This window comes from Protomyctophum parallelum (genome assembly GCF_964188405.1).
Source record: "Protomyctophum parallelum genome assembly, chromosome: 16".
Taxonomy (NCBI): Eukaryota; Metazoa; Chordata; class Actinopteri; order Myctophiformes; family Myctophidae; genus Protomyctophum; species Protomyctophum parallelum.
The window spans coordinates 21,659,741-21,720,688 of NC_139711.1; the positions used below are offsets into that span (position 1 = coordinate 21,659,741).

The window sequence follows — 60,948 nt, forward strand, 5'->3', positions numbered from 1 at the left end:
CATGGCATGGAAATTAAAGGAGTGGCATTTGCATTTCTTTCATCATAGTAAATCGTGGTCTGGAAAGGGCACTTGTTTTACAGACGGTAAGGGCTGAAGCCCCCTTTGATGTGTGCACGTCCTTGGTAGTGGCAGTGTAGTATAGCGTAGTGCGGTCATAGCCGTATTCCCTTCAATAAAAATCTGTATTCACTCCAGGGGCACAGCCAGTCAGACAGATATTTTGTGAAGCCACTAAGGAAATCGGGACTTCCTGAAAGTTCATATAATGGCCTGTTGTGGCGCTGTCATTGGGCCCAAAAAGCCCCATAGCTCCATAGAGGTCCATGTATTTGGGCCAAACTTCACCTAGACTGTATTACCTTAATAAACATGGTCATGCATACTTTCTGCTTCCAGTCACTAGTTTAAAGTCTCATTTCTCATGTCATAATATTCTTTTTGGAAAATGATGGTCCCATTTATAATTTTTTTTACCATAAAGTCGTGCATGTTCTGAGGGGCGTGGCTACCGTTACAGTCTATGTTCGGGAGCCACCCCCCGTTCGAGTCAAAATAAAAACCAACAAAGAAGAAGGGGGGAAGTCCCGCCTCGTTGTCTGGGCCAGCCAATGGGCCAGCTGGGCCCAAACGGATCTAGAAAGATGGCGATTTACAATTCAAGGACTGACTGGCTTTCATCTTACGTCCATATCGGACCCGGGGAACGCTTTGTCCATATTTTTTTTTACAGTCTATGATTCACGCACAGCCATTGCACCCGCCCTCCCTCCCTCCCTCCTCCCTCCCACGCACGCCCTCCTCTCTCTCAAACCCTCGACCCCTCTGGCCACGCCCACCTCTCCCTCTGCTCTTATGCCCCTGTGGGGTATAAGCGGATCATTGCCAGAGAGAGAGAGAGAGAGAGAGGAGCCACAGGCCACTTGGTCTGGCTGACAGTCAGCTCGTCTCTCTAATGGGCCTGGCTGTTTATTTTGTGCCGGCTGGAAGTGGATTAGCTGGAGGTAATTATAGTTAATGATCTGCCAGCCGCGCCCCGCTGATCTGTACTCACCCGTTCGCTTTTGCCGTGCGTGGCCTCCTCGTCGGCGCGGTTGCAAGCTATAGCGCCGTAGCCGCGGGGGCACCGTTAATATGGGGATAATGTTACCTATTAGAGCCTATACACAAAAAGGGGGAAAGAAAAGGGGAGGGGGGGGGGGGGATGTTGTACGCGGGGTATGATGGGAGAGAGAGGGGGGAGGAGGGGGGGGGCTTGGTGATAGGGATTTGTCAAAAGGATTTGACTTTTGTGAATGGTTTCCTTAGCAAATATGTTCTGTGGTTAATCTACACGTGCAGCAGTGGTTCTCATGTCTTTGGCTGTGGACCCTCATCTCAAACATATTTTGTGCCAGGGACCCCCAGAAGCACATCGCAATTAAAGCTGCTACAGTATAAGCAATAATAATTTGAATTACCTTTTTATTTTATTTTTTGTATTCAGACAACCAGCAATGGGTAAAACGCTCCCAAAAATAATGTAGTCTCTGTGACACATATAGGGGCCGCAATCTGCATTCAAAGATTTTCCTAGAAGCTTTGTCATTGGTCGATTTGCCTGTCTACTTCCTGATTGGTTAGTCATTTCGACAGGGTTTCTTTCGACCAATGACAAAGCTTCTATAGGAACATATTTTAATGCAGTTTGTGGCCCCTAGATGTGTCACAGAGACAAAAAAAACCATCTGAGAGCGTATTAGGCCTATTCATTGCTGGCTGTCTGAATACCAAACAAAAAGAGAAAGTAATTACAAATTTGACATATTATTGCTTTAACTGATTGTATTAATTGAATACTTTATTAGTCAGAAATGTGAACGGCATGTGGTACCATTATTATTATTATTATTATTATTATTATTAATAGCAGTCCAACATTCATGTTCACTAGGCCTATATAATACGGCATTTTGTGGGGCCTCAGATATAAACCTATTCAATTTTCCCATTTCGGAAAATAAAAAAGACATTATTGTAAGCCTGGAACCAAGCCAGCGAGGCCCCTGGTGAATCATGGCCATAAAACATTGGATTCTGTGCCAAACATTTTAAACCTGACAAAAAAAGGTTATTTATTAGGCATGTAACGATTCACTCAACTCACGATACGATTCGTATCACGATATGATGTTCACGATACGATTTTTCACAATACTTTAAACAAAAAACAAATTCCAGATGAATTACCGTTTTTTAAATGATCTATAGTAGCATTACTTTTGACACTGAATGTTAATAATTGCCTTCCTTGATGAGCATCTTCACCTGGGCACAGACACACACAGCTCCCCTCTACAGTGCTCTACTATACCGAAGGTGACTCTCATTTCTCTCCAAAAGCACTTGAATATGATGGAATATGACTAAAGCTCACATTTCACATCACACACACCATAATTCACTATCCCCTTGTTTATTTCATTTCAATAAATCGATTCATATCGTCGGGATTAATATCGATATATATCGATATACGATATATCGTTACATGCCTAGTATTTATTAAATTTACTGTAATACTCTATAGCCTGTCATATAATTAAATATTATTCAAAATGTATTTTGTGTCCTTGAGCAATACACTGACTGAACCCGACGAGCAGGTTGGTGCCTTGCATGATTTCCTCTACCGTCGGTGTGTGAATGGGTGAATGTGAAGTAGTACATAGTAAAGCACTTTGGAGAAAAAAGTGCTATAAATGCAGTCCATTTACCATTGCAGAAAAGTCCCTTTCCAAACGTCACTCTCAGCTCCAACATTTTTCAACTGCAACTTGTTCAGGGCATAGCACAGACATAATAGATACAGACCATTACCTTAGCTGTTTGTCTTCATTAAAGTCAGCGCAAGGTTTAAAGACATGCCTGGACTGCAACATTTTGGCAACAGCTTTCTAATATTGAGTTACATATTTCAAATATGTCAAGAACAAATCTTTGTTTAACCTGCAAGTATCCCCCCGAACATGCACACATGCACACGCACGCACGTACACACGCGCACACACACACACACACGCACACGCTCACGTGCGCGCACACAGTATTCAGTACATGCAACTATATTCATTAATGAGATATTGTATGAGAACAAGAAAATTAGCACAATAAGTAACCACTAATAAGTAAGTATACATAAGTGAAGTCAAATTTTACCCAGGTAAATATTTGAGCTCTGTTTTCTCAGGTGCCTAATTTAAAACATTTGGCAAAGAAAGCACAATAAGTGTAGACAAATGTCATTTGTATTGTACTTGGCAGAGCTGCGTGTTGCATGGTTTGGTTTGCTGTTCTTGGCATTTGACGGTGACATGAGTCAAGCAGGTTGCCTGGGCTAGGAGGGCAAAGGCAAGTTCAGTGGAAAGTTAAGGGAGTATAGGCAATCCACGCACACACACACACACACACACACACACACACACACACACACACACACACAGAGGATTTCAAAACTGAAAGCTGAGTCGTTCAGTACAAGTTGTGCAACATCCTTATATTAAATGGTGCATACTGTCTATATGTCTAAAATGAATAAATATTTGTTTAAACAAATATCAGATCTACAAGCTGAGCTGAAGTGGTTAATGTATGTTTTGTGATAATAATCAAAATCTACAAAGCAACTAGTAACTGAAGTTTTCAAATAAGTGTAGCGGAGTAAAAGTAGCCTACAGAAAATTGGAAATACTCCATCCATCCATCCATCCATCTTCAACTGCTTTTCCGTAGTTGCGGGGGTTACAGCTCCATCAGAGAGCTGACTTCCCTCTCCAGAGCAACATTAGTGACTTCCTCCTGGGGGATCCCAAGACGTTCCAATTAAGGCCAGTGAGTCGATGTGTTTCCTCCTTGGTCTCCTCCCAGTGGGACGTGCCTCACGTGCCCCTATGGAGACGCCCGAGAGGCATCCTAACCAGATGCCCGAACCACCTAAACTGGCTCCTTTCCAGGCGAAGGAGCAGCGACTCTACTCCGAGTCTCTCCCACGTGACTGAACTTCTCACCCTATCTCTAAGGGAGTTACCAGCCACTCGTTGAAGAAAACCCATTTCGGCTGCTTGTATTTGCGACCTTATTCTTTCGGTCATGACCCACACTTCATGACCATACAGTATAGGTGAGAGTAGGAACGACAGTTCACAACAGTGCCTTCAATACCGCCCCCTGTCGCTCCGATTCCCTGGCTGATCTCCTTCTCGGGGTCTTAAAAGGAAATACTCCAGTAAAGTATTTAGTTACTTCACACCATTGTTTTTATGTCCATATATGGGCCACTGATCCAACCAACCTCCCACTCAGCACGTCACTTCTTTAGCTTCTTTGTGATTAGTGTTGATTAGTGTAGTTTGAAGTCGGGTGGTCGGGTGGTTCATCTCGAGATACATGGGGAACGCACGCACGCACAGATCTTTGTGCACATGTATAGAAGAATATTGTTTGATATTTAAAGAATGTCAGCGCCGGTCAGGTTAGTGGTTTAAATCTTATTTGATTTGGTTTGGTGTGACAAATCTGCCAGACACCTTTTTAAAAACACGTTGAGCAAAAATAGATGATTTGTGATATTGCGATAAAGAACTATCTGACTTTCCCCACACCACACACCTTGAACGTGATCAATAATAGAGAAATCACATTGCAGATCATACACTTACAGTACCATGATACGAATGGTGCTGCACTCACAAGGGCATATAGGAATACCCTGCAGGAGCCATTATTTGACCCCTTATTTGACCTTGTTAGCGCTCACTGACACTCAAGAGCACAATGCAATCAGGAAATGTTCCTGGGTTATGGTCATTGGTCAATATGGTCATGCTAACCTCTTTTATCTCATGTTGGAGCACTATATGCGTTATGGGAACTTGAGACCTTTTCTTCTGAAACGAAACATGCACACACTCTTCCCCCATCAGAAGATGAGCCGGACGGAACAGAGAGAGAGAGGGACATATCAGGCGCGGGAAAAACAATGACGTCTGGTGGAGCCATTTCTCCTCTCCGTTTATCTGAGCTTCTGAAATGCACCAGTAATAGCAACAAAGTGGTTTTTCGCCCCAAAATGAAGTTTTACTTAATCAAATCAGGGGGGGTTAGAGAAACATATCTCCACGTGAGAAGGACAGGACACATCAGGGTTAAACGGATTACGTCCCGTTAAACAGAGGTTTCAGAGTCTCCATCTCAGACACATTTTCCAGCCCTTTTTCCAGTAATTTTTGAAAGCCTTCAAGCTGTAATAAAATATCACTTTTTGTGCATTTTGTGCATTAAACACTCTCTGGTCTCATCGCATCTTTTCTGATAATAATCACATTTCTGCTCCTCTTTTAACCCCCCCCCCTCTCCCTCTGCCTATATTCCCATCTCCCCTTTTAAAGCACTTTGCTCCTGTTTCAGTTTAAGATGACACTGACTTGGGGGCCTGTATCTAAACTGCTCCAAATGGAAAGCTTTTGGCTGCGGGGCTTTCCCTTTTTTTCTCTCTCTCTTACCGCCGGTGACACGGCGTCGCGTCTTCAGTCGACTATGCCGGAGCACGTGCGTGTGTGTGTGTGTGCACGGCACGCACAAGTGATCAAGCACCTGCACACACACACACACACACACACACACACACACACACACACACACACACACACACACACACACACACACACACACACACACACACGCGCACGCACGCACGCACGCACGCACACACATGTACACACAAACACCATCTCACCCCTCTCTCAGGGACCCTCGTAAAGTGCTCAGGATGCTTCATAATGCAGAGAGGATCATTACCCAGAATGCTGCAGGAGAGACTCCAGGCCCCCCACTTAAGGCACGCAGACTCTCCCCCTCCCCCACCTGCGTTATGTATCCCCCCCCACACACACACACACAAACGCTCTGATTGTCCATTCAGGGCCACCATGCATCGCCTCCGTCTCCAGCAGCATACTGTTTATTGTCGTTTCAAAGTTTCCCCCACAAGACAACGTTAATGTCCATGTCATCCCCCGACCCCCTCCCCCTCCCCCCCCCCGACGTCGACCCGGAAGACGCTTATGGTTATTGAAATGCAGAGCCATAAAGATATGTAAATATGACTTAAGGTGTGATTGCACAGCTGTGTGACCAATGTAATGGAGTGCAATCAAGTTGCGCGGGGTGATGAAATCAGAAACTATAGGGACGAGGGACGTTGAGAGCAGGAAGTGATGAGGCCCTCCGAGGACAGCGACGGGAACTAAATAATCACCCCTGACTCACACGTGCATTTTTTAGACAATGCTCTGTACGTGTTTTATAGTGCTCTGTTTCTCAATGTGTGGTTTCCGGGGACCCACTTGGGGTCCAAATTGGACGCTCAAAGAACGACTTTCACTCATTTTCAATGTATCTTCATTTAATTGGTCTTCCTTCATTATAATATGCTCATTATAATATGGTACAACAATGTCTTTCTATACTCGCTCTGTGTCTCAGAGGAGGGCTGTGGGCAGTTCAGAAGCCCGGCGTCTTAACGGTGACATCATCGATGGGGAATCCAAGCTAATAGAAACTGCAGGCTTTCTATAATCACTCCCTCAGCCCGAAACCGAGTCAGTCGTTTTGCATATATATACATTATATGCCGGTACCCCAGGAGACAACATTGCTTATTTAACTCCATATATATGTTCGCTACTATTCTGTTAGTTAACTTTAGCTTATCCTTTGGTTTATTTGTAGCTCCCTGTTTTGTTTGTCTCCTCTTCTTTTTGGGAACACCCCACCACTGTAAGTCATACACCGCTCTGCTTTATTATCTTACTACAGTATATATAATACTGCTTACTAGTCATCACTATTATAATTGATTGCCAATATACTTGAAAGTTGATTAACTTCCATCATGTATTTATTGAGCCATTTGCACTGAGGACAACTCTTTTGTACCTGTCATTTTTATGCTTGAAGTACAAGTAAAGCATTTTCAACTTTGCAGTGAGGTTTCCTGTCCATTGTATTATGCGTACCTTTATACCCCTATAGACTAATTGGTCCGTCACATATAATTGGGTCATATTTATTGTGAAGCACTCAAACCAATACGTTAAAATACTGGCTGCTCTACAAGCATAAGAGATCACTTGTTCCCTGGCCATGAACACGGCAATGCACAATCCAACTTCTTCATCATGCTGTCAAACAGATGTGTGCAACCATGTCTACCTGTCTGCCTGGCAGGTGAACCTATAGTTTGTGTCCGAGCATAGGCACGGTAACGCCCCGCCTACCTCTGATTGGCCTACCGACACTGTCCGTCTTGACTAGTCTGATGCGAGGATACTCTCCGTGGTGGAAAATAATACAAGTACGGTATGATACAAGAGAACTGTCTGTAACTTGTACGTTTTATTTTTGTAGAATAGGCAAACTAATATAGTTTATGCTGTTTGATTTGGGTGTGTTCTAAATAAAGTGTTTGTGTTGATTGTGTCATTTGTTCGTAGGCCTATGTGTAAACGTGAAACATTATTGTACTGTAAAAAGGTCTCTCTTTTCAATCAATCAAAGCAAATGGCATAAACAATATTAGTTTGCGTCTTCTACAAAAATAGAACATAGTTAAAAGGCTGCGTTCTGTCGCGCGTGCCACGCCAAGCTGTCATTCTCTTGTATCACCACGGAGTATAACCTCAGAGGCAGGCGGGGCGTTACCGTGCCTATGCTCAGTGTCGGTAGGCCAATCAGAGGCAGGCAGGGTGTTACCGTGCCTATGCTCAGTGTCGGTAGGCCAATCAGAGGCAGGCGGGGCGTTACCGTGCCTATGCTCAGTGTCGGTAGGCCAATCAGAGGCAGGCGGCGTGTTACCGTGCCTATGCTCAGTGTCGGTAGGCCAATCAGAGGCAGTCGGGGTGTTACCGTGCCTATGCTCAGTGTCTGTAGGCCAATCAGAGGCAGTCGGTAGGCCAATCGGAGGCAAATCTACACTGTAATCCTTGATTTTGTGAATATACACAATATCTGCACACTTTATTTAGAGTGATAGGATACGGGGAGAGAGAGACAGGGAGTGACACACAGCAAAGGCCGTCGGGCTCGGGAATTGAACCCGCAACTCGCTGTCAGGCTACATTATAAGCCTACATGTGGTATATGCGCCTAAACCGATAGGCCATTGGCGCCCGACACGCTACCTACCTAATACACATTCATTGTTATCTTGTCTGGTTGGGTTTTTATTTTTGTTTGTTTGATTGACTGGTGGTTCTGCATAACGTTCCTTTGTAATTTACCCTGATTTATATTGTATTGTGTTGGATGTATTCGATTATATTTTGTGTATTGTAACCTCGGCTACATAAAAAATGAGGGCTTGCCCTCAACTGTACTTATGAGTATAAATAAAGGTGATGATGTGTATAGCGTGTACATGGCACTTTTAAACCCCAAACCACACCAACGGGTCACGTCGGGCCAAAATGTTTTTTTTAAGGTCAACCACACCAATGAGGTTGACCCTGTGTTGCACTGGGGCTATATGCTGGTGTTTACAATAACAGAAATGAAAAACAAAAGCTTAACCCAGTGGTTTTGTGGTTTGCAAACGTTCCATCTGGAAGCTTTAACCCCTTCAAACATTCTCATTCATATACCGTATAGTTACAGTCAGCAGTTAGAAAACCAACAGCCGGTGTGCCTGCAGTGCACTTTACAGCAGAAGTGTTAATGGTTTGATGTACAGTGACCTGCCGTAGAACATCCGCACTTATACATTATGCTACCCGAGGATTCATAATGCAATGACGGTTGACCCTGTTTGACCAGTTCTGCAGTGTGTTTTGGTCTGCATTGCGATATCAAATTACACCTGGACACCCCCATATCTTACATGTCTGATCGGACCCTATATACAAACCCTCACGCTCGCTCAAGTCAGCCGACGACCAGTGGCGTGCACAGATAGACACTAGGGGGTGCTAGAGCACCCCCTGCGCTTTTGGCAATTTTGCTCTTTAAGAAAAAAAATATATATATATTTTTTTGTTTTTTTCGTAGTGTGTGGACCATGGTGACATTGATCAAATCTTGATAAAAAAAAACGCTTCTACTATATTATTTAGGCCCCCACAATCTAAAGCTATGTTTCTATGTCAGTGGTTCTTCGATAAAATAAATAAATAGCAGACCTACAAGCTCGTAGCGCGCCACTCGGTGGCGCGCTATGAGCTTGTAGATCTGCTATTTTTCAATAGCTAAAGCACCAAAATGGGTTTCCGCCCCAAAATGCGCTGCACAAGGTGCCCTTTTTTCACTTGAGCACCTGCCCCTCTAAATGTCTGTGCACGCCACTGCCGACGAAGCAGGGAGGCCGGAAGAACCTTTTGCTAAAAACGCAAAAACGCAATCTATGGAATGCACTTGGAAACTATGGAAAACCCACCTCTTCAGACTCTTCCATCTCCCGTAGCACTTGCCGTAGCAACTTGCCCTAGCCTCGAGTCCCTCGACGACCTTACAGGCGTGTGCACATAGGCTCAATTTATGTAACTTAGATAGCATTTTATGTAGTCATAGCACTAGTGTATAAGCATAGTTTCATTATATAGATATATTCCACTGTTAGGTTCTTACCGTATAACTCATGATGACTATATTTTTATGTATTTGATGTATTGTGTCATCACCAGACAGAATGAAACATGCGCTATACAGTACAAACACCACTGGCAGAGATCTCTGCTGCTGCCCTGAGTCTCTTTGAAAGGATCTTAGTATTTGTTGAAAGAAACCCAAATCACAGACTGTGTTTGTAGACCAGATGCATCATCATCGCACATCCTTTATTCATTTATTCTCTGTTTCATTAACTCCTTGTCTACCTGACCGCCGCCGAGCACAAAGAAGAAGTGAAGGGCTTCAGGTGTCGAAGAGGCGAGAGAGAGAGAGAGAGAGAGAGAGAGAGAGAGAGAGAGAGAGAGAGAGAGAGAGAGAGAGAGAGAGAGAGAGACAGAATGAGAGAGAGGGAGAGAAAGGGATAGTGATGAGACAGGAAGGAGAAGGAGTAGTTCTCTTAATGAAATCCCTGGCATCCGTATCCGATTCATCTCGTCAGCGGTGTGTGTGTGTGTGTGTGTGTGTGTGTGTGTGTGTGTGTGTGTGTGCGCGTGCGTGTGTGCTCTGCCCCCCTGAACCAAACCCCTCCAGCATGCCTCACATGCCCGGCTTCCTTTAATTACTTTTCTCCCCTTTTTTCCTTTTTTTTCCCCGGGAATGGCGACCCCCGGAATTGACAGACAGGTGCAATGATGCTGATTAATTAAAATAATAAAGATGGGGGCTGTGTGCGTGTGTGTGTGTGTGTGTGTGTGTGTGTGTGTGTGTGTGTGTGTGTGTGTGTGTGTGTGTGTGTGTGTGTGTGTGTGTGTGTGTGTGTTTGTGTGTGTTTGGGGTGGGGGGGTGGGTAGGTGTGGCTGCATGACGCTGGCAGGATAGTGTGAACTTCATTGATTTGCTTTGTGACAACCGGTGGCAGCCTTCAAGCTTGACATGGTTATATAGAAGAATGGAGGGAGGTGGTGCGTGCGTGCGTGCACATGCGTGCGTGTATGTGTGTGTGTGTGTGTGTGTGTGTGTGTGTCAGTGTTGCCAGGTTTTGCGAGAGAAACAAGCAACCGGGTCTATGAGAACAAGTCCAAAAGGAAGCGAGCCCTTCGCCATTTACCATTAAACAAGTACATAGCCTACATATAGGCTATTTGAAAATAGCAAAAAATACAAGCTCACAACGCATCGAGATGCAATGTGGTGTGAGATTGTAGATCTGCTTTTAAAAAGCAACTTTACTTTACAATATCCACAAGCAACTTTACAGAAAAACAAGCGGCAAAGTTGCTTATAATCAGCAGACATGGCAACAGTGGTGTGCGTGGGGAGTCCCTGGCCCATTCATGTCCTTGGGTCCTTGGTTAGGGGACAGAAAAGCCCCCCCCTGGTCCTTGGTTAGGGGACAGAACCCCCCCCCCCCCCCCCCCCCCCCTGAGTGCCAGCAGCTGCAGACAGTGTCCTGCATGCTCCTCTAAAGAATCTGGTGCCATCACGCCTATCAACATGAAATGGAGTTAATAAAAGCCACCCTCCTGGGATTCATCAACTCTTAACAGCCATATATTATTGCACGGGGAGAAGGAAACGTCACTGTGAGTGACAAGCCCTGCGAGCACACATTATTCTATATCGGTTTGTGTCTACGTGTTGCTGTTATCCAGTGTTGTTTTCGTCGACTAAGACTATATGACGAGGAAGGGACTAGTGGACAAGAGATCCAGTATAAGTCATTTTACACTTGAACATTTTACAGCTGAAAATAGCAGATCTACAAGCTCACAACTTTCGGCTTGTGGCTATTTTCAGCAAGTCATTACGACGGCATCAAGGCCCACCAAAATACATTTTAGTCAACTAAATCAAATGTAGATTTAGTCGACTAAAACTAGACTAACACTAAGACATTCCAGGTGACTAAAATGTGACTAAAACTAAATGTAAACTATTGAAGAGACTATCACTAAAACTAAAATCAAAATTTGCTGCCTAAAACAACATTGTGCTATAGTGATGGGGTGGGAGGATATGGGTACTTTGCAATACGATATCTGTGGCGATATTAGACATATTGCCATCCATCCATCCTCAACCGCTTATCCGTAGTCAGGTCGCAGGGGCAACAGCTCCACCAGAGTGTTCCAGACTTTTCTCTCCAGAGCAACATTAGTGGGGGTCTCCTCCCAGTGGGACGTGCCTCGAGGACCTCCCTAGGGAGACGCCCGAGAGGCATCCTAACCAGATGCCCCGAACCACCTAAGCTGGCTTTCCAGGCGAATAAGGCGATATTGCGATATTCAAAAAATATTGCGCGAGATTTCATCAACGATATATCACAATATCTGTAACTGAAAAATGAAAAAATGACCATAAAAGGCAACAATCTAGAATTATTTCTGTCACGAACTGGCCACTATGTACATGAATCTTGCCTCCTCCAAACAGTAAAACACTGACTGCAACTTTGCAACTTGTCCAACTTGTACAACTACAACAACTACTAGTACTAACTAATCAATATCACGATATTGGGAGGACGATGCAATATATAAATATAGGAAGTATATCGCGATATATCACGTTTCAATGTATTGGCACAGCCCTATGATATACAGCACAGTAGATCATGAGATTATTAATATTTTGTATGGGTTGCAGCCTGAAAAGGTTGAGAATCAGAGATGTACATCATGGGGATGGTTTTGTTTTTCTTGTTCCCATAAGTTCCCAATAGCAAATACAGTACCGTTTATAGTATTATAGGAACTCAGCTCTTCACATAGCCTACTCTAGGCCTATGCCAGACAGTAGGCTATAATATATCACTGCACTTTGTGAGTTTGTAGATCGGCTATTTTCACTATATTTGTTCTGGAAAACTGTTTGAACATTTGTGATTTATTCTTCTTTACAATAATGACAGTAGACTACCCCCACCGCATGTGCAAATTCAAAACAGGTGGTACGCATTGGCCATTGAGTGATATTCGACCAAACTCCAGCACTTAGAAAAAAATAAAATGCAAGGAATTTATTGACAGGAAATAGGCCAATACCTCATAAAATGTGTACGGTGGATTTTTATGAAACAAACACTTTGCAGATAGAAATAGGACAATTCAAGCTTTCCCTACAGCTGCAATGTTGGTGATTTTGACATTGATTAATATAATCAGAGGGGACTTTTCTATTTGGATGAATGGGCTGTCTATGGGAAGTAGCACCACCTTGATGGCTACGGTCTGAATAAAGAAAATAGGAATGGAACCCACGACCCTGAGCAGGAAAGGTCTGAATAAAGACAATAGGAATGGAACCCACGACCCTGAGCAGGAAAGGTCTGAATAAAGACAATAGGAATGGAACCCACGACCCTGAGCAGGAAAGGCTCTAACCGCATGCAAGGGGACACTATTCATATATACAGTACTGTGTATACTGTATATATCACTGTTTAATCCAAACGGGCAAGACGACACTAAAAGTAACATCCACCCATGTATTGTGGGCTGCAACTTGAGACGTGTGTGTGTGTGTGTGTGTGTGTGTGTGCGCGCGCGTGTAAGCTGACCTGCGGCGCCCGCATCCTCAGGCTGACACTGTGGAGTTGCTGTGTGTGTGTCTGTGTCTCATCTCAGCTGAGCGTGTCAGAACCACAGAGGCGTGTGTGTGTGTGTGTGTGTGTGGATGTTTTACCACCTCCATGTGAAATCAAACACAGGCTCTGCTTCGCCGTGTGGTGTGAACCGTGAACGCTACACAGACAGTGGTGGAAATAAATAGCCGATCTACAAGCTCACAATGTGCCGCATCGCAACACATTGTGAGCTTTATAGATTGGCTATTTTCTAATGGCCGAAATGTATAATATAGGGCTTAAGTGTTTACCCTTAATGTATGTTTTGTAATTATAATCAAAGTAACTAAAGTTTCCAAATAAATGTAGTGGAGTATAATTAAAAGTATTTTAAATTGGAATGACTCAAGTGAAGTACAAATTCCTCAAAATTGTACTACAGTACTTAAGTAAATGTATAGGCCTATAGTTACTTTACGCCACTGAACGCTACTCACATTCAGAGTATAAGCAATGTGCCTTAGAGGTTAGTCTAGTAGCGGAGGAGGCGTGCCATTTTGTGGTTGCCTCGGATGGGAAAACCCATTCATTCTTGAGATTTCTGGAAATATTTATATAAATTGTTTTAAGCCTAGAACCTTAAGCCATCCATGCAGGCTCCTGGTGCATCATGACCATACCACAAAACATTAGATTCTGTGTCAAAACATATAGGCCCCAAAATGGCCGCCACTGCTATGCCCTAGCTTAGATATTAAGAAAATAGATGCCTCATCAGCTGCTGCAGTTCGTTGGAGCGAATTATTCTTATTTCAAAAGAAAAAAAACAAGTAGTGAACATAGCAGATCTACAAGCTCACATTCACAACACGTCGCACTATAGTTTGGATCCTGAGCTAAAAGGTTTGGAATCACATGCACTGCTTCACTGCTTGTCTTCCTTCCTTGAAACCATGAAGCACTCTTGTTTTTTACAGCAAATTTAGATTTTAGTTTTAGTCATAGTCTCTTGAATAGTCTTCATTTAGTTTTAGTCAATTTTGAGTCCCCTGTAATGTTTTAGTGTTAGTATATACTAGTGGACTAAATATCATGAGATTTTAGTCGACTTAATCTACAGTTGATTTAGTCGACTAAAATGTATTTTTGCGGGCCTCGATGCCGTCGTAATGGCTGATCTTACACTTTACACTAGCCGATCTACAACTCTACTATCCTACTCGGATCCTGTGTATAAGCTGAAAGAGCAGCAATGTGATCTTAACAGCTTAGCTACTGTTCCCCCCACTATAAAGCCTGATTTATAATTAGCCGGCGTCACACACCAAAAATAGCAGATCTATACAATAAAGGTGCACGTTGCACAAAAAAACAATGGATCAGGCATGAGTGTCCACGATGCACTCAAAGCATTTCATATTGTGAACCGTTTTAGGTCAAATGTGTCCAGCGATTCATTGGCCTATAATATTACATTGATTGCATATTAGTTTCATTGTGCTGTGAAGTGAAGTGAAGACACCCTTCACTGGGGTTATGAGCTCCGTCATCGTTACTATTCAAATGCAGGAGAGCAGCAGAGGAGACCCTTTCTGTACCAGTCAGACGCAGGAGATGAACTGAGGGTGTTAAGACGCCACCTCATGGACAACATGAGTTAAGCCCACTGTGTTCATTTTGACAGCAGATTTCGGTAGTTTTTTTTGTCTAGTTTTAGTCGAATACATATCAAAAGATTTTTCTCAACAAAATCTACCGTTGATTTTGTCAACTATTCTTTTTTTTCGGCAAATAAGATCTCTTGTAGATTTGCTGTTTTCAACACCCCGAGTGCAACCGAGCATAAAATGACAAATTACTTTTTTTTGTGTTCTACTGTATCTCTTCTCCACGACTAATAGTAGTCGTAACATTTTATAGTCTAGTTTTTAATTTGTGAACAAATTGTCAATATATTTATTTTGATTATATTTTGTTTTAGTCATCATAGCTTCGTTTTTATTTCGCTTTTATTTATAGTTTTTCGTCAGTGAAAAAAAGGCAGTCTAAGGAAAGTTTTTCGTCATGGTTTTAGTCAACGGAATACACACTTGTCCAGTGATGAATCATGATATCAGTCCGACAGGATATTGGTGACTGACACTACCCAGAGACCGTTCGTTATAGATGGGATATTTCTCCCCCACAAAACACAATCTCGTATCCTATAGGCCTATATGTATCACCCTCCCACCTTTTACGTTGTAAGATAAGAATCCACTTGTGGTTGACTGTTGTTTTGATTTTGAGTCTATTTTGTGTCATAATCTCTCGTGCGGTTCTTAAATTACACGTCCAGAGACAACATTACACCCTATAGCTGTGTCAAAGTTTCCAAAGGAAACTAGGGTGTCCTAGTTGTTTTTCCTTTAGCGTTTATAAATATGAAAGCTTGCGGCTGAAACAATGTTTTTCTTTCATAAACAATGGCTACTTTATTCTTCTTTATAGTACAAGGAATGTATCAATAACATGTTGCAACACAAAATGGCTAGCATATATTAGAATGTTTACTTTCAATTTCTAACAATGAAGCAAACTCTTTAAAAAAAATTAAACCCCATTGCAAAAGTAGGCTTTATGTAAGCTCTTTTATGATTCTTTATTCAGGAGATAAAATGACATGGTTTAAAAGCAACTAAACTAATTTGCAGTAGGCTAAACACTTATTAGCGCAGTTAGGTCAAAAGCTTTTTCAGGGCAACTGGCTATTTGATACATCATTCATTACCGTCCGTCCGTATAGCATACCAGGGATGGATTCGGAAAGAAGGAAATGAAACGGATCAGATTGGCTCTCTCCTTCCTGTCTGTAGATTGACACCCCCCCCCCCCCCATTTATTTTCTACATTTGATTGGTCAATTAAAAGTATGCTACCACTTTCTCACTCTGGCCGGTCCCATTACAGAAAGCAATTTTGAGAGGCAAGCTGTTTGCCCTGCACTGCACTGTGTCTGGATGATATGAGGAATTCCCTCTCCACTTTAGCAAAGTCAGTTTAGAGAGAGAGAGAGAGAGAGAGAGAGAGAGAGAGAGAGTTGGTAATATTAGCTCTGGTTTTATTGAGAGATCCATTAATCGTAGCCTTCTGCCGCTGACCCCCATGACCCCAACTGACCCGGGCCAACCCCTGAACATCATGTTACCAGCCTGGACCAAACCAGCATTGGAGCCATGATGCCTTGTGTGACTGTTCACTTAGAGCCATGATGCCTTGTGTGACTGTTCACTTAGAGCCATGATGCCTTGTGTTGTGTGGCTGTTCACTTAGAGCCATGATGCCTTGTGTTGTGTGGCTGTTCACTTAGAGCCATGATGCCTTGTGTTGTGTGGCTGTTCACTTAGAGCCATGATGCCTTGTGTGACTGTTCACTTAGAGCCATGATGCCTTGTGTTGTGTGGCTGTTCACTTAGAGCCATGATGCCTTGTGTGACTGTTCACTTAGAGCCATGATGCCTTGTGTTGTGTGACTGTTCACTTAGAGCCATGATGCCTTGTGTTGTGTGGCTGTTCACTTAGAGCCATGATGCCTTGTGTTGTGTTGCTGTTCACTTAGAGCCATGATGCCTTGTGTTGTGTGGCTGTTCACTTAGAGCCATGATGCCTTGTGTGACTGTTCACTTAGAGCCATGATGCCTTGTGTTGTGTGGCTGTTCACTTAGAGCCATGATGCCTTGTGTTGTGTGGCTGTTCACTTAGAGCCATGATGCCTTGTGTTGTGTGACTGTTCACTTAGAGCCATGATGCCTTGTGTTGTGTTGCTGTTCACTTAGAGCCATGATGCCTTGTGTTGTGTTGCTGTTCACTTAGAGCCATGATGCCTTGTGTTGTGTGACTGTTCACTTAGAACCATGATGCCTTGTGTTGTGTGACTGTTCACTTAGAGCCATGATCATAATTTCTGCCTCTTTCTTATATTATTTGCCAATTTAGCCAATGTTTGAACAGTTTGTATTACTTGTTGTGCAGTAGTGGGTTTTTTTTAGGTATTAAAAAAGGTCTTAAAAGACTTAAAAGCTCTTAAAGGTCCTTAAATTGTCACTTCATTAGCAACTGGGGACCGCCTCCGGGGTCCCGACCCAAAGGTTGGGAAGCACTGCATTAGGCGATGGAAAACTGTCCAGTGGGGTATATTTTATGTACAGTCAAACGCTGGCATGAAGAGTGCACTCAAATATTGTGCTACCATTAACTATGCCACACAATCCAATATCAGCGGTGTAGAATTTCATTGGAATAATCCTGACATGATTACAAAGCTCACATGCAATCACTAATAATAACTAGTAATGATAATTTACTTTGACAAGCAGGTACGTGCAGAGAGTGTTAGAGAGGCAGGGGGCTGAAATCCCGCTAAGAGGGCAATTTTGGACAAAAATAGCTACAAGCTCTCAACGCGTCGCGCTGCGACACGTTGAGAGCTTGTAGATCAGCTATTTTGGGGGCACAACCCAGCACTCTTTAGCTATAGTGATGCAGTGTACGACACGGATTTCTAAACAAATTAGTTCAACACAAAATGCTGTGTTCACGTTCGGTTCAGGAGACTTCGGAAAAGCAATTCTCATGAATGCTGCCTTCCGGCATGAGCATGGAAAGGAGTTCCATTTGCATTTCTTTCACCATCAGTAAATGCTCCATTCGTGGTCTGGAAAGGGCAGTTGTTTTACAGACGGGTAAAAGGGCAGGGGCTGAAGAAGTCCCCTTTGATGTCTATGTGTGCACTGAAGCCCTGTCAAAGTAGAGATGCGGGTGCTTATTTCCTCCTATAGGCCTAGGTCTGTACGACAAGCTATTTTCAAAGACGATCACCGAATACATTTATTGCAACTTTATGGCGACGGGTCATTTAGGAAGTATCATTTCTCCGGGTACTTTAGAGAAGCTCTTTATCATGCCGTTGAGAAGATGCCCACAATAGAAGAGAGACTAGTGTGTAACTTTATATACGTATTTGTCTGATGGCTACACTAAACTGCACTCTGCCTTTTCCCTGTGTGTGTGTGTGTGTGTGCGCGCGCGCGCGTGCGTGTGACTGTGTGTGCCCTTTTTTGACAGCACCACCACCCGGCCCGGGCCATAGAAGAAAAGAGGACGAGTGTTGAAAGCAAATACCTGATTGTGTTAGTGTCTCCCCTTTAAGCTGTTGTCACCTTGCTGACCGATTATGGGCAATTACCTGCTCTGTCGGAATCCTAGCCCGAATAGATTGAATTCAGATTGATTTCTGCCCAGGAAAAGAGAAGGGGAATTTAAAGCCTTTTTTAATTGGGTATTTGGTGTGTGCTGATCTGAACACCGTGCCCGTCCCGAGGGGTCCTTTATGGGCCAATAATGGCATTGAGGGGGGAGGGGGGGGCGTGGGGGCAGAGGGGGGGGGGGGCAGTGCTGCAGTCTCGTCTGCTGACTCCCTCCCAAGGCCATAACCCTGCATTTGCTCTGAGTGCTTTTCTATTATGCATTGATAGTTGAGCATCAATCAATACGAGGGGAAACAGAAAACCCAGCGAAACCAACTTCTTAAGTGTAAAATGCCTCTTAATACCCGGGGCCTTTCAAACAACTTAACCTGGACGCGTTTTTATCCTCGGCCCCTTCCTCCCTCCATCCGCATGCTCTTTGCGAAGGGACACTTACCGGGCGGCGCCTCATGGCGACAGAATGGTTTATTTAGGGAGGCTGGAAAAGTGCGTCTCTTTAGGGTGGAAATGCACCACCAGCGGCCTCCTCTTTTTATACCTCAGCGATTCATCATCACCGACTGCATGCACATAGAAACGGGCGTGACGGATCAAAACGGCACACTGCTGGCTTGGCATTATTCCTCACTTGTTTTCACAATTCTCCTGTGAAATCGGTTTCGATCCTGCGTGTACTTTCACCTCGTCATCTCGTCTTCTGAGGTAGCCTGGTTAATAAACCAGACTAATATCGCACGGACCGCGGGATATTAGTCTGGGGAGGCTCAGCTTGGATTTCATTTCCAGGGGAGCGGGTTGAAACATTTTCTCTTTGACGCAATTGGTCAGAGCTACTGTCAGTCAAAGGTCTCAAGCATTGAAAGTCACTGTACCAAAGCCCGCCCATATTGCATACCGTGTCCCGATTGGCCGGCCCATTTCTCTGGTGTAGGAAATGGGCAATACAATTGAGCCTCTCCAGACCGTAATCCGCCGGCAGGCAATTTATTTTTGCCAACGGCTGATTCGGTCTGGTTTATTAACCAGGCTACTTCTGAGGCACTGTGAAAACGGAGGCCTTTTGGAACAAGCAACGCAACACCCAGCGAGAGAAAAGGAAATTACCTTTCATTGACGGTGCTTGTTTATTTTTATCTTAAAAAATAAAATAAAACTTTACAACCATCTTCAAGGTCGATACGGTCGGCATGCGCAGAGCTCCAGCTGACTGCATTATGCAGGTGTATACAGAAGTCATCTCCCTGAAATCATATCCTATAAACGATTCAAAGATAATACCCCCCCCCCCCAAAAAAGAGGGATTGTTTACGTGAACCTTGTCATTGCTTGAAATGAAGGAGAGAAAAGGGGGGGGGGGGGAATATGAAAGTCTACGGAATCACTTTTCAAATCAGCAATGTCGCCGTTCACAAAATAACGGGACGATTCCGGGAAGGAAAATAAAGAAGGGGGGGAAGAGAAGAAACAGTAGAAAGTATACGTCCAACCCTTGCACTGATAAGAAGAGGAGCGTGGCCGGGGGGAGACGGGAGACCCAAGGCAGGGGGAAGAGATAAGAGGGGAGACAGTCACAGCAACTGACCGCCACATAATACACAAGCCCACCTCCAGCCGTCTAAATCTACCCATCAGCGCAGGTCCCCACTGGCCCTGGCCTGTCACCACTAATGCACCTTTCCCTACAGGACAAAACCCAAGATGCAGTAAGGTTATCTGGGGGGGTTTTGCGGGATTTCTCGGAATTGCCAAGTTCACCTTTCCTTTAGCCCCCAGATGACAGCAGCTGATTATAGTGTGTGTGTGTGTGTGTGTGTGTGTGTGTGTGTGTGTGTGTGTACAGTATGTGTGTGTGTGGGGGGGAGTGATCTTTAAGTCGTGCCACGTGTCTGTGTTCGACATTTTCAATCTTCATCAATGGCCTCTCCACTGTGTTCTCCCACAAACTGTACTCTAGGTACAGTATATAGGGTTTTTGAAGTTTTGAAGGTGACAAGTGTCAATTTACAATTTACAATTTAGGCATTTAGCAGACGCTCTTAATCCAGAGTGTCAGCAGGGGTTTGGGAGCAAGGCAAATTACAGTTTCCGCAAACAGTTTCACACTCCAGGATCCACCTTTCAAATGAGTCTTGGAGAACGCAGAATGTGTAGCAGGTGACACATAGGCCATGAGTTGGATCTGAATCCACGATGCCGTTGTGAGCTTGCTATTTTTGGCAAAGAGGTTTGGTGTAGAGAGGAAAAAAGAGCAGACCAAGTACAATGTGAAAGGCCAATTATTGACAGAGTTTTAAATGTCTGAATATACACATGAATCCAACATACTCTCATGACAGTGCTGCTGTCAAACAAGTCTATGAAATCTATGAAAAGGTATAATCTGCAACACAATATTATACAACATGTAGTGGGGGTCCCTGCTTAATCTCGCTCTCAGCTAAGGGGTCCTTGCATGGCCTGAAACACGTTGAAGACCCCTGTTCTAATTGGTTCGGGCCAACAGGACGCCCCTAAAACTTAATTCACATGCTCATCCATTTTTCTATAAAGAAATATATATATGGATATATTTTGATCACCGGACAAAGCTATAATGAATCCTTTGAAAGCAGTTTCCATGATGGAGACAACAGACTATCATAGGAGAGATTTAAATAATGGAGGTTATCTTTGGCGAGTGACACCGGTGCGCGACCAAGTACAAATGAGGCTTTAGCACAGAGAAGACCCCCCCCCCCCCACACATACACACACACCTAAAAAAAAAAGGAAAGAAATCCTACTTTGGTTACACAAACTTTGTTTTCGGCCCTCGATTGCATCGAGCCCTTTCCCCTCCCGTCTACCATCTGCTCCCGAAGAATCTGTTTCACTCGATGAGCCAAGCCCAGCCTTTATTGGTCTTAATGGCACTATCAGCTGAGCCGCCAAACCAAATTACCTTTTAAAAAGGGAGGCCACCCCAGCTAATCATGGCTGCCTAACCCGATTTGCCTGTGATGAAGAGACGGGATAAAGACCAGTTAATGGAGGGAGAATGATCTCACAAATACAAAAAACTCAATTCATTTCTCCGGGAGAGCAATCTGTCCGATTCAGCGGTAATGGAGTGGAGATTCATTAGTCCTCGGGCCTTAGTAGTAGTAGTAGCACCGCGTCCCCTTATCAACTGCATGACAAAGGAACACTCACTCTTCCTCTTATGAACCTCCATGTTGTCGCTAAGGTTTATAGCAGGCAGGGAATCAAAGACTCAAGAGCTTTTTCGGTTCCCGACCAAATCACATCACAGCCACTTACTTACTGAAGAATGTTCTCTCGTTCTCGTCATTGTTCAAAGCAATAAACACATTACCGTTGTTCACAAACAACTGCTGCACTGAGTTCAGCTTCACTTGTGAGACGGAGAAGGGCAACATGGCATGACATCACGTCAATAACAATATACCACCAATTCGTGAAATTAAGGGTATCAATGGATTGTAGATTTAGCATTTTCTATATACAACACCACATTCTACAAATACTGTATGTATTCATGCTGTTGAAGAGTCCAAATGATAGATTATACTATATGCCATGCATCAGTAGTAGTTAGACTATATCATTTTGATTAACTGTAGCGTGTTTTGTTAGATCTGTTCCCCTTAGGGAGCAGTATCTGTTCCACTTTTGTTTTTTCCTACAGATAGTTATGTGTGGTTGCGCGCCGCTTGGGTGTTGTGCTCTGAAAATAGCAGATCTACAAGCTCAAAGCTTGTAGATCGGTTAGTTTCAACAACATGCTATACCAAGTGTACAATCAGGCATTACGACGCCAAACATACTGTACATTTTTGTCGACAAAATCAACTGTAGATTTAGTTGACTAAAATCTTGAACGGGGGTATGTGGTTCTAAACAAAGGCACAATCAGCAAAACAAGGGCACTTCATGACACCGTTTCAAAATGAAAAGAGTTTGTTTTGCTCAGTTCTCAATCAACATCAAGTGAAATGTATTTATATAGCACATTTTATACAACAATCATGACTCAATGTGCTTCAAAATAAAAATAAGAATATGCACACATCAACCATGACAAAACATCAAGAACAAAGCAGCGCAGTACAATGAAAAGGAATAATCACCCATGCACTTTAACCCATTCTGGGCGGGAACCCCTTTTGGTGTTTTAAGCATTATGTTATACTTTAGCTATTGAATAATAGCAGATCTACAAACTACAAAGCTACGAGCTTGTAGATCTGCTATTTTTGAAAAATCGTGAAAATGTGCCTCAAATCTTTGAATATATATTCTTTCAGAGAACGTTTTTAACTCAAATATTTGCTTCTGGGGAGGGGGGTCCCTGGAACAACATATTTTCAGATGGGGGTCAGATGGGGGTTTAGAATGAGACCTTTATCCGATGAGCTACTGTAAAGGGATCTGGTCGGTGCAGTTTCATGTCAGAAACATAGGAAGTATAGCTATGATAAGCCTTAGATTTAACGACAATGAGAAACCCTTTACAATCTATTCTCTTTGCTTGACTGGGAGCCATGAGAATATGAAATATAGGAAGTGATTTGTTTAAAATCTTTGGTTTTAGTTTAAACCTTTGGCTTCAGCATTCTGAACAAATTGGTATTTATGTAACACTTGCTTCGTCACAAAAAACAAAACACCTTTTCATTCAGAATCTGTTGTGACTATGACAGGAAACATCTACCTTTAGATGATAAAGGAAGTTTGTGAGGATGTGCTTCTGAACGTTACGCTCAGCTCGGCACCTAAAAATCACACCTGTGTTGTTTTTGGCAGCACATTTCTATTTTAGTTTATTCATGGTATTTGGACTGAAACTTCATTTAGTTTTAGTCACATTTTAGTCATGCAATTTTAGTCGACAAAATCTACAGTTGATTTAGTCGACTAAAATGTATTTTGGAGGGCCTTGATGCCGTCGTAATGACACTGAGTGTAAAATGACTTACCGGTATACTGGATCTCTTGTCCACTAGTCCCTTCCTAACATTTTTATCTAGTTTTTATTTGTTGACAAAATCAACAGTATATATTTAGTCTTAGTTTTAGTCATCGTAGCTTAGTTTTAATTTAGTTTCCATTTAGTTTTCGTCAGTGAAAAAAGGTAGTCGGACGAACATTTTTCGTCTTAGTTTTAGTCGACGAAATCAACACTGAATAACACCCAGAATGTTGTCACGCTGACGCAGGCTTACGGGAGATAGTATAGGCTCTGGAATGAATCTGTATCTGGTGCCTCTATGGCTTGGGGTCCTAATAATAGAATCTCTGGGTGTGATATTTCTGTCCTTTCATTCCTGACTGAATGAAATAACCAAGGACCACCCATGCACCTCATGAAAAGAGCACTTTGGAGCAACTACTAAAAGTTTGTTTTTGTCTTTTGCAGTGGCAGCTCCCAAACTTTGGAATGAGCTGCCTCTGCACGTAAGACACCCTTGCACCCTTCAGGTGTTTAAAGACTTTTGCATTTCCAAAGCATAGTATGCGTTGTTTTTTATGTTGAAAGTGACACTGGGTATGTTGTTTTTTTTTAAATGAAGTTGTGGTTTTTAATATAAAGCACTTTGGTACAACTGTTATTTAAATGTGCTATATAAATAAAGGTGGTATGGTATGGTTTTAAACTAAATCAAAACCTATACAGAAATACTTTCAGTGGAACAGAACTCTTGAGTTCCTTCACAGAAAATCAAACACTGTCTATTTCATTGCTTGGTTGTGTGGCTGTACAGCCTGTAAATTAGCTACGAGACCCTACTGTTTTGAAACAAGCTTCATGTGAATATCTGAAACCCCTTACTTGTACTTTTTGTTTTCTTGGAAAAAATTAAACGATGGGAAGTTTTTACTTGTAAAGCTGTGATGTGACAATAAAGCTGATTCTGATTCGGATTGCTTCAAATTCAGAAGCATACATGATGATAGAATTCTTCAGGCTAGATATACTGTCGAAGCTACACTCTGGATCATAAGCCCCATTCATGCATTCCCTCCATAGTGTATAACTGACCCGGGCTAGATGACTGATTGATACATGTCACTTCGCTGTGATTCCAAGGGGTATGAGTCACAGGGGCATGGGGGTGAACGATAGCTATATGACAGCCAACCCCGCCCAGGCTCCAAACCGCCCTCTCAACAATGCAGTACTCACTCAAGCCCCGAGCCTTGCCTAGAGCCCTGGCCCCCCAGATATGATCCAGAGGACACGGCATGGGCTGGATGGAGCGCAGGGGCCACGGCCAGGGTTTGCAGACGGACATTAGGCCGGGGCCAGAGTTAAAATCCTATTAGTTTGAGTTGGGAATCAGATTATCGTCGTCGAGAATCACTCGTCTGGCAACTAGGGCCTAATTTACGCCAATCAGCGGCAATTATTGAGGGGAAGGGACCCCCTATTAGAGGGCCTCATCCACTTAGTCTAATGAATGGGGAAGATTCAATCTCCACTCACAGAGATGCACTGACTGCATGGAGGGGCTTGCAGCTGAATGCGACTTGCACCGGGGCAAGAAAGAGAGCTCCTGTTATCCGTCAACCGCAGGGGTGCTGTCAGGGCAGCCGCCAGTTAGCCCACGGGCACTGCTGGGCTTCTGCAGCTCCTGATGCTCTGACATAGTTTAGAGGGGCACGATATACAGCGTGGGTAGAAGTATTGTACCGCTGGACTGGCTGTTATGTTTATAGGCTACTGGACTGTCTTGCAAAAGTCGTGTGCTTTGTGTTTAAGCAATTTATAGGCCACATTCTACAAAAATGTATTTTCTATGTTTCCATGTCAGTGGTTCTCAATGTTTTTTAATGTCAAGGACCCCCAAAGCTATATGTATTTGGCTGCCGACCCCCCCCCCCCCCCCCCCCCCCCCCCATCTCAGTTTTAATGGGTTAAATGTCAGTTGTTTTATGCCAGGGGTGGGCAACTTTGACGATGGCGAGGGCCAATATATTACCACACTCACTTTCTTTTTTGGAATTGGAATCCTGAATTTTTTTTTTATTGAATTTCAAATGCATTTAGTTATAGTTATGTTAACTTTATGAACTGTTAACATAACTACATTGGACACAAAAAGACTAACATTTTAATACTATAGTCATTAAGTACTAGTCATTTAATACTAGTCATGAAGTAATTAAACCGGGTTTGGAATTGAAACAGCTGAAATCAATACTATATCAGTATTCTGATATTAACCTGAAGGCCGCATTAAGTGAAGGTGGGGGCCGCCAGTTGCCCACCTTTTTTATGCCCTTTAAGATGGAGGTTTTATTGTTGCTGGTGACCTCATCATGTCTATTTGTCTGTAAGTGACTATAGTACCCAGTATACATTTTCTAATGAGTGTCTGTTTTTGTTTGAATGTCTAAGGCTATACAGTAGGTGTGGTATATAAGCTACAGTAGGCTATGTTATGTTGTAGGCTATTTATCAATGAATCGTGGGAAAAAAAGGGAACAGAAAATCAATGAATCATCTGCATGCAATTTACAGTCTTGTGGTGAAGCTTTTATCTCTATAGTTGCACTGCCCTCTACTGTCCGATCAGCAGTAGTGTTCTCAACCTTTTCAGACCAACCCCAACCCTGACAAACTCTTGGAATGTAGGAGTTAAGGTGTTACATTTGGTATGAGAGCTATTCAATTACATAAAAATGAAAAGTAATTAATACCTGGTCAAAAACATAAAGTGCTAGGTACTGGTTAGCATCTCTTGACTGTGTTGAATCACAGAAAAATAAAATAAAAAATAAAACACTAATTTTTTACTTTCTCTAATAACGTGAACCGTGGTTGAAAAGAAAACCAAATGTATCACATACAGTACATCTTTTAATGGGTATAGGAAAATATGACTGAAAGAAAGTGTGTGTGTGTGTGTGTGTGTGTGTGTGTGTGTGTGTGTGTGTGTGTGTGTGTGTGTGTGTGTGTGTTTAATTTAGCAATTTTGCAAAAACTTCAGTTTGGTATAACATTATACAAAACGTTACTAAATCGGACATGATACATTGGTTAATATCACAAGGGAAATCCTAATCACAAACTTTCCCAAAGACAATTTCCAAAGTGGTTATAGAGAGTGCAGGCTTCAGGTCTTCATTAATGCCTTATTAAACATTTCCAATATTTACAGTAGGTGGTTTTGGTATGCCAGTTTACTTTTTCCATCCTGAGCTGTTTTCCTCCATAGCAACTGCAATGAATACCGGATGACTAGGTAGGTAGATAGATAGATAGATAGATAGATAGATAGATAGATAGATAGCGGAATTACAGTAGGCTACATTTCAAGCACAACTCAATACAACAAACTGTTAACTGTGAGTGGACGACACCATAAAGCAGGGGAGAGCCAGGTCAGTTGGCGCGGTAGGACGGTTGCACCTCGGACTGGATACCATTACACTTTTTCGTTGTGTATTTCCGGCGACGTCATTCGATTCCACAGCTCGCGAAAGCCTTGCAGACAAAAAAAATCCATTTCCGCCAAAGATTGACCGAGATACAGACCCTTTTGTGTTTTTGCACGCTGTAAGTCTAAGTAAGTAGGGGAGAGCCAGGTCGGTTGACGCGCATTTTACTAATTCCCTCCCTGCACAGAGATTAATTAATTTCAAGTAACCAAACTTTTTTGTGAACAAGATACACTTGTCCTCTCCCATTACCCCGAGTGTTTTTTAATTTTGGTGAAACGAGTCGGACGCAATCGGCAAGCAAAGTGATCTCGCTCTTACTTCCGCAGCTTTCGTCCTGCCAAAACCTTTCGTCCTGCCAAAAGCAAGATCACTTTGCTTGCCGATTGCGTCCGACTCGTTTCACCAAAATTAAAAAACACTCGGGGTAATGGGAGAGGACAAGTGTATCTTGTTCACAAAAAAGTTTGGTTACTTGAAATTAATTAATCTCTGTGCAGGGAGGGATTAGTAAAATGCGCGTCAACCGACCTGGCTCTCCCCCACTACACTTGTTTACAAGAGGGTCCACCGTTTTCAATGCATGAGGGAGAGGGTGCAGAGAGAGAGAGAGAGAGAGAGGTGTGAATGGAATCGCATTGTGCGTGCGCATATATGGCACGTCTCTCTCATGTTTAGGTAATTAAGGGCGCACCATTGACTGCATGTCACTGTGCCTATATGCTGACAATGTGCGCGCGTGAATTGTATTAGCCTACATTATATCGTGACATTTATTATACAGCTCGAAAATATAGCCACTCTACAAGCTCACAACTGGTTGTGGACACTTCTATAGGTCTGACTCTGCATGCTATTATTTGTGCAGGACTTGCCAAGTCGCCAGAGCAATGGTAAAGTGTCTATCATTTTTAAATTATATGGAGAGAAAAGTCGAGAGTCGGTATTTGGAGATTTACGCACGTATACGCTGACAGACAATGAAAGAAACATGTTCCACTTCCACTCACAATTTAGGTGGCTTTTAAAATGCGGTACTTATTTCTTCATTCAAAAATATGATTGGCACCTCATAAGTGTAAATATAAAATCAAATACAATATAGCCTACAATTGAAACCTGCTACTGCAGTGATTTTATCCTGTGTTCAATGCGTTTCTGCGTTTGCGTATAGCCAAAAACAGGAAATCATCATAAAGGAGGTAAAAAGGGAGATAAAACATAAAATGAGGGGAAAAAGGTTGGGGGGTGGGGGATTCAGTTTTTACGGGGACCAAGAGTCATCTTTTTTTCCTGCAGCAACTCTTGACAAAGACTGAGGGATGGAGAGTGTGCAAAGTCATTTCAGACTGTGTGTATTTTTTTATGAATTGAACAATGTGGACCCTGTTGTAAACAAGTGTAATGCTTAATTGGGTCGTCCACTCACAGTTGACAGTCTTTGTATTGAGTTTGTGCTTAAAATGTACTGTAAATTCTACAAACTGTTAATAAATATTTCAATCAATCAATCAAATGTAAACATGCCCTTTCTCCTTCTAACTACAGCCTGGTCCAGAATAGATAATACAACAACATGCCCTTTCTCCTTCTAACTACAGCCTGATCCAGAATAGATAATACAACATGCCCTTTCTCCTTCTAACTATACAGCCTGATCCAGAATAGATAATACAACATGCCCTTTCTCCTTCTAACTACAGCCTGATCCAGAATAGATAATACAACATGCCCTTTCTCCTTCTAACTATACAGCCTGATCCAGAATAGATAATACAGAATGCCCTTTCTCCTTCTAACTACAGCCTGATCCAGAATAGATAATACAGAATGCCCTTTCTCCTTCTAACTACAGCCTGATCCAGAATAGATAATACAACATGCCCTTTCTCCTTCTAACTACAGCCTGATCCAGAATAGATAATACAGAATGCCCTTTCTCCTTCTAACTACAGCCTGATCCAGAATAGATAATACAACATGCCCTTTCTCCTTCTAACTACAGCCTGATCCAGAATAGATAATACAGAATGCCCTTTCTCCTTCTAACTACAGCCTGATCCAGAATAGATAATACAACATGCCCTTTCTCCTTCTAACTACAGCCTGATCCAGAATAGATAATACAGAATGCCCTTTCTCCTTCTAACTACAGCCTGATCCAGAATAGATAATACAGAATGCCCTTTCTCCTTCTAACTACAGCCTGATCCAGAATAGATAATACAGAATGCCCTTTCTCCTTCTAACTACAGCCTGATCCAGAATAGATAATACAGAATGCCCTTTCTCCTTCTAACTACAGCCTGATCCAGAATAGATCACTCACTTTTTAAAACTCTCTTCCTGCTTTCTAGCTGCGGGGGTGCTTTCTGCTGTGGTGACCATGCTATTGGCTATACAGTGTGGGTTGTTTATTCCATTTCCACTTTTAGACTCTCATAATTGCTAATCATTACCAGCTCCCCCGACATACAATAGTTAACCTACATTTATTTATCAAGTAAGCAAAAAAAAAAAAAAGATCCCCAGCAAAAGTAGTTATTAATGTAGCATCACAACCAATTATGTTGGCTATAATTCAAAAATAGCAGTCTATATCATTATCATTTTGGACAAAATAGCCACCGAGGTACCCAGATGAGATGCCCTGGCCAGGCTGGCCTGTGCCCTTTACAAATATCCAAAGCTTAAATAGGGCCCAAGTGGATTGAAGTGGTTAATGTATATGTTTTGTAATAATAATAATCCAAATCTACAAACTAACTAGTAGGCCTAGGCCCTAAACTCAAGTAGAAGTAGGCCTACAATATTTACCTTTGAGCTGTAGTGGTTTTGAGTGAGGAGTGAGGACCGTAACACATCCATGCAGTTACGGTGAAATTGGTGACGCGACGAAATATGTGACCCTCTTGCGGAGTTCACATAACTTACATGGATGGACGTCTTTAATATGTGGCCCCTAAATACCACTAGGTTGAACTCTGCTAAACAAAACCACAGTGATTTATGTTCGGGCACTGACATCATGTGATTGTCTACACGCGATTGTTACATATTTCAGCAGCAGGTCACCGATTTCATCGTACCACAAGTGAGCAAGTGGACGAGATTTTGTGGTAGATGGCTCTGGTTTAGGGTTATGGCATACAACCACGCCCACCTGCGCGAAACACCTGGGAAACAGGGAGTCCCCTCACACACACACACACTCCCACTCCCACTCCCACAGGCAGCATCAGTAGACGAGACGAACAACACGTGTCGTGGCATTACGTTAACAAACACATTGTTTAACACTCGGGGTGAGTCTTAAAACAAACAATGCTTTACTGCTTTACTTTAAAGACGACTTGTACTCGCCGTCAAGTGAGATTAACCACGTCTTGTGTGTCATTATCACGTTAAGAAGACATTTGGAATGGAGACTTTTAGCTAAAGCTACAACGATGCAAACGTGCAGCCACTCACTGACTGACTGCGCACACGCTCACCGACCATAATAACATTTATTTATTTGCCATAATAATATTCCAATCAGCATTTATTGTATCGGGTAGATTAAAATGTATGGTAATTCTTGTGTTTACATGGGTATGTTTTCATATGTTTCTTTGCCAATTTGGACTGCAGGAAGCAGCTAGTACCTATAGCTTTGGGAGAGCTCTCTAGTGTTTGGAACCTAGGAAACGTTTCCAAACTAGGAGACTAGGAAACGGTTGTTGTCTTGTCGTATCTGTCACTGTCAGCATTGTTGTATGTTGTTGTTTTTTGTGTGTATAGGCCTATTGTATTGTTCATTTGTGCTGACTCAGTCAGGAGTAGGACCCCCTCGGAAATTAGATGGTGCATCGAGGTTGGCATCTTTCGTTGCCTATCTATCAGTGGTTATGGTTTGTTGTGGTTTCCTGTTTTTTTGCTATATAGAAGTGTATATTTGTACGTCTCTAAATGTTATCATGCATTGAAAACGGTGGACCCTCTTGTAAACAAGTGAAATGCTTTATGGTGTTGTCCACTCACAGTTGACAGTTTTTGTATTGTTGTGCTTGAAATGTACTGTAATTCTTATACTTCAATCAATCCAATCAATGGCCAGTGTTTTTCAAAGTGGGGTCGGGGCCCGGGGGACGGTTCCAGGAAAAGTAGTTAATATAGCATCACAAATTCACAATAATGTTATCCATTTAAATGCTGGTTATTCAAATATAGCAGATCTCAGTGATGTAAATAGGTTTTCAATGTAATGGGTCCCGGGACCCCAGGGGTGGTCTTTTAGATCAGTGGTCCCAGGGACATTTTATGAGTCCTACTTCAACATGCACGTTGGCGTACAGTAGTGTACTGTATTTGTCTCCATGCATTTTGAATTTGGTATTACAGAATAATTCCAAACGAGTCGCCCCTTTACCAACGCGTGATTTCTTTCTACGTCCGAGCATAGACATGGGCCCCGCCTGCCTCTGATTGGCCTACCGACACTGCCACTCTTGCCTGTCCTCCGAGATGCAAGGGTACTCCGTGGTTGGGAAAAGTACAAGATAATGTAACTTACATTTTTGTAGAAGAGCTCCCGACCGGATCAGAGATGGTTTAGGGGCGACCGTACCTGATACCTTACAGAATATCGTTTGTCGGGCTGAAGCCTTCTTGATGACCAGACTCTGGAATGACCTACCTTTGGCTTTAAGACTAGCTAATTCAGTGTCATCTTTTAAATCACTTTTGAAAACATAATTTGTACACTAAAGCCTTTCCTTAGATTCATCATTTTTCATATCCATGTATGTACTGTTATGTATATACTTTGGTTTTATTATTTATTTGTCTTATATTGTTTGTTTTATGCATTTCATTTGATTGTTGTTGGTTCCCTTGGCATAGATCCTTCTCAAAGAAAAGTTAATTTTCTTCTGTAATTCAAAAAGTGAGACTTTCATAATATATTCTAGAGATTCATTGGGCAATGAAAAAAGTGAAATATTAGCACCCTAGTTCTTGATCATACTACACTAACAGCATCACACAAAAAACATCAAAAGTATCGGATCCACAAGCTCAAATTGTGTCGACACGTTTTCCAGTTTGTAGATCAGCTACGTTTGAAATTGAATCCTGAAAAGTAACGGCTTTGGACATATGACGTTTCCACCCAACAAAGATTAACCCATTTAGACCTGAGGACCATTCTTGTTTCTACCGTATGTCAGTGGTTCACAAAGTATTTCATGTCAAGGACCCCAAAATGTATATGTAATTGGCCACCGACCCCCATCTGCTACAAGCTATGAGCTTGTAGGTCTGCTATTTTTGAATAGCTAAAGTATAACATAATAATAATAAAACCAAAATGGGATGAAGATGATATATTTATTTAGTCTACTCTCTTGTCTACCTGTTGCTTCAGAATTTCAGAGGTCCCAACATGTATCCAGGACGTGGAACCCTCCGGGGGGCATCGGCGAGGGGTGCCAGTTTCAAACCGATCCTCCACCAGAACATGTCCGCTCCCCCTGGGAGGACTATATTGTATTCGCCTCCAAGCATCCCCGGCCCTGTTAAACGCACCCACTTTGACCCGGCGATGTTTAGCAGCGCATCCAACAACAACAACAACAGTTATGCCCACGGGACAGGTACAGTATGCTAGCCCATGCCTGAACACGTTATTGCGTTATTGCAATCGGAGAAAGGTGACACAGGTTAATTTCCAACTAGACAAAGTGCCCCTCGGAGCACAGGTCTCCACCAAGCCAGGTCAGGTTGTGGCCTCCTAGTGGCGCTATAATAGGCCAATGTGAAAAGGGTGCCATTTCTTCATACGCCTTTGATGACAATTCGATGATTTGAGGCATTTTGCATTTTGTTCCAAAAATGTGTTTTGCAAAAATCAACCTGTTGGTGGCGCTATAACAGGCCAATGTGAAAAGGGTGGGATATATTCCTCAGCCTAGTAAGAAAATGTGTAAAAGATTTCACGTAAATTGCACGCTGCGTTCATGATTTGAGGCTTTTGTTCAAAATGGGGCAATCTTGCAAACTTTGAAAGCCAATTATAGCCAATTAGGATGGAATATGAAATATCAGACAGATCCGACTTGAGCACATGACTATAGAGATACTGTGTAACGATTTGTGAGATTTTAGGACAGAATCTGGAGGAGTATCTGTAATCTGTTTTACAAAAGTCGGCCTCCTGGTGGCGCTATAAAAGGCAGATGCGGAAAATGCAGGTCAAAGGTTTGTCCATGGCCTCTAGGGAGTGTGCATGCAACGTTTCACGCAGATCGGTGCAGTTTTAGGTAAAAAATGTGAAAAGCTGCCTTATGGTGGCGCTATAACAGGCCGTTCTGGAAAATGTGGTGCAGAGGTTCATCGTTGGCATCCAGGGAGTGTGTGTGCAAAGTTTGGCATCGACCGGGTTAACGGTGCCGGAGATTAGCTGATAACGGACGGACGGACACACGGACGGAGTGCAAAATGTACTCTCTCCCCATGCCTTCGGCCTGGTGGAGACAAATTAGAAAGGCTGCTGGATTTTCAAACCTCCATAAGTTGGACTCCAGGGTCGCTGTCCTTGGTAGATCTTCTGAGGATTTAATTTGTGCCTTTGTACCGTGACGCTGCCGCCATGTAAAAGCTTCTGACGAAAGTTAAACGGTGTGTGCTTGTTCACGCCCCCCAGGGGCGGGCAAACTTCGTCTTTTAAAGTGAACGTGTATGGTGGCACTGGGAACTGGGATTTATAACAGCTAGCCGCAATTATATTATTAGTTAAGTTAAGACTGAGGGTGATTCCTCAGTTTTCGGAAAAACCTATGTTTCTAGTATCAGTGGTGATCAAACCTTTTCATGACATCTTAAAAGATTATGTCCATGGACCCCCAGAAACCAAAAAAATAATATTGTAAATATAAAATGACACGGATGCTTTCCTGGTTTTAGTGTGTTCTTAATATAAAATATGTTCTGTATGTTTAGTCTAAACCTAATTCTATTCTTTTTATATTCTTTTCTTCCTCAAAGCTCATGGCTCCAAGCCAACCGTGATGCAAAGCGTGATAATTGAGCGGTACAAGCGAGGCGAGCTCAACCCTGTGAGTACTCTGCACCATCTCTCCCAGACGGTGCCACTGGACCTGGAGTTCAAGGAGACTGTGACCACAGGTAAATGTTGCATTTATATATACATAGATTGTTCATTACATTCACCCATTCACACACACATTCATACACCGATGGCGGCGGAAACCATGCAAGGCACCAACCTGCTCATCGGGAGCAATTAAGGGTTCAGAGTCTTGCTCAAGGACACTTCGACACTAACTCTGGGGGAGCCCACAGGGTTCGAACTGGGAACCTTGCGGTTACCATCCAGCCACTCTACCACTGTGCCACAAGCCCACCACCCTTGGTCAGGTGAAATCTCAGGGCACATTACTTAGCCCTGGTGGTTCCCAAACAGTGGGTCGGAACTCTCTAGTTTTTGTTTCGTACATTTGGTTTTTAATTATTATTTCAAAACATAAAAAGAAAAGTATTTCAGTATTGTCATGAAGAGATCTAAGAATTTCCATAAATTAAAACAAATATGTATTTAAAAAGTAGTGAAAATTGCAGATCAACAAAGCTTGTAGATCATCTGCTATTTTCACCAGTTTGGGTCCCGGGTGAAGATCTAATTTCTGTGACTATATATCAGTGGTGCTCAAATCTTTTTGGCCACCGACCTAGTCTTAAGTTCGATAGTTGAGTGGCAGCTCAGCGGCTACCCTGAGATTGTAAAAAATCACACTTCACACCTCAAATCACACGTGTGAAGTGAGGGGTGCTCTTATGATCATACTAGTACATCAGCAAATCTATAAATCATCACATTCCGTGCTACAAACACACAAAGCAAGCTGTGCATAGGAGGGGCTAGCACCCCTCAAAAATGGTATCCCTGCAGCCTCACTACTTGGCACTCTGCATCAATGGTTGGGATGTACCGATACCACAACCACTCCTATAGACAGCTATATGTGTGGCTGTGTCCCTGGCTGTGTCCGAGCACGAAAATAGCGTTATAGCGTTTGTTCACCACCAAGTGTCACTGTTGCACAGCCTAACACACAGACACAAACACACACAGGCCAGGGAGGAAGTACAGTACAGTACAGTACAGTACAGTACAGTACAGTACAGTACAGTACAGTACAGTACAGTACAGTACAGTACAGTACAGTACAGTACAGTACAGTACAGTACAGTACAGTACCACTCACTTCAGACAGGTCTGATTTTGTTTTCTTTCCCTATACCGATCGGTTGAATACAACTCGCAGAGTAATTATACGTATACGTTTTCTGGTTGATTCCACTCCCTCCCTCTGCTTCCCTCTCTTTCTTCAGGCAACACCATGTTCCTTTACTTCGCCTTCTGCGCCGTGATCGATGGCGCCATCTACAAGACGGGAATGGGAAAGACCAAGAAGGAGGCCAAGTCCAAAGCGGCCGAGCTGGCCTTGGAGGAGCTGCTGCCCTTGCTGGAGGACCAGGCCGACTTTCCCGAGGCCCCGGGGGAAGGTGAGACGAAACGGGACGAGAGATTTAATAACCCATTCTGGGTGGGAACCCCTTTTGGTGTTTAAAACCCATTTAGACCCGAGAACGATTCTACAAATGCCTTCTAAATTCTGACAGTTTTCTGAAAAACCCATGTTCTCTATGTCAGTGGTTCTCCTCCCCCCAGAAGCAAAGATCTGAGTTAAAAACGTTCACTCTGAAAGAATATATATTCAAAGATTTGCGCCACATTTTCACGATTTTTCAAAATTAGCAGACTAACAAGCTCATAGCACTTGCTGCCGTGCTATGATCTTGTAGATCAGTATAACATAATGCTTAAAACACAAAGGCCCAGAATGGGTTTAAAGCATTATGTTATACTTTAGCTATTGAAAAATAGCAGATCTACAAGCTCGAGTTTGTAGATCTGCTATTTTTGAAAAAACGTGAAAATGTGGCACAAATCTTTTGATATATATTCTTTCAGAGTGAACGTTTTTAACTCAAATCTTTGCTTCTGGGGGGGTCCCTGGAACAACATATTTTCAGATGGGGGTCGGCGGCCAAATACAGATTTACAGAAAAAGTTTGAGAACCACTGACATAGAAACATAGGGTTTTTCAGAAAACTGTCAGGATTTAGAAGACATTTGTGGTTGAGGTTATATCTTCCCCCCCTTCTCTGGAGTCCTACCTCAAAGCAGACCAGAGGTAGGAAACTGTCGTGCCCTGATGTCAGGGACACGGGCATCAGTAAGCAGGAACTGTGGATGGTAATGAAGGACCGGGAAGTCTGGTGTAACATTGTGAAATCCATGATCTCGACCGCGGTCGAAAAGTGATGAATGATGATGAGCATGCCCAATACTACCAGAATCCATTGAAAAACCCTTTGTATCAATTATTTGGGGGTTAAGTGATATTTCTTCATAAATTTACTCACCTATAGCCTGCAAGGTCGACAACCTTGCAGGCTTATGGAAAAGCTGTGCTTTTCTTCTGTTTTGAATGATGATATGTTCTTGTTTTATCTATGATCCTAGATTACTATTTCTATTTCTATTAGGGATGCACGAGTAATCTGTAGCATAATCGGAATTGGCCATATTGGCCATAAAAATGCCATATCGGTATCGGAATGATCTCAAAATAATACAGATTATTGAATCGGTTTTCACCAGCAAAAGAATAAATACAAATGTAAAATAATTCTACATTTCATTTGTGTACTGATCTCATTCTTTTTTCTTTTTTTGCCCAACGTTATACACGTTTTAAAAAGGCATTAATGGCGTTGTTGGCGCCGTGGGAGTTGATAAAAAAAGAAGTTAATTAAGTCCTTGGCAGACATTGAGTTAACAGGCTTTGGGCTCCTAGGGCATGGGCTTGTTTCCATTGTGGTCCTCTGTATAATATCAGAATCGGTCAGAATCGGTATCGGCAGATATGACCCTGCAAATAATCGGAGATCTGATATCGGTCATTTGATATGTTACTTTGTGTTAGAGTCCAAGGGTTAGCACACGCATCTCAAAACGCTTTTTCTGGTGCTGAACAACAATATAAAAAAGATATATATAGATAGATATAACGACCAATGACAGTGGAAATAAGTGCAGTAAATGCAATGCAAAGAAATAACGATAATATAAAGGCTTTGTTTCCCTTGCTCACTGTAAATTGCTAAATGCCTACATTGTGACTTGTAACTAGGCCCTGTGCTACTATTTCTCTTCAGATTTCTCTTCAGAGGGCCCCCCTCCTCTGCCAGTGAAGGAGAAGGATTCCACAGCCGCGTACAACCAATCTTTCAGACCTATCCATGGTAAGCTTACCATGTCTTAACAGACAGACTCGGTCTTTCTCTGTACATCATTGGTTTTCAAAGTTTTATCCTTAGGGGGTACTAAGGGGTCCGCAGCTAAATTAGTTAATGTAGCATCACTATCATGATATATTCCAAAATAGCTGATATGAGCTTTGTCGAGCTGCTATTTTGCAGGAGAAAAAAAACATTTTCAAAGCCTTTGCTTCTGGAGGTGCCTGGCACAGAGTGTTTTTGAGATGGGATTCCACAGCCAAATGCAGATACATTTTGGGGGTCTTGCCTTGAATTCACAGAGATGTTGTTGTCGTTGATGTTTGTCTTGCTTTTACCTCATCCAGAACACAAGACGAACCCTCTCAACGACCAAATACCGCAGGCTGTGAAGGAGCAGCTGTTGAAGTTGATGAAGACTTACCCAGAGTTTTCCTCCTGTATCAGCTCTGCTGCTGCCTTCATCATTCAGAGCTGTATGTTCCTACCTATAACCCATTTAGACGCATCTGTGTCACGCATGAATTCTGTTTGTGTCCGAGCATAGGCATGGCTGAGGCATGGTAACGCCCCGCCTGCCTGTGATTGGTCTACTGACACTGCCCGTCTTGACTGTCCTCCGAGACGTGAGGTTACTCCGTGGTGAGATTGAGAAATAAATAATAGGCTGCAAGAGACTGAAAGTTTGACACGCGAGACAGAATGCAGCCTTGTAACTAACTTCTACGTTTTATTTTTGTAGAAGAGGCAAACGTATTGTTTATGCTGTTTGCTTTGATAGTGTTGATTATCGTGTATTAATTATCTAATTATAGTAAACTAATACTATTACACTAAAAAGGATAGACCTTTTTATAGTAGGCCTACAATAATGTTTCAAGTTTACACAAACAAACAAATTACACAACACAAACACTTTATTTTAGAACACACCCAAATCAAATCATATTATGGCGTGCATGTTCAATCAAAAATAAAACGTACAAGTTAGCGTTCTCTTGTATCATACCATACTACTTGTATTATTTCCCACCACGGAGTAACCTCGCATCAGACTATCCAGGCATCATGATCCAGCATATCCACCTCGGAGGACAGTGTCGGTAGGCCAATCACAGGCAGGCGGGGCGTTACCATGCCTATGCTCGGACACAAACGGAATTCACGCCTGTGTCACTAAGCTTTTAACCACTTTAACCATTATTTTAAACTTAGAACTATCTGTTCTAAAGCGGGGTGTTTTTGCAATTTCTTTATTTGAATCCTGAAGAGTAACTGAGAATCAAAATTATCAGGTTGCTGAAGTTGACAATGCCGATTCCTCCTGTGTGTTCTGCCTCTTTTCCTCCCGTCTAGCGAGCGGATGCGAGGTGATCGCCATCGGAACCGGGAACTTCAACACCAGAGAGAGTGCCATGCCCAACGGACGCATTCTGCACGACTCGCATGCAGTCGTGGCTGCAAGGCGATCCCTCATGAGGTTAGTAGCAGCACATGACTGCATTTCAAGTGTTCATTTCACTGACTTAAAACTATGACTAAATATATTGACAATTTCGTCAACAAATATCGACAATGTCGGGCTACAAAAACATTTCAGATGACTAAAATCTGACTAAAACTAAATGACATTTTATTCGAAAGACTGACTATAAACTAAATCAAAACCATTTGCTGTGAACCATGAACACTAGTGCTGAAGGGGTTTGCTGCTGCTTTGCTACCTATAGGTACCTGTACCAACACCTGCTGCTGTTCTTCAGTAAGAGCCCCGCGCTCAAGCAGAAGTCCATCTTTGAGAAGAGCGGCAGCAACCGGCTGCTGGGCCTCAAGAGTGACATCAGCCTGCACCTGTTCATCAGCCAGCTGCCCAAGGGAGCCGCACAGGTCCCCGCTGTGAGGTCTGTCTGTCTGTCTGTCTGTCTGTCTGTCTGTCTCTGATCTACAATCGGTGCTCTAGAGCAGGGGTTCTCAACGTTTTTGGCTGGGGACCCCCGGAAATGTAATGATTGTGTAGACTTCTTGTTAATTAAGTAGGCCTAATGCAGATGTTTAACAATAGGCTAATGTAACTCTTTAGAGCGTAAAATGAAACCAAATGGTTTGGTTTCAATCTACGCCCTCAAGAGTTAAATATCCTATCCTATTCCATTTGGTTTACCAACTCTCCATCATTTATTTAGCTGCGGACCACCTCAAGGACCACCAAGGTTTCAACCGGTGGTCCGTTGAAAACCACTGCTCTATAGCAACGGCTCGGTTCTTCTTTGCACAGGTGCTGAACGAAAAATCTCCTAATTTTCATCTTCTAGTTGGTTTGTGTTCTCTTGCCCGCAGGCGTCTGAACCCGATGTCGATGTCGGCGTGGGAGGTCAGCAACCAGATCAGCCTGCACCTGACCGTGGAGGGAAAGGTGGGCGTACTTAACACAAAAAATGCTGGAAACGTATCCATACGCTTTATTAATATCGAACGCCGTACGCGCGAAGCGTAACTATACGTTTTATACGTTTTTTTATTGCTTACTGTACATCAACGTCCTATGCTCCAGGACACCGAAGAAAATAACAGCTTTCGTCTCCAGGAAGCTCCAATATGTGATCCGGGAGTAAAAAGCCCCTCCCTCCTGAAAAGAGGTCTGTCTGTGGCGAAGACGCTCCCTCCTCCAATGCCTCCATTACACGTATGGGTCTGCACGGCAACGGCATAGACCAACGCAGATGTCAGGGCATCTAAAATGGAGTTACCCATACTCTAGTGTCTGTGAATACACTCGATTCCCCCTCCCCTCCTGTTTCTACATGGTTTCTCCCGAGGAAGCTTTGTGGGGGGAGTCTCTTGATCGCTTTGGCAGTTTGAGTTCCCCCCCCCAGGCCCCACTGCGCCTTGCGATCGCCTTGCACCGCTCACTCATTCTCGGAAAAAGATATAACGCAGTCGTGTCGATTTGCCCTCTGCCAGTATATAAACCAAGAATAATCTTCAACGATCGCCATTTCATAACGTTTTCAACACGCACACGGCACACGCCATGATCAACTAACTGCCTGGCTACGTCTTCAGTCTTCACCAGCCATCGCTATCCGTTGTGTGTATCGCCATCGCGTCTTCACTTTGTTTGTTTGGGCAAGAAGCACGATCAGCGATGGAAAAGAGCTTTATATCCACGGCAGATAAGTAATGACGTATTATCGAAGGACCGCCATGATCAACTTACTGCCTACGTCTTCGTCAGCCAATGCAGCCATCATCGCTATCCGTTGTGTGATTGTGGATGTAGGGTGTAGGCTATATCCACGGTATCGAGAGAGACGCCCGGCTGTGATATAGGTCTTATCACTGCAATTATAATGAATAAAAAGGCTACAATCACACAACGGATAGCGATGGCTGCATTGGCTGGTGACAACGTAGCCTCGGTCCCAGGCAGTTAGTTGATCATGGCGGTCCCTCGATAATACGTCATTACTTATCTGCCGTGGATAAAACTCTTTTCCATCGCTGATCTCTGCTTCTTTGCCCAAACAAAGTGAAGATAGCGTTGTCCAACAAAGCAGCCAGTTATTTGATCATCTCTCTCTCCTGTGCTTCTTTCCTCAAACATGTCCAGACATGTCAACCTCAACCACTAAACTCACCGATCCAGTAACGCATCTCACCGTTATACTATCGTTCTGAAGGCAGATATAAAAATAAACATAAATAAATTATTGTCATATACATACTACACACTGAATGAAAGCCCTAATTGTCTACTTTTAGGAGGAAAACAAATACATAATATTGATCCCATGTACAGTTTGTCAGGCTATTGAATGCAGTTGTTCAGGTCCAACTATTATTCACAAAATAAGGCCTATAGCGACATGTACATATTATATACCGTATGAAACAGAAGACCCTCTGCTTTCATAAGAAAAAAACTAATACTGTAATAATAATAAAAATCACACCCCTGTGAAGTGAGCATTTCCTCATGAAGTTATCATAGCGAGTTATAAAGGTTTAAAGTCACAGAGATTGACAGGCAGATATAAACATAAATAAATTATTATCATATACATACTACACACTGAATGAAAGCCCTGAATGTCTACTTTTAGGAGGAAAACAAATATACAAATATATACAAATATAGTTTGTCAGTAATTGGCTATTGAATGCAGCTTGCGCCCACCAGAGAGGATTTCAGAAAATGCATGGACCAGAAGAACTATTATTCACAAAATAAGGCCTATAGCGAAATGTACATACTATATACCGTATGAAACAGAAGACTCTCTGCTTTCATAAGAAAAATACTTCTACTGTAATAATAATGAAAATCACACCCCTGTGAAGTGAGCAGTGCAATGTTGCGCAACATTGCACTGCTCACTTCACAGGGGTGTGATTTTCATTAATCAATCTGCTTCTTTTCACCTGACAGGGGGGGAGTTGAGTTTCCCCAGCCAGATGTAGCGCCTGGAAGGAACACGTTATTCCGACCAGTTCCTTTCCCCTCCCGCCCCGGCTGGCCAGGGGGAGGCAGTTTAGAGACCAGGGTTACTGCATGTTTTTTGTGAGGGTGTTAAAATGTGACGGTCCCTCTTGGTTTGTGCTGGTCGGCAGGTGTTCTCCGTGTTCTCCTGCACCATGGAGCAGTGGGACTCCAAGGTAGTCAGTATGTCGGTCACTGACAAGCTGAGCCGCTGGCAGGTGCTGGGCTACCAGGGGGCGCTGCTGAGCCACTTCATTGAACCCCTCTACGTCAAGAGCATCCTCATAGGTGAGTGCTGCTGAGCCACTTCATTGAACATCCTCATAGGTGAGTGAGGATATTAGATATTTTAGATTTTAGCAGTGAGCCCAGTGTCTCTGATGCCAATCATGTCATGGACATGGACACTGGGCTCACTTACTTCCTGGACTACATGTCTCAGTAAGACAGTGCACCAAAGCATTATGGGAATTGTAGTCTACTACAATTCCCCTGCCGACTAAATACACGATTTTAGATGACAAAATTACACTAGAATTTGTCGTATTTTATCAGGCTTTGATGGCATCGTAATGGGTGATTTTACACTTGCGCATGCTGAAGTTGGCCGATCTACAAGCTCACAAGGCGTTGCAGCGCGACTCGTCGTGAGCTTGTAGATCTGCTATTTTCGGAACGCAACACCCGAGCACAGCCAAACATAAAAATGACTGGACGGATCTCTGCTGGATCTCTTCTCCACTAGTCCCTCCCTATCATTTTAGTCTAGTGTCTCTGTTTTAGTCATCATGGCAGTGTTGTTTTTGGTAGCAAATTAACATTCTTGTTTAGTCATAGTCTTTGGAATGAAACTTAATTTAGTTTTAGTCACATTTTATTCACCCGGAATGTTTTTAATGCTATTCTAGTTTTAGTCGACTAAATATCATACGATTTTAGTCGACTAAATCTACAGTTGATTTACCGGTAGTCGACTAAAATGTATTTTGGAGGGCCTTGATGCCGTCGTAATGGCTGATTTTACACTTGCTGAAAATGGACTTGTTGTGAGCTTGTAGATCGGCTATTTTCAGCATGCAACAGAGTGTAAAATGACTTATACTGGCTCTCTTGTCGTCGCAGTCCCTCCCCCTTTCAGAACGACGAGTGGCCCAGGAAATGAAATGCAATGCATTTCTCATAGGATTTAAGTATTTATTTAAAGACGGTTACGCTGCGGACAAAGCCATCTCGGATCGTGACAAATCATGACAATGAACACAATATTTTGGGGCGATCAAATCATTAGAAGAAAATAAAGGCAGGCATTTCTTTGTCTATTTGTCGACGTAATTGTCAATATATTTAGTCTCAGTTTTAGTCATCATGGATTAGTTTGTAGTACCAATTTCATTTAGTTTCGCCAGTGACGAAAAGGTATAGTTGACGAACATGTCTTTCGCTCGCTGCCCCCCTCCTCCTCCCAGGGGACTCTCTGTGCAGCGACGTGCGTGGCCTGGAGATCGCCGTGTGCCAGCGGGTGGAGGGCATCACCCCGCGCCTGCCCATGTACTACTGCATGCTGCAGCCCCACATCCGCCTGCTGCCGTCCGTGGTGCAGGACACCTCTTCGTCCTCCTCCTCCTCCGGTGGGGGGGGGCAGCAGCGGAACCTCAGCGTCAACTGGACCTACGGAGACAGCGTGCTGGAGGTGGTGGACGGCCTGGAGGGCAAGACCGTGGAAGAGTAAGGATTTTAGATACTGTACTTGTACTGCGTACTGTGTACTGTACATTGACGATGCATTTAATCTCATTTTATAGATGGATGGGTACTTTATTAACCCATTTTAGACATGACAACGATTCTACAAATGGCTTCTAAATCATAACCGTTTTCTGTAAAACCCATGTTTCTATGTCAGTGGTTCCTCCTAGTTTTTCATGTCAAGACCCCCAAGATTATATGTATTTGGCCGCCGACCCCCATCTGAAAATATGTTGTTCCAGGAACCCTCTCAGAAGCAAATATTTGAGTTAAAAACGTTCGCTCTGAAAGAATATATATTCCAAATTTGCGTCGCATTTTCACGATTTTTCAATAGCTAATAAAGTGTAACATAATGCTTAGAACACCAACAGGGGTTCCCGTTCTGAATGGGTTAAAGGGACATTTCACCGCTCAATGTTAAAGTAGCTATAAGCAAGAATATGTCAAAACTTAATGATTTTTTATTTATTTTTTTGGTATTCAGACAGTCAGCAATGAGTAAAACGCTCCCAATTATTTTTTGTCTCTGACACATCTAGTCATTTGGTAAAAAACTAAACATTTTTTTTTACGAACCAATCAGAACGTAGACAGGCACACCATTATTCACTCATATGTTGCGCAATCCTTATCACGAGTATACTCGTCAAAAAGCACCATGCGGTTCCCATCCTGAGCCACTGCCACTAAATGGGGTCTGCAGGCTAATGAGTGTCGATTTGACATGACATGAAATCGTTTGGGAACCACTGCTGTAAACCATAAACCCTGGCTTCTCTTATCTCCTCATCCAGGTCTCCCTTTTTTTAACCCATTTTTCACCCCTGTGTCAATTATCTAATGTGATCCTGGGCTCTACACACCCTCCGCCAACCTGGGGAGAGCAACTGACTTGAACTCATGCTTCCTTCATACCTGAGTGTCCAAGTTGCTCCTTTACACCTGACAGGGGGGAGTTTCCCTGGTTGGACGTAGCGCGTGGAAGGAACACGTTATTCCAACCAGTTCCTTTCCCCTCCACTAGGCGCCCCGGCTAGCCAGGGGGAGGCAGTTTAGAGACCAGGATTACTGCATGTTTTTTGGGAGGGTACCTACCCTAGGGGGACACGGGGAGAACATGCAAACTCCACACAGAAAGGCCCTTTCGCCAATCCCGCCAGGTCTCCCTTTAAGAGTGGCTCTTGCTTGGCCAGCAGGTTGTGTACTGTAAACTAGAGCACAGCACGGGTCCACCCAGACCCGAATACCCGAGATCCGACCCGAGAACCGAGCCGGGTCGGGTGCAAAATATTGACGTGCCGTCGGGGAACGGGCGGTTCCATTTCAAAGCTGCGGATCTCGTTTCGGGTATCTGAAATGCAGAATACCCGAAATACCCGTGCAGGACCCGAGCTTTATTATATATTGTAACGATCCCAGGAACCGGAGGCAGAGACGTAGTTCCAATGATAAAGATCTCTCTTTATTATAGTTCAACAATCATCCATATATAACCACAGCATTTGTGTGTGTACATGCTAGCCAGGTTTGCGCTCTCAACCTAACTACCAACACAGCCTCTCACAGGCTCACATGCCGCGTCACTCACTCCTCCGTCCCGGGAGTCCCACCCCCAAGACAGTCCCATTGGCTAAAGCCATAGCTGGCCGCTACACTATATATATATATATATATATATATATATATATATATATAACCTTTCAACTTTAAAAATAGTTTTTGAAAATAGACATGATATTATGGTTATGCGTTACGGTTGTAATGATTATGTTCTAAAATACACGCCTCGAGGATTTGGAAATGGAACGTATCCACTGGTGGTGGGTGTGTCACAGTGTGTGCGCGGCCGGTCACATACACAGTCAGTTGTGTGAAGTCAGCCTTCCGATGTGAAAGTGATCCACCGCAGTCTGGAATAAAGCCTAATTATTACAGCACGTCGTCCTTTCTGATTGTACACATTGTGCAACGCAAGACACAAACTGTAGGCCTACTTAACCATGCGACGCATTGCGAGCTTGTAGATTGGCGCTTTTCAGCGCTCATTTGTTGAGGACGGGGTGATGCATGCAGCATTGCTGACGTTCAGTCTCATAATCACAGTGAAAATGAGCATAATATAGGATTGGACACACCACGGGTGTAACGGGTCGTCGGGTCTTTCGGAACGGGTAGGTTTTTTTCGGATCCGAACCTGTTTTTATCGGCTCCTGATCGGACCGGGTCAAATTATTTCGGGTCCGGTTCTGGACCGGGTGCGGCCAATTAGAATGTTCTCGGATCCGGATCGGTTCGGTTCTGATATCACCGGGTCCGTTCCGGGCCGGGTCCAATTTTATGGACCCGTGCTGTGCTCTACTGTAAACCATGAACCCTTCTCTTATCTCCTCATCCAGGTCTCCCTTTAAGAGTGGCTCTTGCTTGGCCAGCAGGTTGTGTACTGTAAACCATGAACCCTTCTCTTATCTCCTCATCCAGGTCTCCCTTTAAGAGTGGCTCCTGCTTGGCCAGCAGATTGTGCAAAGCTGCCATGCTGAGTCGCTTCACCCTAGCAGCCAAGGAGGCCGAGAGACAGGATCTGCTTGCCACCGTCTCCTACAGAGAGGCCAAGGTGACCTAACGGCTCATTTCTATCACCTTGTTTTTTTGTATTATGTGCCATTTTTAGCCAATGGAATACAACCACCTTACGGGCCGAGTAGACCTCTAGACCTAAGGCACATGTAAACCTTTCAACACAAATCTGAGCCTTTTTTGTATACCATTTAAATAGTTTAGAGAAAATATTCAGCTATTTGTCTCAAATTGATTTGCAAAACGACGCAATGTGACGTAACTCTGTTTAAACAATGCTGTACCCCCTCCAACTGTATATACTTTCCCCATTTTCAACTGTTTCTTATTATATGTTGTTGACACTTGCTTTGGCAATGTAAACATGTGTTTCCTCGTGCCATTAAAGCACAATTGAATTGAATTGAATTGAATTGAATTGAATTGAATTGAATTGAATTGAATTGAATTGAATTGAATTGGTGGTTGTTGGTGTTTCCCTGCAGATGATGGCCAAGCCTTACCAGGAGGCTAAGAGCCTGCTGAAGTCCTACCTACAGCAGCAGGGATATGGCAGCTGGGTGCACAAATCCCCGGTCAGTGACCAGTTCAGCTTATGAACGCACACGCACACGCACACACCAAACTACCACTGGAATGGATGACTGACTGGGTCCCAAACGCGTAGCTGTGGTTCACGGAACACTACCGTTTAAAACGAGGACGAAATGTGTAAAATTGCACATGTTTTATTATTTACCTCAAATTTCTAAGCCGTTGTAGTAAACGGCATGTTTTCTAATGGCTTTTCATCTGTTATCTAACAAAGTGTTTCACTCTTTTTAATTTGTACATGTTTAAGTGCACTTTCTATTGTGGTAAAAATATATTTTCCTTCTTTTTTTTCTTCAGTTAGTGTTTGGCTGTTTGCCAATGGGTTTTTCAAATAAATCCTAGTTTGTTTTGAAGAAATTCTGGTGTGAAAGGTCAAATACTTTTATAATTGAGCCATAAATATTTTAGTACTGAAGTCCTGATGTCACTCGTTCATCCCCTGGGTGGCGGAAGTAATTTCTCTGTTGAAAATAGCATTGGGTCATCTTGGAGTCGTCTCCTATAAGAATTGTGGTCCAAGAATAAGCGAACTGTCTCTGCGATATTGTCGGGGAGACGGCTCTGTATAGTCAGTCACTCATTGTTGACCCGGTCTGTTTGGTGGCAGTGTTGTTTTTGGCAGCAAATTTTAGTTTTAGTCTCTTGAATAGTTTTCATTTACTTTTAGTCACCCGGAATGTTTTAGTGTGACTAAATATAAGATTTTAGTCTACTCAATCGAGAGTTGATTTAGTAGACTAAAATTTATTTTGGCTGGCCTTGATGCCTTCGTAATTTTACATTTGCTGAAAATAGCAGATCTACAAGCTCTCAACGCGTCGCTGCAACGCGTTGTGAGCTTGTAGATCTGCTATTTTCAGCATGCAAACCAAGTGTAAAATGATCTACAGCAATGCTCTGTGATGCAATGCAATGTTTTTGAGCCTGTTGATCTGCTCTTGTCTGTATTTCTGCCATTGTGCAACAAATACAATGACTGCAAAATGGGCTAATCAATCTAGTCGATTATACAAATCTATACATGTTTTTTTTTTTTTTTTTTTAAGGAATATTGCGCTTCTCAATTAGTATTCGATTGATTAAAAAAAAAGAGTAATCGCTAACAAAATAATCTATAGCTGCCTAAGTGCCCTAAGACTGTAATGGCATTCCTCGTTTTCCTACATTATTACTACTAGCCCTTACCCGTTGTGAGATATTTGCCCCCCCCCCCCCCCCCGACGTAATTATCAATATATTTAGTCTCAGTTTCAGTCATCATAGCTTTAGTTTTTCATTTAATTTCCATTTAGTTTTCGCCAGTGACGAAAGGTAGTTGACGAACATTTCTTTGTCTATTTGTCGACGTAATTGTCAATATATTTAGTCTGTTTTAGTCATCGCTTAGTTTTTAGTGCCAATTTTATTTAGTTTTCGCCAGTGACGAAAAGGTAGTTGACGAACATTTCTTTGTCTATTTGTCGACGTAATTGTCAATATATTTAGTCTCAGTTTTAGTCATCGCTTAGTTTTTAGTACCAATTTTATTTAGTTTTCGCCAGTGACGAAAAGGTAGTTGACGAACATTTCTTTGTCTATTTGTCGACGTAATTCTCAATATATTTAGTCTAGTTTTTAGTCATCATGGATTAGTTTGTAGTACCAATTTCATTTAGTTTCGCCAGTGACGAAAAGGTATAGTTGACGAACATGTCTTTCGCTCGCTGCCCCCCTCCTCCTCCCAGGGGACTCTCTGTGCAGCGACGTGCGTGGCCTGGAGATCGCCGTGTGCCAGCGGGTGGATAAATATTTTAGTACTGAAGTCCTGATGTCACTCATTCATCCCCTGGGTGGCGGAAGTAATTTCTCTGTTGAAAATAGCATTGGGTCATCTTGGAGTCGTCTCCTATAAGAATTGTGGTCCAAGAATAAGAGAACTGTCTCTGCGATATTGTCGGGGAGACGGCTCTGTATAGTCAGTCACTCATTGTTGACACGGTCTGTTTGGTGGCAGTGTTGTTTTTGGCAGCAAATCCCCCCCCCCCCCCCTGGTGGCCGCGGGGGGTACTGCGCACTGGTCGCATTTTTAATTCACAAATAAATTCATTATTAATCATTAATGTGTCAAATCGAAAAAAGGGCTCCGTTACGCCCTCCATATTCATATGGTCAATGCCTGTGTGAAAAGTGGGAGCGATTGGTGCAGGCAGATAGATAGATATGAGGAGATAATGCTTTGTTTCTGACACACACACACACACACTCACACACACAGACATTGTTAGAATTATAGTATGATATGTCTCAGTTCATCTTTAACGCATTAAGAAGAAGTAAGGCCTACAAATGTCTACAGTTTTCCAAAAATAATAATATATCACTTGGTTCTCACGTTTTCATGTCAACCCCCAAAATTATATGTATTTGCCGCAGACTTTCATCTACATTTTTTGGGGGAAAAATGGGAAAAATGTTTGCAAATTGTAGGCACCTAGGCTGACGGCGTGTCGCAAGTTTGAGTCCCGATTCCTGTGTCACCTGCGTGATCACTCCCCATCTCTCTCCATATCCTGTCAGCCTACTGTACTATCTATAGTGTTTCTATTGTGTTATAGTGTTTCTATAGTGTTATAGTGTTTCTATAGTGTTACAGTACAGTACATTCCAAGATTTGAACAAATGGTTTATAGGCAAGCCAACGTATTAAAATGATTGACAAAGTTATTAAAAATGTTAAATGACACGGCTGCTTTCCCGGTTTGAATAGGTTAACACCTGGTTATAACACGACACCATCTGATCCTTGACTACAACACACGCACACAGGAAATGCTCGGGCTTCCTGTGTATGCGTGCTGCGATGCAGTGGGTTTGGGTCGTAAACAACGCAGGTTGTCTTGTGTGTCTTCAGCAGACCTGCGACCGGAACAATCCGTCTGTCTGTGTCCATCTGTTTCATGTCCCTCTGCTTTTGTCAGACGGAAAAGGACTCGGCGGCGTGCAAGTGTGTGAGTTGTACAGTATGTCAATGTCTATTTACGTCTTAGAGAGGATTCAGGAGTTTGATGGTTCAGGATTAAAAGCTTTACATTGGTGTGTGGGAGGTGAACGGTGTGTGTGCACTGTGCTGATAGATACTGTAGATACTCTGCAGTTGTTTTGGAGCAGTGTTGGTCAGCATAGGTTAGCTTGTGCTCTAGGATAATTAGTAGTTTGGCAAAGTATTCATATCTCATAATCTTTTTTGTGATTATTGCAGTAGAGAAATGTTTAGACATCGTCCCTCACGAGCGCATGTCCTAAATCACATTATATTTAGTGTGGTTACAGATGCTTGCAGGTGATCATGTCCTGAATCACATTATATTTAGTGTGGTTAGTGGTTACAGATGCTTGCAGGTGATCATGTCCTGAATCACATTGTATTTAGTGTGGTTAGTGGTTACAGATGCTTGCAGGTGATCCTGTCCTAAATCACATATTTAGTGTGGTTACAGATGCTTGCAGGGGATCCTGTCCTGAATCACATATTTAGTGTGGTTACAGATGCTTGCAGGTGATCCTGTCCTAAATCACATTATATTTAGTGTGGTTACAGATGCTTGCAGGTGATCCTGTCCTAAATCACATATTTAGTGTGGTTACAGATGCTTGCAGGTGATCATGTCCTAAATCACATTATATTTAGTGTGGTTACAGATGCTTGCAGGTGATCATGTCCTGAATCACATATTTAGTGTGGTTACAGATGCTTGCAGGTGATCATGTCCTAAATCACATTATATTTAGTGTGGTTACAGATGCTTGCAGGTGATCATGTCCTGAATCACATTATATTTAGTGTGGTTACAGATGCTTGCAGGTGATCCTGTCCTAAATCACATATTTAGTGTGGTTACAGATGCTTGCAGGTGATCCTGTCCTAAATCACATTATATTTAGTGTGGTTACAGATGCTTGCAGGTGATCATGTCCTAAATCACATATTTAGTGTGGTTACAGATGCTTGCAGGTGATCATGTCCTAAATCACATTATATTTAGTGTGGTTACAGATGATTGCAGGTGATCCTGTCCTAAATCACATATTTAGTGTGGTTACAGATGCTTGCAGGTAATCATGTCCTAAATCACATTATATTTAGTGTGGTTACAGATGCTTGCAGGTGATCCTGTCCTAAATCACATATTTAGTGTGGTTACAGATGCTTGCAGGTGATCCTGTCCTAAATCACATTATATTTAGTGTGGTTACAGATGCTTGCAGGTGATCCTGTCCTAAATCACATATTTAGTGTGGTTACAGATGCTTGCAGGTAATCATGTCCTAAATCACATTATATTTAGTGTGGTTACAGATGCTTGCAGGTGATCCTGTCCTAAATCACATATCTAGTGTGGTTACAGATGCTTGCAGGTGATCCTGTCCTAAATCACATTATATCTAGTGTGGTTACAGATGCTTGCAGGTGATCATGTCCTAAATCACATATTTAGTGTGGTTACAGATGCTTGCAGGTGATCATGTCCTAAATCACATATTTAGTGTGGTTACAGATGCTTGCAGGTGATCATGTCCTAAATCACATATTTAGTGTGGTTACAGATGCTTGCAGGTGATCCTGTCCTAAATCACATTATATCTAGTGTGGTTACAGATGCTTGCAGGTGATCATGTCCTAAATCACATATTTAGTGTGGTTACAGATGCTTGCAGGTGATCATGTCCTAAATCACATATTTAGTGTGGTTACAGATGCTTGCAGGTGATCATGTCCTAAATCACATTATATTTAGTGTGGTTACAGATGCTTGCAGGTGATCATGTCCTAAATCACATATTTAGTGTGGTTACAGATGCTTGCAGGTGATCATGGACAACGTTCCCTCTCATTTTTCATCGGTCTGAGCAAACACTCCAACCTTCTGAGTGCAACTTGAACAACCGCTGAGCAACATTATGATGATCTGTACATTACGCTCATGATGTCAAGTTATGGCTTTATTCAAACCTAATTACAGAATAAGTAACAGTTGCATTACTTTTAATAAACTGTTCCCTCACTTCCCTGCCAGATAAATTAAAAATGTACAGTATATCCATTATTATTATTCAGTATTATAGCTATGTAGCTATATTGCCATGTAGAGGAATAAATGTTGACAAAATATTGTGTACATGAATACAATAGGCCTGAATGAGTCAACAAAATAACAATGCATGACATACTGATTGATATTGACGGATGTATAAAAATGGTTAGTCCTGGCAGAGAAGCGGTATTATGATTATTAATACAAGACGAAGATGGTAGCCTAAAAATGTATGCATGTGGTTTATATGATGTGAGCATTTGCTAGGCATGCCACTACACTCTACACTGGCTTTTGTTGCGGGGGTCCCCAGCCAAATTGTTTGTGTGTGTGTGTGTGTGTGTGTGTGAAACCACTTGGCAACACAACTACAGATTTGTTCAGTTCGGCGTTCCTGAGCTGCGCGCACGTTAGGGGGAACATTGATAATTTAGGCCTGACTTTAAATTAAAATAATGTCTTCTAAATCATGATAGTTTTCTGAAATACCTACAGTATGTTTCTATATCAGTGGTTCTTAATATTTCATGTCAAGCACCACAACAATTATATGTAATTGGCCACCGACCCCCATCTGAAAATATGTTGTTCCAGGAACCCCTCAGAAGCAAAGATTTTGGTTAAAAATGTTTGCTCTGAAAGAATATATATATTCAAAGATTTGTGTCACATTTGAATGATTTTTCTAAAATAGCAGACCTACAAGCTCATAGCGCGGCACCTCACAGCTAGAAGGTCCTGCGTTCAATTCCCGCTCGGGGCGCTGTGCGTGCTGGCGGCGTGTTTCCTCCTCTGCGTAAGATGTCATTTCTTGGGGTCTAGTAGGACTATAGTAAATACAAAAAATTTAAATCGCCATAACATTTTGTGAAAAAATACATATTTAGCCCCATGCTCGAATGCCCCCGCCCCCCTGTCAAAAAGAGCTAAAACCCCTAAAACGAAAGAAGGCAGCAAATGAAAGAAATTTAACACTCACCTTTTAATGTATCTAAGAACAACCTAAAACATGAACCTGGTTGAAAAAAACTAAAGTTGTCCTTTAAGTAAAATTTTAATAACGGACTTTAATTGTAACAACGATATTTTTTGTGATATATTGATATTTTCACTTGAGTAAAACAATGTGAGTACCTTTTTTTCCCCCCACCACTGCTGCTGGTAGATTATTGAGACAAACAGGATATGCAACTCCTTTGATGTGGTTGCACACTTGAGACACTGCTAGAGCAGTGGTTCCCAGAGGGGGTCCGGGGACCCCAGGGGTCCTCCCAACTAAATGATAATTAGGAACCAAATGGACCTTTTATGGGTCTGCAACTTTACAGAGTAAAGACGTATTTGAGCCGTCAATCTCGCATCAGTGGGCCCGTGGGACATTCCCTCCGCCACGGAGGCACATGCATTTTGGGTGCTAGGTCAACACATGGTTACGTCAACAGACACCAAGTCTTGACTCCATGTGCGTTTTCCTCGCTGGATGACATTATGACTGTACTGTACATGTTCCACATGTGGCTAGCACTGACTGGACTCACTGAGGGAATGCACCCTCCTACACAGCTCTCACTAGCTCACCTCCTACACTAAGACACGCAGGGCCCGGCCGCCAAACTACAAAAGCTGTGAATCAAATAACATAAATCGTCCCGCTACAAAGAGACAAATTGTAGGGGAGGCAGACGAGGAAGTGACATAAGACGATTTGAACCTCGGACCGTACAGGAGTACACGACACATGCAAGCATCTTGGCCTCGCTGTCCACATTGTACAGTAGATAAATACCCACTCTATTTACACAGTTTAAATATATATTTTTTTATTACCACGTTCAGACAATAAATACATTGACAATAAATATCCAACTGATAGACGACAGCTTTAATCTGAAATCCGGGACTTTTATATACTGTTTGTCTGTCTATATATACATTATTACTTGGTTAAAATTTTTTAAGTCCTGGATTGCAACTTTAACATGCGATCGATTAAAATAAAGTCTGAGAAATATTAAACATTGTAGGTTCCACAGCAATCTCCAAGGAATAAGTTAATAAATGAATTACATAATTTACAAATTTATATTTTTCTATTGGTGAATAAATAAATAAGTGTGTAGACTAGAGTGTATATGAAAACTACAATCACTAGAACAGAGAACATGTATTGGGTTTTGACAGATTTTTGTAGGAAATACAAGTTTGCCATTAATATAGTGGTTGCAAAGGTATTAATTGATTGCCTGAGTCCCGTGGTGGGAGTTCTTCTCTGGTGTATATTAGGTAGTTCCGGGCATCTGGTGGTGGAGGGGTCACTGGAGGGCCACGCATTAAAACTAAATGAATCCACAAAACTAGCGTCATTTGTATTGTTGACCTAATTCTACCATAATATGTCCAAAAAGTCAAAGTTGAACGAAAGTTGCACTATATTATAGTGCAACTTTCGTTCAACTTCGACTTTTTGGACACAAAACCTTCCACCTACCGCCCCCTATGGTAACGGGCGTCTAACCAGTTAATATTCACCAAAACAAGAACAGAACTCCCACCACTGGACTCAGGGAATCGGTTACCGTATTCTGCCAAATGTAAGACGACTCTGCTTATAAGACGACCCCTGTTTTTATAGACTAATTTGTGGAAAAAGAACATTGAATGTCAAATATTAGGATATTTCCATTGGAGAGAAAAAAATACGTAGTCTTATATTCAGCACAATAGGGTAATATCTTTGCAACCACTATATTAATGTAGTATTTCCTACAGCTTTAAGCCCCAAAATCTGAACTAACCCTTTAATGGCACCTTCCCAAATACATTCAGTGTCCATAAGTCATTCAGTCATCAGGTCTAAATAGGTTAAGAGTCAGGTCCCCCAGTCTCTACAACCCCAGTTCGTAGTGGGGACACATTGTAGGATTTGGTCTACCCTTTAACTGCACTCTTCTTCATGCTGTAGCTCTCGCCGAAAATATCTTCATGGCTATCGCTGCAACTGTTTCGTTCATTTTGCGAAGAAACGGTTGTATGCGAAGTAGTGGCCACATCTCACAGGGCGTTGTGCAGTTTGTTGGGCCCTGTAAATGACAGTTATAGCGTTATTTCCAACAAAATAATAAATCTGTTTCACTCTTTAAATACATTTCTTAACAATTTGAATCCTACAGTGTCCATATTCTGGAGTGAACATTCAATGGCAATAGCAGTTCTAATATGCATTGCCTATTTTCCGCAAAGATATTGAGTACAGAGGGAAATACTCACAGACCTAGGGCTCCATCCTGCGCCACCCTTATCCCTTATCCCTAATCCTATTTGCCATTTTTTACTATTTTGAAAATAATTTTAAAATAGTGCAACTAGCCGATCTACATCTACATGTTGTGAGCTTGTAGACTGGCCATTTTAACTATTTTAATGGTCTTTTAAAATAGTAAAAAATGGCAAATACGTTTTGGGATAAGGCTTAAAGGACCACTTCACCACTTTTCAACCTATCTTCATATAATAAGTACTCATTAATAATCATGAAAAAATGGCGCAATTTTTTTCTACTCTGTCTGTGTCTCATAGGAGGGCTGTGGGCAGTTTAGAAACCGTCTTCCAGTGACATCATCGATGGGGAATACAAGACAAACTACAGGCTTTCTAGTTCTGAAAAGTTGCAATGCGAAAATGGAAGCCATCGTTCTCATGATAATGAAAATCTTTTTTTTTTTTTTTTTTTCTTGTTTAAAAAAATATCTGCCTAATGATAATGTCACTGGAAGACGGTTTCTAAACTGCCCACAGCTCTCCTATGAGACACAGACTGAGTAGAAAGAAATCGTGCCATTTTATCATGATTATTAGTGAGGACTTATTATATGAAGATAGGTTGAAAAGTGGTGAAGTGGTCCTTTAATGGGTGGCACAAGATATAGCCCCTAGTATAGAACCCTACTCAACAAAATATAGTGTTTAAATGTAACCTGGCTCCAGAATCGGTACCGGTTACACTATTTCTACAAACTCTGACTCTGGGAATATGAGGTTAGCCAGTCTCCTTTAGCCTGTCCTTAATGACAAACCCATACTAACCTAATGCCTAATGCCAACAATTGTAAACTCTAACTTAAATACTGCCATCTCTGACATTATTCTTAAACTTAATGTAATATACGCACGCACGCACACGTTTCTATAGCAGGTGGAACATTACCATTTGAAGGTCTGCTCGGCTCCGGCCGTCCTCTTTTGTTGCGTTCAAGAAGTTCTTTATACGGCCCATTCTGTAACGGTCCGCCCGGCTGAAGAACTCGGCACATTCAGCCTTTACAGTGGTCAGTTCATCCAGAAAGCACTTCAGAATGCAGTAATCCTGTGTGAACAGAGAGGCAACGAGTGTGAGTTCTGTGAGTTCACTACTACGACCGACAGAAGATTATAGGCTTGTGGTTGCTTGTGGCTGCGATGCTGCGAGTTGTAGCTGTATGAACGACGTGACACCTGCCAAGCTCTCGTTTCCTGTACTAGAAAGATCCTTTTGCATGTGGTTTATAAATGTTTAGATAATATCTTTCTTGCTGATACAAGTGCTGTATGTCAGAGTAGAGAGTGGAGTACCACTTTTTGTTTCAACTTTGTATTTATTAATGGACTTTTTGTGATTGATTGAAGTATTTATTAACAGTTTGCATCATTACAGTACATTTCAAGTACAACTCAATACAAAAACTGTTAACTGTGAGTGGACGACACCATAAAGCATTACACTTGTTTAAAAGAGGGTCCACCGTTTTCAATTCATCAAAACATTTAGAGATGTACGAATATACACAACTATAAAGTCAAAACAGGAAATCATCACAGAGGAGGTAAAAAGGGAAAAGAAACATATACAGTGAGGGGGAAAAGGGAGTGGGTGGGGGATTCAGATTTTACGGGGGCCAGTTTCAAATTGCAGCTGTCGTAGGTTCCCTTTGAGAGCAGTTTTGAAGGATTCGCATGTCTTAATGGCTGTTGGTAGGGCATTCCACATTTTGGTGGCATAGGAGCTAAATTAATTCAGTCCCTTGTTTGTGCCAAATCTGGGTTGCACATGGTTTGTTTGTGCCGAATCTGGGTTGCACATAGTTTGTTGACTGGTCTGCTGAACTGGGACTGTATATGCAACACGCAACGTCTGCCTAAATTATCGGTTTCTTTGCACAGTATATTATCTGAATTTCCAATATATGCATCATTTCAGTTTCTTTTAGGTAGTATGTTTTCTAAAATGATTTAAACCATTGTGTTGTTCCCGAGCCTCATATCTGTCTGGAACTTGATTTAATTTCAGGTGCTATATAGTATGTAGATTGTAGACAATTATTTCGACAGTGTTTTTGCTGTGTTAAATCATCCTTAAATGTAGGTATTAATTAAGTAAGTGTACACTTACCGTCTTTTTGGATGTTGAGTCTTTCCTATCCGGAGTGTAGAATGTAGAATCCGACTGTTTGTTGTATGTGTACAGAAATATTAAATAAATTATGTTTAGTGACACTTGACATATTTGTTGGTTATAATGTAGAGGAGTGGGAAATAATTCTCATTTATAACTTACACATCGGAGGTTCCTGGTGTGATTGACCGCAATTATGAATTCGTTGAGTTTCGTCGGGCTTATTATTGGTTCCGATTTTTCCTGCCAACGGGTGGTACCCAGATTGGCTTGAAGGTAACCTGAGAGGGTACACATCCAAAATGCAATCCTGAATAGTTGATCCATTCTAAAAGGTATGATGATGAAGTCCTGGGGCTGGTCCAGCTGTGTGTTCAGAAGCTTGTTGAAGAGTGCAGCTAGGCTGTATAATTTCCATATACTTTCTGACATGCCTGGGGTGTATTATACAGTATATATATATACTGTAGGTCGTGGGGTGGGTGGGCTGATGAGTTGAGATATCACCCAATACACACATTGTTTTTCCTTTAGGTGACTCTTGGGATTTTTTTTTCTTCTACGTTGCTCTGTGACAACAACCCCCCCCCCCTCCCCTATGTCCCATGCTGTACAGCAGTGCCTTTAACTTTCACTGTTTCATGTATCTGTTGTGAAACTAGGTAAGCTTTCCCCGTTTCCACTTGGTTTCACACTCTTTCTCATTCTTTTCTTGTTCATTGAAGTGCATAAAGTTAACACTGAGTGTATACCGGAGTATACCGCATTTCTTTTGCACGCAAGAAAGTGTCATTTTATAATGGAAATGATCTGTCTTGATCAGAGTCAAAAGCTATTGTGACACAGATCGAGAGAGGGAAACAAAACTATGTTTCTATGTCAGTGGTGCTCAAACTATTTAATGTCAAGGACCCCAAAAAATACATGTATTTGGTCTCCGACCCCCATCTAAAAATATGTTGTTCCAGGGACCCCCCCCCCCAGAAGCAAAGATTTGAGTTAAAAACATTCACTTTAAAATAACCTATATTCCAAATGTGCGCCACATTTTCAAATAGCAGATCTACAAGCTCATAGTGCCAACGAATGTTGCTATATCAGTGGTGCTGAAACGTTTTCATGTTGACGATCTCCCCCCCCCCCCCCGAGTCAGCTGGTGCACAAGCTGTGAGCTTGTACAGTATATCTGCAATTGTTGAATAACCAACGCTGACATCTAAAATGGCACAGATCATGCTTTCCTGGTTTTAATCTAAACGACGTTCGGTGTGCACCAGTGTCTTCACACTCTGGGTAGACTGGAATCCACCTATGCTTTCTATGGCATTGGCAGCTCCCGGCAGGAGCCGCCGGGAGAATCTAGACGCAGCTGCGCGACATGAGACCAATTAATTAGAGCGACAGAGAGAGAGAGAGAGGAGTGTGTGTTTGTACTTGTGTGCGTCAATTTAACAGAGGTGCAGACGATCAGAAATCAGCCGAGGGTGGTCGACGTTTGCGCTACTGTATGCCGAATTGAAGTGGATCGCCCCCAAACCTTTTTTTTTCTTCTCCCTGGAAATAAAAATGTCTGGGTTTCCGAGGCTACACTCTGGGTCCAACCCAGGGCAAGACAAGTTGTTGAATTCATGCATGTAATGTAATGTCAGAAGAGTGGAATAATGTGTTGGTAACCTAATAATTTGTTGCTTCAATCATGCAATTGGCACAGTGAGTATAGGGCAGACTCTACCCTCTACCTGGTAGACAGACCGCTGTGATTTGATAGGAACAGCTTAATTGTTCCTAATTTCTCACAGCAAGGTATTTCCCCCCCCTTCCCTAACACCACAGCATGGTACTGTAAAACCACACACCTTTTCATTTAGTCAAATTGCAGTTAATATTGAGAGAGAAATATCGGTCAACCGACTCAACCTCACTCCTTTTGCCCTGGGCATAATAACTCTACATGTGTACGGCGTCCAGAAAGATCTCGGCTTAGTTGCAAGCCAGGCTAAAAAAAACAGTATTTTACTGTAAGTTTCTGTTTATAAATATCAACATTCTCAATCCACCTTCAGACCATGGCTAACACAAACAGCCGATTCCATTTCCTCCAAACAGTGACTTGCAACTTGTGGCAGGAACGACTAAACATTGCACTGGGCGAGATGAGTGGTGTTTGTAGTCCCGCAAGCCAGGCCTCCTACAGTACATTTCCATACAGTCTGGACGGGTCGGAGCGGATGTCCCCGGGGTTAAAGCCAACCCCCCTCCGTCTCGTTTTTGCAATCGCATACATTCGTGCTACTGTAAGTCTAAAATCACACTTGTGTGAAGTGAGCGGCGCTCTTATCATTCCGTGCTCAGCCAATCAGCTGAGCGCAATCCGTGCTCATATGGACAGACGGACACACACAGACACAAACTGTGCTCATATTATAGGAGCGGCTATAGCTCTGCTCAAAAGTATTTAGGCCTACAGTATTTTAAGGTTATTTAAAATGTATGTTTTGCGCAAGGAAATGACAAACGGATGACCGCTGTCCCTGGAACTACATATTTCAGATGAGGGTCCGTGGCCAAATTCAGATAATTCTGGGGGTCCTTGACATGAAAAAGGTTGAGCACCGCTGACACATAGAAACATGGGTTTTCAGAAAACCTTTAGGATTTAGAATACTTTTTTTTTTTAAATCGGCCTCTGTCTAAATGGGTTAAAGAAGTCCATATACATGTATTATGGATAGGAGAGAACCTGGCAGCAGAGCAGATGGACCACCTTCTCTTCAGCTCCAGGTCTAAAACCGTTTTCTGAAATACCTTTTTCTATATCAGTGGTGCTCCATATTTCATGTCAAGGACCCCAAAAATGATATCTAATTGAACACAGAGCCCTCTCTGAAAATATGTTATTCCAGGAACCCCTCGGAAGCAAAGAGTTGAGTTAAAACGTTCGCTCTGAAATATATATTCAAACATTTGTGCCACATTTTCACGACGACATGCAAGCTCGTAGCGCGGCACTTTAAAACACCACAAGGGGTTCCCGCACAGAATGGGTTAACGAGGCGAATTAAAGGAGAATGACGGGTTTAGGGGCAGTGATGTTTGATAGAACAGTCCGATCGCTGGCTGTGGTTTAGGGGCAGTGATGTTTGATAGAACAGAGTCCGATCGCTGGCTGTGCCGAATGGTTGTAGAATTCGATTGGCCTATAGTAATGCTCACGCTTAAATTTGTGAATGAAAGGATTTTGACAGCATGGGAAAACGGAACGGACGCAGATGATAGCAAAGTGCAGCTAACATGAAAGCGTGAGAGAATTAATCATCCTTATTGAACTTGCGCTTAATCTACATTCCTAAGCTTTTGGGATGTGTAGTTCCAGACTCTTATTTCAGGGCGTTCTGAGCTTGTAGATCGGCTATTTTCACATTTTTTGTCCCTATACATTATTTGACAATTTGGCCAATGTTTGACCAGTTTCCATAGTACTATAGTGATTACCGGTACTTGCGCTAATGGTCTTTTGTCATTTAATTTCTTTGCCAACCTATGAATGATGCTATGACCTGCGGAGAAGAATGCACCCAGAAATCACGTGATACAAAATAAATTAAAAATCCAGCTTGTCCGTCCATACCAATGCTAAAGAATTTATAAAAATGCTTCTATCTTTAATTTATTTTCCAAGATTGTTTTTTTTGTTTTTTTACGAGCTATATTCATCTGCCAATAACTAAAGAACCGCAGATTACGGCTAGAATGTTGTCGTTTATTTTATTTTTTTAGGGGTGTAACG

The 60,948-nt window shown here is 42.5% G+C and overlaps 1 protein-coding gene across 1 annotated transcript; it reads left to right on the forward strand.

The window, feature by feature from the left end:
- Positions 1 to 32,320: 32,320 nt before the first annotated feature.
- Positions 32,321 to 46,934, forward strand: adad1 (adenosine deaminase domain containing 1 (testis-specific); the record flags this gene model as incomplete). The annotated part of the gene is made up of 12 exons (XM_083786228.1): positions 32,321 to 32,531; positions 33,922 to 34,062; positions 35,290 to 35,463; positions 37,184 to 37,270; positions 37,612 to 37,740; positions 38,621 to 38,744; positions 38,995 to 39,165; positions 39,602 to 39,677; positions 41,876 to 42,032; positions 43,211 to 43,469; positions 45,972 to 46,104; positions 46,553 to 46,934. The coding sequence occupies 12 exons, from the start codon at positions 32,321 to 32,323 to the stop codon at positions 46,664 to 46,666; spliced, it is 1,776 nt and encodes a 591-aa protein (XP_083642354.1). The 3' UTR covers positions 46,667 to 46,934.
- Between the last annotated feature and the right edge of the window lie 14,014 nt (positions 46,935 to 60,948).